The sequence below is a fragment of the Culex quinquefasciatus genome, chromosome 1 (genome assembly GCF_015732765.1).
Source record: "Culex quinquefasciatus strain JHB chromosome 1, VPISU_Cqui_1.0_pri_paternal, whole genome shotgun sequence".
Taxonomy (NCBI): Eukaryota; Metazoa; Arthropoda; class Insecta; order Diptera; family Culicidae; genus Culex; species Culex quinquefasciatus.
The window spans coordinates 8816209-8884935 of NC_051861.1; the positions used below are offsets into that span (position 1 = coordinate 8816209).

The 68727-nt window shown below is 34.0% G+C and overlaps 2 protein-coding genes across 2 annotated transcripts; both read right to left on the bottom strand.

The window, feature by feature from the left end:
- Window positions 1-32529: 32529 nt before the first annotated feature.
- On the bottom strand, window positions 32530-60690 carry LOC6051236. Its single transcript, XM_038248357.1, has 4 exons — window positions 59995-60690; window positions 40801-41109; window positions 40435-40730; window positions 32530-34025 (listed from the first exon to the last, which is right to left on the bottom strand). Exons 1-4 carry the CDS (start codon window positions 60086-60088, stop codon window positions 33393-33395), a joined length of 1332 nt encoding a protein of 443 aa, XP_038104285.1. The 5' UTR covers window positions 60089-60690; the 3' UTR covers window positions 32530-33392.
- Window positions 42078-44020, bottom strand: LOC119765137 (40S ribosomal protein S6-like). The gene has a single exon (XM_038248358.1). It carries the CDS (start codon window positions 42474-42476, stop codon window positions 42219-42221), a length of 258 nt encoding a protein of 85 aa, XP_038104286.1. The 5' UTR covers window positions 42477-44020; the 3' UTR covers window positions 42078-42218.
- Window positions 60691-68727: the final 8037 nt, after the last annotated feature.

Consider the following 68727-nt stretch of genomic DNA (forward strand, 5'->3'; position numbering starts at 1 on the left):
TTTTTACAATAAACTTCAAAATTTTAATGAAAATTCAAGTGCAACCAGCTGAAATCAAATTAAAATACATTCTCCTGCGTTTAAAATCATTTTTAGCATGTTTGGGTTTATTAAAAAATCTTAAGATTTTTTGAAAATTTTCGATGCAAAATCTTTTTTTTCGATACAATTTTTGTTTTCGTCAGATCTTAGATTTTTTGAAAACTAATGATTGCAAAACAACTGAACTAGTGTAAAATGCATTTCAAAACACTTTTTTCATTTAAATGTGAAGACTATGGCTTGTTATTTAAATTTTTTTTTTTTTTTGAACTTTGAAACTTCAATTTTCCTGTTTTGTTTTTCTTCAAGCCGCTGTTTCCCTGCAACCCGAGGTCCAATCTTCAATGTCTCTGAGACAATTTTATAGCAAATTTTCTGAACTTTAAAAAAAATGAAACGGTCACTCATGGAAACTATTTAAAAAAAAACGCAAAACTGCGCTAAATCAAACTTTCGGTCGCTATATCTTGAAAACAGAGCCCTTTATCAAAAAAATCTGTAAAGTGCTTTTCGATTGCAAATTCTATTTTGCATCTAAAAATAACGTCAAATTTGTTTTAGCATAAAACTTTGATTTATCAAAAAACCACTACTTTTTTTAAATTCATAACTCGGCGGCAGATTTTTTGACCATATTTCTCCATGGCTCAAAAGTTGCCGGTTTTGTCCCCTAAAACATATCAAAAAATCTCGAAAATCAAAATATACGTATTTTGGGAAATTGAGTTTTTGTGAAAAAAAAAGTTGATTAAAAAATCTGATTTTTTTTTTCCATGTACCTATTTTTTCTCAATAGTCCTCAACAATACCTACAACTTTGCCCAAGACCCCAAAATGATCAGAAAATTTACTCAAAAGTTACAGCTGTTTGAATATTTACGTACCATTTTTGTATGGACAGCAGCCTAAATTGTATGGAGACTTGTATGGGTGAACCAATGACACAAAATAGCTTCTTTGGTCATAGGGATGGTCCCCACAGAGTTTGAGCCAAATAAAAAAAAATACAAATAAAATCCATTTCTGGTGGTATAAATGCAAGGACACAACATTTACTCAAGATGGGACAGAAATGTTCAATGTTAGGAGATTTAAGCTTATCCTTATAAGAATTCAATCAAGCTTTATAATTCAAATGATATCTTTTCGTAGCGATAAACAATTCAAAGGGTAAGGATCGATTTTCTATTAAAACCAGGACAATGTAAATTACATCGAAACCCCATTTCTAAAGCCTCTGCCTGTGGGGCCTGTCAACAGTAGCTAATTCCGATATCCAATAGAGAGTATACCTTTCCGCAACTGTTGAAATCCCGCCAGCTCTAATAGGATTTGCTTTCAAAGCATAATTGCACTTTGAAAAGCCCGTTTGTTTCACCTCTCTTCCTCCTCAACCGCCATCTCCCACCCAAACATGGGGAAAATTAATAATGCATCAAAATCTCACGTGATAAACCTCAATTTTCTCGCCTCAATTCCATTATTCAAAACTTGTTCAATGGCGCAGTCCTCTATCGGTATAACCCCGAACATCATCATCATCACCGGCACCGTTGGCAACACTGCCAGCCAGTGTCACCTGAATGTCATGGCCATGGAAGGGGAGTAGGTCGACAGTTGAGTGGGTTATAACTCACACCTTTTTATGCTGCTCCCGTCACCCACCGAGGACATTAGTTTACACTCAGTTACATCAATTTGATTTGTTTTTAGATATGATTTACATAATTTTTAAACAAACTTTTTGTTTTTATCTACACTTGAAAATAAATGTTGAAAAATATTTATGTAAGGTTTTTTTTTTTTATATTGAAACAAAGTGTAACAAACCATCGAAAGTCACCACATCCTTCCCCCCGTTCAACTCACCCCCTCCGTACATACACTAGAAAAGCTCAACTTTCACATGATTTACTTATCGCAAAGGGGACATCAATGTAATAAAGTTCGATTAGGTATCGAACCCTGCCTAGAAAGCTTTTGCGAGAGGTGAGGCAAATTGAAAAACTTTTCACTTCGGGTGGCGCCACCCCTGGGACGAATCCCCCACCCCTTTTTTTTTTGGAGCTTACGAGAAGGAAACAGCAGCAAGGGAGGTGGGTGACTGACTATTGGTTCCATAACTCCTTTTGTTGGAGGCTTTCGGAGGATATGAAAAACAGCTCCGGTGGTATCAGGCGCCAGGTTGGCTGACGGTTGGTGTTAATAGTGGGTTTTTTTTAAAGAATGTTTTGAATTGAGAAGAAATATGTTTTACCTAAGTTCAATTCAAATTCTAGGTATTGCAATTAATCTAAAATTATGCATTTTCACATTTTGCCCAAATTTTGTCGCTTATGATTTCAATCGAAATACTTATTGAATGTTTGTAAGGCCGATGCAAATATTTTTCAAAGGTCGAGGGCGAGGGTAAAACATATTTGAAATTACAAACCAGAATTTCAAAATTACAATAATAAAACCATTGGAAAATGCATCAACCATAAGTCTAGTTTAGAGCATCCAATATACTGGGGTTACAAAATTTCCGGGAAACGGGAAATTTTCAACAAATTTCTCGGAAAATCTGGAATTTATCTAAAATCATTCTGATCCCGTTTCTGATTGAAATCATGCAACAAAAATGTATGAAACAGCAAACTTAATGATTGAAATCAGTTTTAAGAACTTAACAATAAATATTTAATAAATATACAACCATAAAATTGCTTTTAAATTTATCCAGCACAAGAGAATTTCTTCTGAATAAATAGATAATCATTGAATTTGCCTTAAAAATCTAGCTTCTCGTGCTTGTTGACTTGATTCACTGTTTCATGAAATTACAACTCAATTTTTTTTTCTCGAAAATATTTGCATTCTTTTGGCACCTGAGCAATTCTCTACCAAAACCGGAAATGGATTTTATTTATATTTTTTGATTTGGCTCAAACTTTGTGGGGTCGTTCCCTAAAACCAAATAAACTATTTTGTGTGATTGGTTCATCCATACAAGTCTCCATACAATTTTGGCTGCTGTTCATACAAAAATGGTATGTAAATATTCAAAAAGCTGTAACTTTTGAGTGAATTTACTGATCACTTTCGTGTCTTCGTGTCTTGTAGGTATTGTTGAGGACTTTTGAGAAAAAATAGGTACACGGAAAAAATTGCAGAAAATTTAAAAAAACTTAATTTTTTAAATAAAACAGAATTTCCTGAAAATCACATTTTTGGATATTCGAGATTTTTTGATATGTTTTAGGGGACAAAAATCCGCAACTTTTAAGCCATAGAAAAACAAGGTAAAAAAATTTGCTGCCGAGTTATGAATTTTTGAAAAAATAATGATTTTTGGAAAAAATCGAAGTTTTATGCAAAAACAAGTTTGACATTATTTTTTAATGCATAATTGAATTTGCAATCGAAAAATACCCAACAGATTTTTGATAAAGGGCTCCGTTTTCCAGACATAGCCATCGAAAGTTTGATTTCAGCGAAATATTTGCAGTTTTTCAATTTTTAAAAATAGTGACCATGAGTGACATTTCTAAAAATATTTTTTTTGAAAAGTTCAGAAAATTTGCTATAAAATTGTCTAAGAGACATTGAAGATTGGACCTCGGGTTGCTGAGATAGAGCCGCTTTAAGAAAAAGAAACACGAAAATTGAAGTTTTCTTAATCTCACCAAAACAACCCACCATTATCTTATGACCATATCACAGCAAATAATGATCCGATTTTCAATTTTAATGCATGAAAAATCCGTGAAATTTTCCGGTCTTATCAAAAAAAATATTTGGATTATTTTTAAATCAAGACTAGCATTTTAAATGGGCGTAATATTCAATGTTTGGTACTTTTTTTCCGTGTACCTATTTTTTTCTCAAACGTCCTCAACAATACCTACAACTTTGCCGAAGACACCAAATTGATCAGAAAATTCACTCAAAAGTTACAGCTGTTTGAATATTTACATACCGTTTTTGTATGGACAGCAGCCAAAATTGTATGGAAACTTGTATGGGTGAACCAATGAGGCAAAATAGCTTATTTGGTCATAGGGAAGGCCCCTACAAAGTTTAAGTCAAATAAAAAAATAAAAAAATAAAAATGATCGAAATCGGCCGATTTCGAAGAGAGTTGCTCACCGTTCATGTGAAACGAAGTTGTTTTATTGTTTGTTTATGGTTTAACCTAATAAATGGCTTAGGTTGAATGTTTTTTTATAGTGTACAAAGTGGTTTTAATTAAAAATTACTTGCTATTTTTCATATTTCATCATAAATCATAAATACATATTGACAATAATTTTAAATAAAATTTGAACCAGGCTCATTTGGATTGAAAAACAATAATTTTGTTTAAAATTGGATTGAAGATTGTTTGAATCAGATTATACCATATAATTTTGTTCTAATTCAAATTATTGAATAATTTAAAACAGCGGTGATTCCTCACTTATTATGAAAATGTATTCTTTTAGACCTTACATAGGCATCTGAATTTTCCGAGTTTTCAATTACCTGAATAGACGCACTACGACTATTAGTCTTAAATCTAAAATTTAATGAAAATAAAAAAAAATCGGAATTTTTTACAGATTTTTCATTTTTTAACAATGAAAATAAGACCATTAGATTCTGAAATATTGGTTCTAGAAAATAAAAGGCTGTTTGGATGAGACCTGGAAAAAAATAACGGGTGAAAAAACGGATGTTTTGTTGCCATCAGTTTCTTCCTATCAAAAGTATTATTTTTTATGTAAAAAATCACGAGGAATCGATTAGTGACATTTTCATTGAATGAATATCAATGCAAAGGCTTAATTTGCCCCATTTACCCCCTTTTCATGTTTTTTTCTATTATATCTTGAATTGCCATGATTTCGCCTTTTGCCGCAAATTTTAGTGTTCCCCATCGGTTCCTCGTGATTTATGCATAATTTTTTTTTTTAATTATTATTCTACGGCAATTCAAGATATTAAAGAAAACACATAAAAGGGGGGGGTAAACGGATCCTTGCCGTCATTTGCCGCCATTGAGAATGTCTCCAATCGATCGAGATTTTTTTTACATAAGAGCAATTCTCTACGGAATCCTTTTTTTTTCTTTCTTCAATTATAATTTTTGTATTTTTTTATCCGACTGAAACTTTTTTGGTGCCTTCGGTATGCCCAAAGAAGCCATTTTGCATCATTAGTTTGTCCATATAATTTTCCATACAAAGATGGCAGCTGTCCATACAAAAATTATGTATGAAAATTCAAAAATCGGTATCTTTTGAAGAAATTTTTGATCGATTCGGTGTCTTCGGCAAAGTTGTAGGTATGGATACGGACTACACTGGAAAAAAAATGATACACGGTAAAAAAATTTGGTGATTTTAAGTTTAACTTTTTGTCACTGAATCTTGATTTGCAAAAAAACACGATTTTTATTTTATTTTTTTTTTGGTATGTTTTAGAGGACATTAAATGCCAACTTTTCAGAAATTTCCAGAATGGGCAAAAATTCTTTGACCGGGTTATGATTTTTTTAACCAATTCTGATTTTTTTCAAAAGATCGAAATATTGGTCGCGAAAATTTTTCAACTTCATTTTTCGATGTAAAATTGAATTTGCAATCAAAAAGTACTTTAGTGAAATTTTGATAAAGTGCACCGTTTTCAAGTAATAGCCATTTTTATGTAACTTTTTTGAAAATAGTCGCAGTTTTTAATTTTTTTAAATTAGTGCACATGTTTGCCCACCTTTGAAAAAATAAATTTTTAAAAGCTAAAAAATTCTCTATATTTTGCTGCTTCGGACTTTGTTGATACAACCCATAGTTGCTGAGAGATTGCAATGCAAAGGTTTAAAAACAGGAAAATTGATGTTTTCAAAGTTTCACACAAACAGCCCACCATTTTTCAATGTCGATATCTCAAAAACTTATGGTCCGATTTACAATGTTGAAGTATGAAACATTTGTGAAATTTTCCGATCTTTTCGAAAAAAATATTTTCAAAATTTTCAAATAAAGACTAACATTTTAAAAGGACGTAATACTGAATGTTTGAGCGTAATACTAAATGTTTGATTCAAAAATTCATAACTCTCTCAAAGATGTTTTGCACAACCTGGAAATTTCTGAAAAGTTGGCATTTTATGTCCTCTAAAACATATCAAAAAATAAAAAAAATATAAAAATAGTGTTTTTTGCAAATCAAGTTTTAGTGATAAAAAGTTAAATAAAAAAATCACCAAATCGATCAAAAATTTCCTTCAAAAGATACAGATTTTTGAATTTTCATACACCATTTTTGTATAGACAGCTGCCAAATTTGTATGGAAAATTTTATGGACAAACTAATGATGCAAAATGGCTTCTGTGGGCATACCGAAGGCACCAAAAAAGTTTCAGTCGGATTAAAAAATACAAAAAAATCGAATGACTGAAATCCTAGAGAACTGCTCATAAAATAATCAACTTAAGAAGTGCGGCAAACTACGGCATTTGAAGATGTTCGAGAAAAACACCCCAAAAAATGATAAGCGAGGTAAAATAGACCACTTCCCTTCATTTGCCGCTAATAAGAGTATCACCAATCGATTTCTCGTTATTGTTTACATTAAAAATGAAACTTTTGATAGACAGAAACATCAAAAGATTCGTTTTTTCTTCCGTTTTCGCTCACTGTACAGTGTTTCGAAAAATGTATCAGGGTCCTTTTTTATCATTCTTAACATTTTAAATCAAAATAGTGCATACTGCAGCATTTTTTTGTTATTTGTTATTTGAAATTTATTTGAGTCAAAACTTTTGACACATTAAGTTGCCTCTTAATAGCTAGTTGGTTAAATTTTGTGTGAAAAACACTCAGAAAATCGTTTTTTCAATATAAAAAATGCAAATCGGCAAAATATAATAATAGGCCAAATTAAAAAAAAAGTACCCAGGCAGACGGTAATAACAAAATTCATGCCTTTCCAATAACAAATATTGTTAAAATAACAAAAAGTGTTATGGATTCTTCTTGAAAAATAAATTTTTGCATAAGGGTTTAATAACAGTTTATGTTGTCATAAAAAAATTGTTATGGGTCTGATATTGGTTGACAGCCAAAACAACTTTGGAATAACATTTTTTGTTATGGAAGAATACCTCCAACTGTTGGGATGATCGGATTAATTGTTAAAATAACAAAACATAATAATAATGTTTTTACAATAACAATCCAATAACAAAACCATCATAACGACGAATAACAATTTTTGTTATAAATAACATAAAATGTTATTGGCCTAGTATTTTCAAATATCAAAAAATGTTAGTCCTACGTTATTTCCGTCTGCTCGGGTGAACAAAAACTGAACAAGTTAAACGCAAATAAAAATATTTAAAAAGATAAAGGAACACATTATTCAAGAAGAATTTTAGTTTTTCGAATCATGTTTAAAAATTAAGTTTCAATTCCACCGCTATTCCACGAATCCCCAGCTCCTTCCCAAAAGAATCAATGTCATCAGAGTAAAAAAAAAAAAAAAAACAATTGATAGTGAGCACGCGGAGAGGGTTTTTCCCAGGCAGCCGAGTCAGCCCTGGTTGAAAGGAAAACTTTTCAGCTTCCGTCGCATTATTCGATGCAAATTTATGAGTGCCGGCTGGTGGTGGATGGAGTCGCGCGAATACCAACACATCGATAAAAAGAGGGGGAAGGGGGCCTTCTCGTCCTCGAGAGTGGCCCTGCAACTTCCGGTTCGCTCGTGTGTGTGTTTGTGAGAGGGGGCACGATATAGTTTTACTTCGGCACGAAAGTGAATATTACGGTGATTGTTGGTGTGGAACTACTCAAGTGGTTATGTGTATGTGTGTGTGTGTGTGGACTGCAGGAAGAGTGTCGCCTTCCGGTGCTGAACTTGCTTTGCAAAGGGCTTTTGTGTAATTATGCGACGAACGGAGGCAGTCCAAAGAACGAAGAAAATTTAAATTAAATAAATAATTTACTGCGCTTGTGACACTGACTTTTAATTATTTTTTGATCTTATTAAAAGAAAATAAAAGTTGCCCAGAAAAACAAAAAAAAATCTGCGGTGATTAATAACAGCTTTTGAAAAAAAAATGTAAATTAACAGTTTTTGCGAAAGAAATACATAAACATGCAAGGGTGATGATGGCTGTTTTTTTTTTCAATACATTATATCCTATAAGGTAAGCAAACGTTCTGTTCAGAATTCAACTTCTAAAGAGTATTATGGGTATTGTGAATGAAACGAAACGCGCACCCGTTAAAATGTTTGTTTAGCCAACCAACGTACAAATCAAAAAGTTTTCATTCAAATTATATTATGAAATTTACAGGTTGATTTTTTTTGTAGATTGATTGATTGCAATTAAGTGTTGCTTTTCACTGTGTAAGATTCCCACAATGCACCTTTCAGTGCAATAACAATTTAAAATGCAGAATTCAAACCATTTTGCCCCCCTTTGGCCAAAATTGTTCACACTTTCAGCGAGTGAAATACCAGGAACATTTTGTAGTGCTTGCTGAAAGCAAAAAAAAAAAGCTGAAACCTCCGTCAAACAAAACTCATTTTCCGCACGCACATTTCCCACATTGAGCAATTATGGTGGCTGGCTGGCCGATTGTTTGGAGCACATTCAAGCGAGCGACTGTAATCACTGGAAAGTGCATTGTTTTCAGGTCAGTGGAAGTCCTGCGCCCCGTAACTCCGGCAATAAACAAGCCATTATTTATGCTCTTGTGGGTGGTCCCCTTTTATCGGGAGTTTGATTTTTTTTTTTTGAATGTGCACTCGTTGGTAGGGGCTTTGTTTTTAGGTTGTTGGAAGCCGCGTCGACTAATTGCAATATTGAAAAAGGTGCAGTTTTAGGAAACGGTAATAATGGCTTTCAATTGAATTGGTGAGAGATGGTTTACATCAAGGTATTGGATGAATCCTGGAGCAATAAAAAATAAATCCATGTTGAAAAATTGATATGCCTTTATTATTGGTAAGTTCTTGATCACTTTTTTTAAGTAAAATAATTGCAAATTTTAGAAATAGTACTTAAATTAAAAACTAACTTAATCCACCTATGTGGTTGGAGCCTTCCTCACAACAATGGCTGGACTCAATGGAAAGGTCTTTTGATAATCTAACCAACGATGGATCGGATGATGGACCCGGACTTTGTTTACATACATTTAAGTGAGATCCGGCTTCAGAAAGTACATAAATGTCACTTAAGTGGCCATATCTCGAGACAGGGTTGCCAGATCTTCAATGTTTTGGACTCGTTGGAAAGGTCTTTTGATAACCTAACCAACGATGGGTCGGATGATGGACCCGGACATAGTTTACATACAGTTAAGTGAGATCCAAATATATGTGAAAACACATTTTTATACATAACTTTTGAACTACTTATCGAAACTTCAATCTGTATAAAACTCGATCTATGGGACCCTAAACCAAGTCGAATGCAACAAGTTCGGGTCAAATCGGTTCAGCCAGTGCCGAGAAACATGAGCTAGTTTGTTGGTCACATACATACATACACACACACATACACACACACATACACACACACATACACACAGACATTTGTTCAGTTTTCGATTCTGAGTGGATATGTATACATGAAGGTGGGTCTACGACGTTTTTATACGAAGTTCATTTTTAGAGCAGGATTATAGCCTTACCTCAGTGAGGAAGGCAAAAAAAACTGGTTATTTCTGTAAATTATTCAAATTGATGTTTTAAGATTTGAAAAAAGTAACACCAAAAAAGTCCTACATTTTTTTAGAGTCGTTTTGTAACATCTTAGGTTATTTTCACAAAAAATTTGACAAAAAAAAAATCATGGGCTAACCTTTAATTTTTTTTTTCAACTTAACAGTCAAAAAATCTCATGAAAGTGGCAAGTTTTATTCTCTCAGTGTATATTTTTTGATGCCCGTGAAATTTCCTACAAGTTTGTCTTTGACCAATTTTTGATACGATGCAGCGGCTTTGGGATACAGCAATATTAAAATTAAGAAATACAAAAATATTTAAAATACTTACGCCTATAGAGCGTCCAATTCACCGGGGTTATCGAATTCCCGAGACACAGGAAAATTTTAACAAATTTCCCGGGAAATTTGAAATTTATCGAAAATTGCTCTAGTTAGCTCATGTGCTATATAGATTTTCAACTTTTAACTAGAATTTTTCGAACACTTTTAAGCAAATTAAACAAATTTTTCTTGCACAACCCTCTCTGAGACATTTAAAAACAAAAACGTAAAAAAACTTAATTTTGATTTTGGAGGAAAGCGGTTGCATATTTTTAAATAATATAACAACAATTTTCGTTTAAAATACTAATCAGAATTATAAAAATATTATTGTTTATCCATAATATCGTTATTTCTGTTGCTTCGGAAACTAATATTATCTGAGAAAATTACTTGATACTAAATTTTACGACGAGCCGATTAGTTCAATAAGAACAGTAAATTGAATTAAATATCATAACATGTAGTTTTTTTATTAACTTAATGTTGTAAATTTACAAGAATGTGTCAAAAAGTTAGGAAAATGAGCATGAGCATGAGAGACCACCCATGATTGTCCTTCTCCGTTGCTGAACAGGACCATAATATTCTATCAGCACAACCGGTCACACGCTTCAACGATCAAATAATGTTTCCCTTATCAACAGCATGCATGAATGAGCTGAAAAGATAAAACATCACGATCATAACACTAGAGCCGTTGCCAATAGGAAACCGTCGTTGGCTACCAACGGCGCCCGCCATGTCAGTTTGTAGATCTCGAGGGGATGGGACGGGAATGTTAGTAAGTACAGGCTGCTACCAAGGATGGGTTCTATACGATATCCACACCCCTGCGTGTGTCGGAAAACTACTTCTACTTGGGATTTTGTTAGTGAGAAAGGGTAATGGCCAGGATTCTTTATAGAGGATGATGATGTGGCCCAATAATCAATTAATTTTGTTCAATAGGGTGATGTATTATGTATTCACAAGGCAAACAATCGGATGTTGCGGATGAGACTATTCCCGGTTATTTGATGTTGATTTTAGCATAAATGATTCAATCTTAGACAGCTGGCTGCGGAAAGACAGAATCAAAATTATGTGTAATTAAAAGGAGAAATATTATACTCAGCGTAACACATTTACGTAGAGTTGACCTTAGACTATTTATACTTTTAAATTTTTATAAGATGAGCGACCAATTAATGACTGATAAATAATAATGTTATCTGAAGGACTTGAACAATCGCGTTGAAACAAGATTTGTCACTGTGCTAAAATGGTAAAAGATAATTTCGCGGAAAACAAATGATCGAATATAATTTTTATTTTGCTAACGCAAATTAAAACGAATCGTACCATGAAACAATTGCAAATCATAGAGCAATGAAACCTGACTATGACGTGTATCAAATACATGACTAACGAGAAAGACGATCGCGATTTTTGAACTTTACATTCTAACTGTATAGAAAAAATGCCGCGTCAACAAAATAGAATGGACAAACATACAGGTCATCGCAAAAAAAGACTGGCTCAGCTGTCATCGTGACAACTAGAGCCAGCACCTTCACACACTCATCCGAATAACGCACCGACGACGAACGACGAAAACGAAACGCGAAAAACACATGCGACTCGACTCAAGAATGGAAACACAGCAGAGCCAGCGAAAAAGCTGGACTTGTTGCGACGCGTTTCCTCTGGCAGAACTGGCTGAAATTTCTCTTTTTTTCACTTCCCCACACTTCTCCTATGTGTCAAAATGTTAGGAAAATGCTCGGGAAAATGTATACTTTCGTTTGAATTTCGAGATTTCCCGGAAAACCAGAATAATTTTTTTCTGAGAAATACCGGAAATTAATTTGTTCATATAATTTTTCATACAAAGTAGGCAGCTGCCCATACAAAAATGATATATATTCAGCCATTCCATTTGAAAAGAGCCTAAACCAAAAAAAAAGTTCTCCGATCGGACTCAAAATTTCTCTTGGCCAAAATAATTAAACTCGTAATTTTTTTGTTTGGCCATTAGGGTAACCTACATCGTGCTAGGGTGGTTCAAAAAATGGCGATTTTAGTCATTTTTCGCAAAAACCACTTTTTTCAACAAAAAAAATATCTTCGCGTCATTTCATCAGATGCTAGCTGTCTTAGACGCAAAAGAAAGATGATTATTTTGAATATTTGAGAAAAATAGTAAGAAGTTTCAAAAATCAAGCTTAACATTTGAAAAAGCCGTATGAAAACGTAACATGGCGTTTTGACCGTCTCTGGACCATAGCCTATGTCTGAAAATATTTTTATCGGATTCCTCGGAAATTTTTTTTTAATAAAAACTGAGTTTTTCGACGCGCCACGCGCAAAAACCGGAAAATGACGAAATCGACAAAAAATCTACTTTTTGCCTTCCTCACTGAGGTAAGGCTATAATCCTGCTCTAAAAATGAACTTTGTATAAAAACGTCGTATACATACCTTCATGTATACATATCGACTCAGAATCGAAAACTGAACAAATGTCTGTGTGTATGTGTGTGTGTATGTATGTATGTGACCAACAAACTAGCTCATGTTTCTCGGCACTGGCTGAACCGATTTGACCCAAACCTGTTGCATTCGACTTGGTTTAGGGTCCCATAGATCGAGTTTTATACAGATTGAAGTTTCGATAAGTAGTTCAAAAGTTATGTATAAAAATGTGTTTTCACATATATCCGGATCTCACTTAAATGTATGTAAACTATGTTCGGTTCCATCATCCGACCCATCGTTGGTTAGGTCATCAAAAGACCTTTCCAACGAGCCTAAAACATTGAAGATCTGGCAACCCTGTCTCGAGATATGCCCACTTAAGTGATATTAATGTACTTTTTGGAAGCCGGATCTCACTTAAATGTATGTAAACAATGTCCGGATCCACCATCCGACCCATCGTTGCTTAGCTTATCTAAAAACCTTCCCAACGAGTTCAAAAAATTTAAGATCTGTCAACCCTGTCTCGAGATATGTACACTAGCCTGTCCCATTTTGAGGTCATGTCGAGGAATTTCAGGTGCTCACTTCTTAAAGGATAGATTATGATGTTAGGAACAATGTTTTCTTAGACAAGAAAAAATAATAAAATACTTTCTCGCACCCCCTAGTCGATTTACTGAAAAAAGTCACTTTTTTGAACAAATTTTCTAAAATCGCTTGGAATCAATACAAAAACTGTTTCGATCAGGTGTATTATCTTCAAACGATAGGTTTTTGTCCATAGATTAAGATGCACTATCAATATTGGACCAAAATTTAAGTTTTTGGACTCTCCCAGGCGGATTTGTGTCGAAAAAATCGCATTTTTTCGAAACTTTTTTCAGAAATGTTCATTTAATTTAGGGTAGCCTATTTTTCCCAGTGAAACTAATAGATGCAGCTTGTAGGAAATTTCATGGCGAACATTTTTCCCTCTGAGAAAATGCAATTTCGACACTCCAGAGCCAAGATATTTGAGTTTTAGTGAGGAAAAAAGTGCCAATTTTCAAAATTTCTCAGAATTCAGAAGCAAGGCCTACTAATTACACGATATAGGAAGCATATGTCTCAAAGGTCAGGGTATGCTTTTTTATAGTAATTTTGGCCGCTGAATCCGAATCTGAAATCAAATTTCGTGTAAACAGTGATGTTTTGGAGCTACACCCTTTTGGAATGTTATTTGCGTGTTTAAGAGGCAGTTTTTGTAAATATTGCTCGGTTTGTTCTAGAGTTCGTATCGAGGTGCTCCGATTTGGATGAAACTTTCAGCGTTTGTTTGTCTATACATGAGATGAACTCATGCCAAATATGAGCCCTCTACGACAAAGGGAAGTGGGGTAAAACGGGCATTGAAGTTTGAGGTCCAAAAAATATATAAAATCTTAAAATTGCTCGCATTTCCGTAAAACTTCATCAATTCCAACTCTCTTAAATGCATTCGAAAGGTCTTTTGAAGCACTTCAAAATGAGCCATAGATATCCAGGATTGGTTTAACTTTTTCTCATAGCTTTTGCAAATTACTGTTAAAAATGTTTTTTTTTTAAAAACCTCAATATCTTTTTGCAACAGCCTCCAACACCCATACTCCCAGAGGTCAAAAGATTGGTAGTTTCATAGACTATAAGCCTACGGAAATAACTTTTTGGCCAATGCAGTTTTTCTCATAGTTTTTCGATTTTTCTATAACAAACATTTTACAACGTTAGTTATTGTCCTGCATCCATACCGGCACTTTTTAGTCTCACTTTTGTCATATTCGAAATCCTCGGAAAATTCAAACTTCAATGCCAATCCTGGATGTCTATGGCTCATTTTGAAGTGCTTCAAAAGACCTTTGAATGCATCTATGAGAGTTGGAATTGATGAAGTTTTACTAAAATGCGAGCAATTTTAAGATTTTATATATTTTTTGGACCTCAAACTTCAATGCCCGTTTTACCCCACTTCCCTTTGTCGTATAGGGCTCATATTTGGCATGAGTTCATCTCATGTATAGACAAACAAACGCTGAAAGTTTCATCCAAATCGGAGCACCTCGATACGACCTCTAGAACAAACCGAGCAATATTTACAAAAACTGCCTCTTAAACACGCAAATAACATTCCAAAAGGGTGTAGCTCCAAAACATCACTGTTTACACGAAATTTGATTTCAGATTCGGATTCAGCGGCCAAACTTACTATAAAAAAGCATACCCTGACCTTTGAGACATATGCTTCCTATATCGTGTAATTAGTAGGCCTTGCTTCTGAATTCTGAGAAATTTTGAAAATTGGCACTTTTTTCCTCACTAAAACTCAAATATCTTGGCTCTGGAGTGTCGAAATTGCATTTTCTCAGAGGGAAAAATGTTCGCCATGAAATTTCCTACAAGCTGCATCTATTAGTTTCACTGGGAAAAATAGGCTACCCTTAAATGAACATTTCTGAAAAAAGTTTCGAAAAAATGCGATTTTTTCGACACAAATCCGCCTGGGAGAGTCCAAAAACTTAAATTTTGGTCCAATATTGATAGTGCATCTTAATCTATGGACAAAAACCTATCGTTTGAAGATAATACACACCTGATCGAAACAGTTTTTGTATTGATTCCAAGCGATTTTAGAAAATTTGTTCAAAAAAGTGACTTTTTTCAGTAAATCGACCAGGGGGTGCGAGAAAGTATTTTATTATTTTTTCTTGTCTAAGAAAACATTGTTCCTAACATCATAATCTATCATTTAAGAAGTGAGCACCTGAAATTCCTCGACATGACCTCAAAATGGGACAGGCTAATGTACACTTAAGTGATATTGATGTACTTTTTTGAAGCCGGATCTCACTTAAATGTATGTAAATTATGTCCGGATCCACCATCCAACCCATCGTTGCTTATATTATCAAAAAACTGTCCCAACGAGTTCAAAAAATTGAAGATCTGGCAACCCTGTCTCGAGATATGGTCACTTAAGTGACATTTATGTACTTTTTTGAAGCCGGATCTAATTTAAATGTATGTAAACTATGTCCGGATCCACTATCCGACCCATCGTTGGTTAGGTTATCAAAAGACCTTTTCAACAAGTCCAAAACATTGATGATCTGGCAACCCTGTCTCGAGGTATGGCCACTTAAGTGATATTCATGTACTTTTTTATTCTTGGTCTAAAAAATAGATGAAATGTTTGTACAATTCTATTACATCAGCCATTGTTGGAAATAAGTGAGGAAGGCTCCAACCACGTAGGTGGATTAAGTTAGTTTTTTCACTAAAACTGCGATAACATAAAAATTTCAGCAATGACCTATACATGTTAGGGTACCGTAAACCGGGGTGACTTTGATAGGATTTCAATTTGTTTTTAGAATATTTTCTAACAGGTAAGGTTTTTCTCAAGATTATTATTTTTAAAACATGTACTGGGGTAGACCACACAAGGTCCATGCACTATTTCGGAAAAAAAGTTTTTTAAATAATGTTTAGAAAAATAGTTACGCTAAAAATTCCTTGTTTTAATTCCGGGGTGACTTTGATAGTCATAGATTTTCTTGTTAAAATAATATTTAAGATGGTAAAACTTTATTTGTACGTTAAATGTATCATCACTAAAGTAGCTGATATAGTTTTTAAGAAAAAAAAACAATGTTTAGATTTAGTTAACTAAGTGTATAAGCTTTTAAGCAAAATACATATAAATTTTAGGTAAAATTGTTTAAAAGTCGGAAAAAGCCTGAAATTTGTTAAAACTAGTTTTGTTTATAAAATTATCGATTTATATTGCATTTTCTACTGAATTCGAAGCACGAATCTCAAGTTTTCACATTTTACATGAAATTCGTTCAACTTAAATTGCCTATAAATTGTGAGATTTTTTTTAATTGTGTTTCAAAAACACATATTATTTATTATTTACAAACCTTCTCTTAGAGGAAAATTGTCCAAAGAATCCGAAAATGCATTCCGTTTTCCGATTAAAAATCATGTTCATTGAGAAAATCATGACACTTTAAGAAGTTTAAAATAATGACTTTCATCAACATTTTTTTAACTATAGTTAACTAACTTTTTAAACTTGTCAAAATTTTATGAAAAGTTCTTCTTGAGGTACTTTGAACACTTCTCTACCACGGTCAGTATGTTTCTAATCCATTCCTTACGTATTTTAATTGTACTCTTCATTTTGCGGAAAAATCGCAAACCTATCAAAGTCACCCCGGCTATCAGAGTCACCCCGTTTTACGGTACCAAAAGTTGCGTATTTTAATTATTTTTTTTTGGGTAATGCACTTTTCACATGGAATTGCTGTATTAAAATTCAAAAATCTGTTTCTTTTGAAGGAATGTTTTGATCGATTTGGTGTCTTTGGAAAAGTTGTAGGTATGGAAAAAGACTACACAGAAAAAAATGATACACGATAAAAAATTGTTTTTATGTGTTTAAGGGGACATGCCAACATTTCAGAAATGTTGCAAAAAATGGGCAAAAAATCTTTGGCCGAGTCATTATTTTTTTAATCAATGCTGATTTTTCCAAAAAATCGAAATATTGGTCGCAAAAATTTTTCAACTTCATTTTTCGCTGTAAAGTCGAACTTGCGATTGAAAACTACTTTAGGGACATTTTGATAAAGTGCACCGTTTTCAAGTTTTAGCCATTTTAGCTAACTTTTATGGAAATAGTCGCAATTATTAATTTTTTAATAAGTGCACACGTTTGCCCACTTTTGAAAAAAAAAAATACTTTTGATAGGCTGATACATTTCCAGATCTTTTTGAAAACTATATTTTTATTATTTAAGCCTAACATTTCATAAGGGCCAAACTTTCAGTACTACGCCCATCAATTATCCTGTTTTTAAATCATTGCATGGCAATATCTCACCAAATTGGATTATACATCGAAAAATATAGTTGAAATGTTTTTTGGGGCCAATATTTCGATTTTTTGAAAACTATTGATTTAAAAAATTTATAACTCGGTCAAAGATGTTTGCACATCATGGAAATTTCTCAAAAGTTTCGCAAAAAATTAAAATACTGCAATTTTGCAAATCATGCTTTAGTAACATATTTTTTTCAGTGTAGTCCTTATTCATTCTAACTATTTAGCCAAAATGAATTTTCATGCATCATTTTCGTATGGACAGCTGCCAAATTTGTTTGGAAAATTATATGGACAAACGAATGATGCAAAATGGCTTCTTTGGGCATACCAAAGGCACTTTACAAAGTTTCTGTCGGATCAAAAAAAATAAAATAAAATAAAGTTTAAAAAACCTTTTGTTTTAGATAAGTGCTTCTCAGGTCTTTTTTTCATCAAAACTTAATTCTTTAGAAAATTGCACCGCTGATCACCACAACGAATCTCGGGTAGGTCCCGGAAACTGTCGGAACTGGTGGTCACTCCTCTCGGGAAGCAATTTGCGTGTTCGATGGCGGACTGATTGTTACATTGAGCGAAATTGGATTATTCCAGCCGGAGACACTAATGACAGCTCGTGGAGTTTCAATTGAGGGGGTGGTGCCAGACAGGGGAGGGGGAGGGGAAGCGTCTAACTAGTAGCAATGATTTGTTGCCAATTGATGGGTTCGAGCTTTCAGCCACCAGTGTGTTCTGTGCAGTGGCCTACATTTGCTAGGCAGAATTTAGTGAATTATAGGAATTCCGTGTGGCCAACAATGTTGCGCATTAATTAAATTCCTGTTTTATGCTTCCTGGAGTCTTGTTGCAGCGCTGGAATATCTAATAATCGATTTGCAATTAAAGCCCCTGTGGCCGAGGGACTTTTCATTTGGTTACGCAAACAATTATCGATGAAATTTGTTTCACAATAGCCAATGGCTTTCGCATGGCTGGGTTTCAAATAAAACGATTAATTATTGCGAGCATTTACATTAATGAGTATTACATTGCATTTGTGGGAACATTCGAAGTTGGTTTTGAATTACAGTGAGTTCCATTTTGCTGAACTGTATGAAATGAAGTTTATTCAATTTAAAAAAAAAATATAATGAAATATTTGCATCATAACTTTTGCATCATGATCTGAACAACCACATTCAGGGAAAACAAGCAAATGTTATTCAACCAACACGAACAGTCTCTCATCTGGTTCCAAAAGGATGAATGTTCAACTTTTCAAGGGGGCGTTTCCTCTCTTTTTTTCTCTGCACTGTCGAACTTTTCAACAATCCGACCAAAAAGCACTCGTCCCGATACTCGATACCCATGAAAAACGGCAACGCTATCTTACATTGACAAACAAAGTTGGGCGCAAAAAATCGGCTCAAAACAGGTTTCAATCCACCTAGCAGCCTTTCGAAAGGCAAAATCTACAGTTTGACGAAAAAGGTAAACATGTGAAACGTAAACTTCATCGAGTTTGATCAAATTTGAGCAGGCAACTCTATTAAACATTTTTGTTGTTGTTGAAACCGGAAACATGGTCGCTTTTAACGTTTCTTTATGCGCCCCCGTGTAGGCAACCCCGCAGCATGGTACACCACTTCTTACAAGCGGAACATACATTCAGGCGCATCGCGTTTAGAGTGCGGAAAAGCTGCCTCCACTTTCGGGTTTCCGGCACTCAATTATCGTGCAAAATATTTTTGGGGTGCTTTTTTTTTGAGTGAATTTGTGGAATTTTCAAATTTAGAGCACACTTTAAACAATAACGCGGTAAATTAAGCTCACGAAACTTTTCATCCCACTGCAGCTTCAAATTCTCGGTGGGAAATTAATCACATGTTTATTGTTCCCCGCTGCCGGTAGCAACAAACGTCATTCTAGAGACGGAGGGGGAAAAACTAACGCGCGCGCGCAGCACACAACTTTGTCGTCAGTTGAATTCATATTTCCGAAAGCTTCAAAATTTGGGCAACCCAAAAAGTCACTCCCGCGCAGCGGCGCCTTTTTTTCAACACGTACCCGAAAATGCTAGTCGCCATCATACGCGGTGACGGTCATAAAACATAATCTAACTCTGGCGAAAAGTTTTCGTATATTTTGATTAATTTAGTTTTTCGCTGTTGCTCTATTTTTGAAAGTCTCCAGTGGGACACTTTGGGGACACATTCAAAATAAAAATTCATTTAAATCATTTGTGAAAAAGTTGACTTTCCTCCATAATACAACCTTTGAATAAAAAAAGGGGTTTTTAAATGCATTTTTCACCAGTCCAGTTGTTCTGATTTTATTATTATTCAAAATATCTAAGTTTCGACGAAAAATGTTTTGCCTTCCACACCTTGCTGAGAAAGGTTCTAAAATTGCTCGAAAAATGATCATCTTAATTCGACCTCCTAGACCCATTCAGAAAAAAACAACCCCGTTTGGAAAGGTGTTTGAAGGACCGATTTTAGCAATTCTCCAACAAAACCGGAAATGGATTTTATTTTTATGGCCAAAGAAGCTATTTTGTGTCATTGGTTCACCCATACAAGTATCTATACATGGTACATACATGGTATGTAAATATTCAAAAATGTGTAACTTTTAAGTAAAATTTCTAATCTATTTAGCGTCTTCCGCAAAGTTATGTTTTGATGAGAACTATTGAAAAAAATAGGTAAACGGAAAAAAGCCGTTTTTTTATTAACTTTTTTTTCCACAAAAACTGAAATTTTCCGATCTCGTCGAAATATTTTTTTCCAAAATTTTGAAACAAGACTTTCATTTTAAAAGGGTCAAATATACAATATAACGCCCTTTTGAAATGTTAGTATTTATTATTTTTTAATTTAATTTTTGAATATTGTTTAACAATGAAAATCAAACCATTAATTGCTGAGATACCGTCATTGGAAATTTGTGTATGTTTGGGTGAGACTTAGAAAACTTCAATTTTTTCTGTTTCTTTTCCTTTGGTCCGCTGTATCTCAGCAGCCAGAGGTCAAATCTTCAATTTCTCCTCGACAATTTTTTATGCAAATTTTCTGAACTAAAAAAAAACATTTTAAGAAATGGTCACTCATAGTCACAATTTTAAAAAATCGAAAAACTGCAAATATTTCGCCAAAATCATTTGATTGATTTGGTGGCTATATTTTGAAAACGGAGACCTTTATCAAAAAAATTTTAAAATAATTTTTTAAATTTTAAAAAATTTTTCGCATGAAATTTTTTTTTTCCATGAATCAGTATTTTTTCAAAAATCATAACTCAACGGAAGATTTTTAGACCAAACCTTCATTTTTTTGCCATTAAAACGTATAAATTAAACTCAAAAGTAAAAAAAATATATGATTTTTTGCATTTTCTTTCCGTGTACCTATTATTTTCTCAATAGTCCTCAACAGCATCTACAACTATGCTGAAGACACCAAATCGATCCGAAAATTCACCCAAAAGTTAAAAATGTTTGAATATTTACGTACCATTTTTGAATGGACAGCTGCCAAAATTGTATAGAGACTGTTGTGGGTTAACCAATGGCTCAAAATAGCTTCTTTGGACAAAGTTTGAGCCAAATCAAAAAATACTAAAAAAATTGTCGGAATCGCCCGATTTCATAGAGAATCGCGCATTTATGGATTGCGGTTTTCAGCCTGAAAAGCAAAAACCCTAACAAAATGAAAACATTCGTGAATGGATTTTATTATGAAAAGATATTTTTTTTGAATTAAAGAAGATTTTACTTTCTGAATGTTATTTGTTACAATCCATAACATCATTACTAACAATTTCTCTAAGTTATTGTTAGCTGAGTTTTGCCTTCCTCACTGAGGTAAGGCTATAATCCTGCTCTAAAATGAAATTTGTATAAAAATGTCGGAGATCCACCTTCATGTATACATACATATATAAATATATGACTCAGAATCGAAAACTGAACAAATGTCTGTGGTATGTGTGTGTGTGTATGTATGTATGTGAACAACAAACTAGCTCATGTTTCTCGGCACTGGCTGAACCGATTTGACCCAAACCTGTTGCATTCAACTTGATTTAGGGTCCCATAGATCGAGTTTCATACAGATTGAAGTTTCGATAAGTAATTCAAAAGTTATGTTTAAAAATGTGTTTTCACATATATCCGAATTTCACTTAAATGTATGTAAACTATGTCCGGGTCCATAATCCGATCCATCGTTGGTTAGGTTATCAAAAGACCTTTCCAACGAGCTTAAAACATAGAAGATTTGGCAACCCTGTCTCGGGATATGTACACTTAAGTGATATTGATGTACTTTTTGAATGCCGGATCTCACTTAAATGTATGTAAACTATGTCCGAATCTACCATCCGACCCATCGTAGGTTAGGTTATCAAAAAGCCTTTTCAACGAGTTCAAAACATTGAAGATCTGGCAACCCTGTCTCGAGAAATGTACACTTAAGTGATATTGATGTACTTTTTATTCCGGATCTAAAAAATAAATGAAATTTTTGTACAATTCCATCATATCAGCCATTGTTGGTAGTAAGTGAGGAAGGCTCCAACCACATAGGTGGATTAAGTTAGTTTTTTAGTTGGATATTACTTTATTTTTGATTATTTCAAGATTTTATTTTCTCTTAGAAATTGGTCTTAAAAATCAGGGGGAAAAATATTTTTCCAAAAACCTTCAAAATTCACATGAAAATAGAAGTCTAATCAACTGAAAACAATCTTAAATGCATTTATCAGCATTGATAATCATATTTAGCTTGTTTGGGCTTGTTTCAAAATGTGTTGATCATTTATGAAATTTCAATGTACAGCAACTGTGATTTTTAGAAAACTTACGATGGAAAAACAACTGGACAGGTGTATACTGCCCATGTTCGCATAAATGTTCCATATGCAAAAACAGCAAGGTGAGAAAAACGCATTTGAAGTTTGTCCCATACATAAGGTTACGTGTTAAGCGAAAAAACTGGATTTCCTCCTGATTTCTAGAACAAAGTACTGGATGTTATAGGCTCTTTCGAAAGAGCACACGATTTTGAATCAAACTGCATCAAAAACTCGAAATCGATGAAAATGCATATGGGACATTTATGCGATCAGGGGCAGTATAATGAATTTTAAAACGCTGTTTTCATTAAAATGTTGAAACCATGGCTCATAATTTCAATTTTTGATATTTTTTATCAGAGTCAGAGGGACATAAATTTTAAAAAATATGTGCAATGGCCTTACTTTAAAACTTACCCAAGAATATTGAGAGGAAAAAATATAAATGTAAAAAGAGAAACTCTAATTGAACACATTCAATTCATTTTAATTTATTGAAACTACATTTTACCGAGTTTATAGAGCAATTCCATTTGAAACTCAACCTAACAATATTAAATGAACAAATTCTTTTTTTTTTTCATGTTCTGCGACCCAATGTTGATCAAATTTGAATAGTTGATTGCCTTTTAAATAAAAAAGTTTTTTTAAAACAACATTTAATCACCGTCATTTTAGTCCCCATCTTGGATTTAAAAATTCAAAAAAAAACTTTAGATTATCCGATGTTTCGATTAGCCAAAATGAAATGTTTCCAATGCCTGCGAATAATCGAGTCTGGACGGTAATTTCAATTACTTACTTACATATTTATCATACTAGGTCCTCCTTGATGGCCAATTAAATACAGTGACCTACAAAAATGACAAAAATGACTGCGCAGGCTCAACTCGAGGAAAAGCATGAAGTTTTGGGTCCCCAGAATCACGTGCATTTTGAATTTTTCAAAAATAGTTTGTCTAGACCGAGTGGTTTATCTCCAAAGTTTGAATGGAGAATTAGGGCGGTTCGTCGCACTTATTCTTCAAACAAACTTTGGAGAAAAACCATCCGAGCATTGAAATGGTAACTGAAAAGTTGAACTTTTCAGCACTTGTGCGAATAGTAATACTTTTATTTTTTTTATTATTTGAACGATTTATTGACTGAGCTTCTATCGGATGGTGAAGTAAAACGTCGGTCCCGGTTTCTCCTGTCTCGTCAGAGGCGCTGGAGCAGAAATCCCACGTTAGAGGAAGGCCATGCCCCGGGGGGCGTAGTGCCAATAGTTTCGATTTATTGACAAAATACATTAATATTTGACTAAAAATAACACTCAAAGGGTGTTAACCTCGTTGGATAAATGTGCGACTCGTGCTGAAAAAAATCTTCTATTTGCAACTTGTTGCAAAAAATACTATTTTGCAATTCCACTGTGAAACTGTCAACTTTTCCTGTCCTTCTGGAGAAACGAAACGGCCTACTTTTCCCTACCAAAAATAACAGAATGGAAAATTAATACCTTTCAATAACAGTGCTGAAAAGTTCTACTTTTCAGCACTGAAATGGGTGCTGAAAAGTTGAACTTTTCAGCACTTGTTTCGAAAAGTAACATTTTTCAACATTGTTTTGTTTTGAACGATGAATTTATTAAACACATGAATGTTTGACATAAAATTCCATTAAATAAGCGTTTTCGGAATTGCAAAAAATGTTGTAAGCAACTCGTTGCAAAACTTGATTTTTTCAGCACTCGTCGTATTTATCCAACTCGGTAAACCTCGTTGGATAAATGTACAACTCGTGCTGAAAAAATCTTCTTTTTGAAACTTGTGGCATTAACTACTATTTCATACAAAATAGTAGTTTATGCAACAAGTTGCAAAAAGAGGATTTTTTCAGCACGAGTTGTACATTTATCCAGGTTCACCGAGTTGGATAAATACGAAGAGTGCTGAAAAAATCAAGTTTTGCAACGAGTTCCATACAACATTTTTTGCAATTCCAAAAAACACACAGTGAGTGAAATTTTATGTCAAATTTTCATGTAAGTGTTACTTTTCGAAACAAGTGCTGAAAAGTTCTGGAGTTTTTTTTTGAAAAGGTCCTATAAACAAATTTTTCATTTTTTGTTTTTTGAGTGTTTTTGAATTCCCCTGACTCAAGGCGGTTCTAAAAACAACCAAAAAGTAAAAATTTAAAATTTGGTTTATAGGTCCTTTTCAAAAAAAAACTCCAGAGTTCAACTTTTCAGCACCCATTTTAGTGCTGAAAAGTAGAACTTTTCAGCATTTATTTTGAAAAGTGTTGCTATTCGATTCTGTTATTTTTGGTACAGAAAAGAAGGCTATTTCGTCGTTCAAGAATGACAGGAAAAGTGAGTAGTTTCACGACGGAATTGCAAAAATGACTTTTTTGCTATTCCGCTGTGAAACTGTCAACTTTTTCTGTCCTTCTGGAGACACGAAACGGCCTACTTTTCCCTACCAAAAATAACTGAATGGAAAATTAATGCTTCTACTGTTCAGCACTGTAATGGGTGCTGAAAAATTGAGCTTTTCAACACTAGTATCAAAAAGTAACATTTTCAGCTATATAGAACAACGTTTCTGTGATGCGGTTTGCTCGGGTGCTGTAAAATATCTGCAATGATACTAAATTATATTGCACGCATTCCCGGAAACTACACGTGCCAAACCAGTCTCTAGGCGCGTCTTTCGGCGAATGCGTGCTGTCAAATCTCGCATTGCGCGTTTTGTTTTTGTTGATATTCTTCTTCGAAGCACTTGGCATTGTTGCCGGGTACGTTTTTTATTGCACTAAAATTCAGAAAATCTGTTGCCAGCGATGTCAATGGCACATTCTGAAATGCCGCGCGGCGTGTATCGTTGAAAGAAACGGACAATAACATCTGCCCAGACAAAAGACAAATAAATCAAACAATTATGAAGAATAACAATGAACTTTCGGATACTAATTAAGTAAGTTTTTTTTCATTTTATATAAATTGCCTATCTTTATTTACATTTTGATCTTTAGTTTCACTTTGTGTAAGTTTTAAGTAATCGTCATTATTTTGAATTTATCGTTAATAATTTTTCTCTTCTCTTTTTTTTAGTAATTTAGATATTCTGCAATGTTCCTTTTTGGATGCCATATCTTTGTACACTATTTACAAAACGTTCTATAATATTTTTTTGTATAACAAAAAGTATTTGATTTATGTGTTTCTTCCTCATCATCCGATTAACCTAATAGATTCTGTGTGTTCTTTAATTATTCCTATGATTTACTTTCTCTCATATTTACACTATAATTGGTACAAAATTGCACGTTCTGAGTGCGCCCCCTTCGTTTCTCGTCGACTTTAAGTTCCTTTTTTTCTTCTTCGACTCAAAAGGGTTCTACCTATCTCATAAGTTTACCGTTTTCGTTCGATTCCTTCTAGTTTGTTCGTATTTATTTGCTCTCCCTTACAGATATTTGTATAATTTCTTTTTGACACAGAGATTCAGTCACTTTGATTTTTTTTCTTTCTTGTTATTTCCGAGTTTACTGCGTGTTTGAAGTGTGCGAGTTTTTCCGAACCAAAAAAAAAAAAAAAAATGATGCACCACTCGAAGTTGACATTCAATCAATAATTGTTTAAAATTCGTGCGCGAGTCCCAATTGTCATCAGCTTTTCGTCGGAAAAATAAAATCTGTTCCCGTGCCAAAATGAAAAATGACCGCACTCGGTTTTTGGGGATGTTCCGGAGGGGAGGGGGGGAGGGGCCGTCAAAGTTTTCGCAATAAAAGTCCCCGGGAATATAACCGGCCGAAAATCTGCGTTTCTGTTTCATAATGTATCATAAAAATGTCAATGGAGAGGTGATTAATATCGAAACCGGGTGAAAAAGTAGAAAGGGGGATGGGGGTCTTTTTTATTTTCGTATCATGTGCTTGCGAACCTGTCGGAATGGCCACCGTATCTGGCCGCTGTGATGATTTTTGATGACCCTCCGGAGCTGGTCGGGAGTGGTCATTTTCGTGGAAGGTCAACGATTTTTCCACTCCCTGGAGGAAAAGGCTGGATGATGAAACGTATTTATTAAAGATAGACTGGTTCAACTTAATATTTTTTTGATTTATTTTTTAATTGACGGTATGTACACGTATCCTTCCTCCCCTGTTGCAATGATTCTGCGAAATGTGATCGATTCACAGAATCTACTTTGCGTTAAAAGCAAAGCAGTAGGGCTGGCCGCTGTCATTTTTGTTCTGTATGGTACTGTTGAAAAAGGTCGTATCAGCGTTCTCAATGACTACAATAATTATGGACGAAAATTTTACCGTTATGGTTATTTTTTCTTAGTTAAATTGTCGGTTAAAACAGAAATTTTCAAAACTTGTTGATTTAAATTTATTTGAGTCATTTTACAAATATTTTTTTTAATAAACTCCAAACAAAATTGGACCAGACCTCCAAATGCACTTTAATTTTTATCGCCCAACTGCAAACTCGTGGGTGCCATTATATTTTTTATATAAATATATTTTCACTCTGGTTAAAATGAAGCAGACCAGGTGCAAACCCATCGCCATGGGAGACAATTAAATGGAATCAGCCGCGGGGCTTATTTTTTTCTCTCCAGCGCAGATTCCCGGCCACACCCAGGACAATTGGTGATGATTTTTCAGTATAATTTTGCGTTAATTATTCTTTTTTCCCCAAAGGATGGGTAATTTTTATTTTCACGTTTTTTTTGTGTTTGAGGATGATGGCATGCTGTGAACACTTGATTACTGCTCCTCGTAAAATATGCATTTTATTGAAGGGTTAAAATTCTGCTGAATTTGTGCTGAACTTTCCGAGGAACTTCCAAGGCATGCAGATTTCTTGAAAATATGCTTTAAAAATTAATTTAATAAGCTTTCAAAAATTATAAAATCAACATGACGTTTTTAACTGTCTGAATCAAGTTTAACGTTCATAAGCCAGTAAATTTGGAAAACTGCTTTTCTCCCCACAAAGAATAAAAGCTCCCCCGACGAAGACGAAAGACGTGAAATCCTCTCGTCAACCATGACGACGAGTAATATTATTTATTTGATTTACTCCGAAATCGCCTCATTCATTGGACGACGTTGTAGATCCTACTCACTTTGGAATTCCCACCACCACCACCACATCGGTGGAAAGTGTCCTCTCCCAGGCAGGCTCTGGACCTCCCTGAATTGGATATGACAGGTTGATTGATGATGACGGAGATTGGCCACACTGCTAAGTTGGGTTAAGCCTTGGTTGACCATTCTCTCCTCCCCAACCCCCGCTTGTTGCGCGATTTGGGGAAAATTTCTCGGGAAATTTGGTTTGAATCTTAAATTTGAGGTTTTGGCACAGACAAACAGACGCGAATTTCTTTACAAATTTTAAAAATCGTGATTTAACGGTCAGCTTGAATTAATCAGAAACTCACCACTGCACATTTGAATTCACCACCGTTCGACTACACTCGTTTGACAGTTGCTTGAATCTGCTTTTCAACACTATTATTTTTATCCTAAAAAATCGCAAAATAAACAAATTAAACACCAATTACGTTCAACTTGTTGTGTCTCAAGCACGCCCCGGAGTATTGAACCGCCTCCCGTCGAAAATGTGTTTCCAATCGCTTTCGATTCCTTTCCGCCCACGACACTTGCCAAAGTGGACCACTTTTACGAAAGAACCCAGCCAGAACATCAACCGAATCGGTTTTGGAAAACTTTACTGTCTCGTTTTCTACACTCAGTTGTGTGAATTAACGTAAATTAAATATCAAAATTTCAAGTTATCAATTATTTTTCAAAGCTTTTTTTTATTTACTTCAAACAAATAGAAGTAATTATTGATTAATTTAAAATATTCATGGTGGGTTTTTGACCATTTAATCTTGTTAATCTTGTTCAATGCGTAACAAGAGATTTGTATCTGTTTGTCTGTGATTGTGATTCAACTGTCAACTCACCACGACTTTTGTCAATTCACCACAAATCATTTGTATTAGTTTGACAGTTGCAGTTGAAACTGTTCACACAAACATTGCACGCATTTTCAAAATCGCTCTAGTTCGTCACAACGAGAAAGAGTTTTGAGGCCAAAAATTGAATTTAGGAAAATTTTATTCATTTTACGGATGCTGAATTTTTGAGTAGGTTTGATTTCAATTGGTTTAATTTTGTTTTTTCATCCTTGATTTCAATGATTCCTCGAGAATTAAATTCTTAAAATTCACCTTTTTTAGTTTTGGCTGTTTTTAATAGATTCTATTTTACTTTTCTTTTTTTTTACCATCCTTTCTTGATTTTTTTCTTGATTAATTTAAGATTCTTTCTTGATTCTTTGTTAAATCTAAGTCATTTTTTTGTTGGATCTTTAGGCAGATGCAAATATTTTTCAAAATTTTTGTCCCTCGGCTCTGGCCGGGATCGAGATGAGCAAAAAAAATTATAAAATTTAAATCAATTCAGTTGTTTTGCAATCATTAATTTTCAAAAAAATAAAAATTTGGCGAAAACCAAAATGTTAACAAAGAAAAACTTAAACATCGACAATTTTCAAAAAAAATAAAAAGAATTTTAAATCAACTAAAACATGCTTAAAAAGATTTTAAATGCAGGGAAACGCCTTTGAAATTGATTTCAGCTGATTGTGGTTAAATTTCCATTGAAATTTTGATGTTTCTTGAAAAAAATATTTTTTTTTGCTCTCTGATTTTTCGGTTCAACTTTGAAGGGAGAGGGGACAAAAATTTTAAATAAAGTTTGTACCAGCCTTACTATTTTTCAACAAACATTTAAGAATTGATTTAAAAACAATCAAAAATAATTAATAAAGAAACAATCAAGCCCAAGTAACATTTTAGACTTAATCAAAGCTGTCACAACCGCTATAAAACCTATCAGCCAAACCAGCTTAAAACCCAATTAGTCGTAACAGCTTCCCCAGAACCTCGATAATCCTCTGTTAAAACCCAAAAGAACCTCCGCAAAAGGTTGTCACGGTCTATTTATTAAACCTACATAGGAGTTCAAGACTTTACAGCTGAATCCTTACAACCTCCTCAAAGCCTTAATACAAAATTTGTTAAAACCTAGTTAGGAGTTATGGAAAATTGACATTTCATACGTCTTCATACGTCTAATGCCAGACAGATTTTATTCTGACCAAAAATTAGTTTTTGTCTTGCCAAATGATAAAATGGAGATGGTTTGCAGAAATTGCTTGATTTCAGCTGCGGTTAAATAGAGCCAAAAAAAAATCAACTCGCTGAATCAAAAATCTGTTTTTTAACTAAAATTTTTAATTAAATTGTTTTTTGAAAAAAAAACACATTTTTGAACTTTGATGGTTTTATTAGTTATATCCATAATTCAGCATAAATGTTTGTTTTCATCAAATGCTAATCAAATTTATTCCTTTTTCAACTTTTTCTACCAAAATGGCGATCAATCAAACCACGCGTTTAGCGCCATTTTGTGCTATACAATTTGGCCGCGTTGAATGCTTTTAAGGAGCTTACGGTTTTAAGTTAGCTTTGTGCATCCCTTAAGGCAATTCACAGCTACAACACTCTAGGTTTTGAAGAAGCATGAGATAAAACCATTAGGCATGACATTGCCATCGAAGTTTCAGGACTGTCTTAAAACTTTCATAAAACCTTTTTGAAAGCCATTTGGTTTTTATTGCCATCAGGTTTTACGTCCGAGGTATAAAACCTTGTTAGAACCTTTAAATCAGCTCATGCTTATTGGTTGCTGTGAAAGCATAAAACTTATTAGCGATCAAGATGCTTCCATAAAATCTCAATAAAACTAGGTGGTGACTAGTTGGTTTAAAAAAAACTTGGGAGAAAGAATCAAGATAGAATCAAGAAAGAATCAAGAAAATATATGGAAAAAATCAAGAATGAATCAAGAAAAAACTAAGAAAAAAAATCAAGAAATAATCAATCAAGAAAAAATTTAGGAAGAATCAAGAAAGAATCAAGAAAGAATCAAGAAAGAATTAAGAAAGAATCAAGAAAGAATCGAGAAAGAATCAAAAAAGAATCAAGAAAGAATCAAGAAATAATCAAGAAAGAATCAAGAAAGAATCAAGAAAGAATCAAGAAAGAATCAAAAAGAATCAAGAAAGAATCAAGAAATAATCAAGAAAAAATCAAGAAAAAAACCAAGAACTAATAAAAAAAGAATCAAGAAAGAATCACAAAATAATCAAGAAAGAATCAAGAAAAAATCAAAAAAGAATCAAGAAAGAAACAAAAATGAATCAAGAAAGAATCAAGAAAGCATCAAGAAAGAATCAAAAAAGAATCAAGAATGAATCAAGAAAAAATCAAGAAAGAATCAAAAAAGAATCTAAAAAGAATAAAGAAAAAATCAAGAAAGAATCAAGGAATAATCAAAAAAGAATCAAGAAAGAATCTCGAAATAATCAAGAAAGAATCAAGAAAGAATCAAGAAAGAATCAAGAAAGAATCAAGAAAGAATCAAGAAAGAATCAAGAAAGAATCAATAATGAATCTAGAACGAATCAAGAAAGAATCAAGAAAAAAATAAGAAAAAATCAAGAAAGAATCAAGAAAGAATCAAGAAAGAATCAAGAAAGAATCAAGAAAGAATAAAAAAATCAAGAAAGAATAAAAAAATCAAGAAAGAATAAAAAAATCAAGAAAGAATCAAGAAAGAAACAAGAATGAATAAAAAAAATCATGAAAAAATCAAGAAAGAATAAAAAAAAGAGTCAAGAAAGAATGAAAAAAGAATTCAAAAATAATCAAGATAGAATCAACAAAATTCAAAAAAGAAACAAGAAAGCATACAAAAATTATTAAGAAATCAAGGCACACACAACTAAGAATTAAGCATGGACAACAATTTTGTATTTTTTTCGTTCATATTTTCATGATTATTTTTTAATCGTTCTTGTCTTCAACCTTTTTTTTCTGTTTTGGTTCATTTTTATTCTTTTTAATTTTTTTCTTGATATCTTCTTGATTTTTTCTTGATTCTTTTTATCGTTTATTCTTTATTTTTTCCTGATTCTTCCTTGATTTTTTTATTCTTTCTTGATTTTTTCTGGAATCATTCTCCAATATTTTTTTAAATTTTGATTTTTTTCAATATTGTTTTCATTCTAGCACATTTGTAATTTCATCTGTTTCTACAATATCGAGTGTAAGATCTTGAAAATCGATTGAACCAACAAAAAGAACCTCTCCTTTTCCCTTCAAACTCGACGTTCTACCATCAATCAACGTGTGGGCGTGCAAAACGGGACAGATTTTTGATCGAGGTGCTGGTGGTGGTGGTCAAACAACGCTTCCGAAAATGAACATGTGGGACACAAACCTGGCTCACACACAATGGGAAGAAATTGGACGACAGAATGAAAAATTATCTCCCAGTTATGGAAGATGGCGATTTTCTTGAGGGATTGCTGGGGGTTGTTGTGGGAACGGTCTACGGGGACGGGGGAGAAGGAAGGGAGTTTGGGCAAAAAGGTCAATAATGTACAGATAAATGCGAAATGTGGGGCATTTTATACAGGCAAAGAAAGAACGGGGATTTTTCAGCTATTTTTGGAAGGAAGAAGGGACCAATTGAGGTTGAACAATGACTCATAATGCGGTTATGATTTCTAGAAGGAAAGATAATGTTGAATGAACTGTAAAAATATGTTTCAACTTTCAAACAAGTAATGTTTAAGATGCAAGAACAAATTTGTTGATTTCGCTTTCTACTACACCTTAATAAATTGCTTGACTTTTTTCCCCCACCTGCGTGTGTCAACTTCCGGGGTGGTACATCATTAAAGTTTATTCTCCAACAGAAACTGAATTATAACTCTTCGCGTGAAAATCACTTCCAAGCTTCATTACGGTTGTAACACAGACAAACAGACGAAAATCTATTTGAAAATTATTTCTTTTCCATTTAAATGATCCACTTGAATTATTGAATATCCAACCACGGCAATTTTTAATTCACCACAAACCTTTTACTTGTGTTTGGCTGTTCATTGAATCTAATATTTGCTAAAATAAAAAGTTTCACGTCTATTTGTCTGTGGTTGAAAGCTAACCTTCAAACCACTTTCCGTAATCAACTGATTTTCCTTTCAGCTTGTTCGAAGAAATAAGCGCTTCTTGTCGTGAAGTTTGAACCATCGGAACTCATTGCGTCATTTTTTTTTTCGTTTAAATCAAAAATTAAACTTTATTTGCTCTTTCTCGGAAAAATATTTGAACCACAAATATTTTTCCGAGAAAGAGCAAATAAAGTTTAATTTTTGATTTAAACGAAAAAAAAAAATGACGCAATGAGTTCACCCTTTTCAGAAATCAGCTAGTTTGGTTGATTCGTGGATTTTGAAATTGCGAGAGTGTGCTGAACAGACTCGTCCACGTTGGGTTGTGTTTTACAAAAACAAAAAAAAAAAGATTTGGGACATAAAGTACATCTGCGTTGGCTTTTCTTTCCTCTTAGCCGTTGTAGTCTTGATTTGTTGATTTTTTATATATACACCAAAAAAAAGTGAACTTGATTAATATTTACAGCAACCTTAAGTTTGCTTCGGTAATTCATAGACTGGTTCAAGTTTAAGCCTGTTTTCCATTTGAAAAATTTTTCGGGAAAATTTTAATCAGTCTTGAACCACCTTCACCGAAAAAAAAACATAACTAAGTTACATTTTGTACAAAGATTTCAACGACATCCTTCGAAAGGAAATCAAACGTGCACTCAAAATTGAGCATCGATTTTCGACTTGGTTTTTTCTTCAATACTTCACAGCGTTCATATCACAAAATGATATAATTTGGTAAAAACACGTGTTTTTCCTCTTACTTTTCTTCTTCTTCTCATTGACGCTTAGACATCGAACATGGGAGAGAGACTTGCTTTGGAACGAAAAAAATATCTTGTCAAGTTCTTCCACCGTAATTTGTGAACAAGTAACAACGCGCGTCTAATTATTGTGTGAGAGTGAATGTGTGTGAGTGTGTGTGTATTAAAGTCTTGCCTCGTCCTCCGCCTGCTCCTCCCCGTCCTCCTCCTCCCGGTGGTGGCTGGCGGAACCTCACAGGGCCGTATCACCGACCCTGTGAGACTCCTATAGTCATACGGTCGACTCGCGCTTGACCATGAGGGGCGTATCGGCGGACACGTCCTCCTCGGCCAGACAGACCCGTGACCGCGGCTGCTGCTGTTGGTGCTGGTGCTGCTGCTGGTGGTGGTCAAGGAAGCTGGCCCCGGCACCGCCTCCCCGTGGCAGCGTCCCCGCCCCGCCGAGATGTTGCATGGCGATCGTGGAGGGTGGCGGTGGTGGAATCGTGTGTTGACTGCTCGTCACCGAGATGGCCGTCAAGTTGCGCACCCCCGCGATCGTCCCCCCGTACGAGGGCCAATGGTGCGGGGCCATCGAAACGCCCGGCCCTCCGAGGCTCAGCCCGGCCGCCGCTGGATGTCGCGGCAGGGTGCACGTGGACGAGGTGAACGCACTGGGACCGACGCCGTGAGCCATCGACACGTTGGTGACCACCTGGTTCTGGGGGCCGAGGCCCATTCCGCCGCCGTTTCGCAGCGTGCAATAGCCGAGGCTCGCGTGGTTGCCCCCGAGGGTCATGGTCGAGCCCATGAAGTTTTGCTGCTGGGCCTGGGACGCGACCGCCGAGGTCGTGGTCAGCAGCAGCCGGCTCGGGCTGCTCGTGTCGATGGTGGATATGTGCTGGCGGCGACGGATGTACTCCATCTAGGGTTGGGAGAGAAATGAACATTGGTTGTTATATAATATTTTTCGAATGTTTTTAAACGGTGAAGAAGATGATGGTGGTTATGATACACATGATCAATGTGACCAAGGAAACGGTCGAAAAAAAATCAATTATATTTTCACAGTTGCATTTTTGATTATGCAACAACACATTTTCTTTTGGGCCATTTGGACAGTTCAATTTATATAATTTTTCCACGAATTGACTAATCTTCGTATTTGTTGATTTAAAAAAAAAGTAAAAAAAAAAGTAGCAATAAAAATAATTTTGCATCATTAGTTTTTTTTCGATACTAAATGAGCATGTGAGTGTTCAAAATTTGTATCAAAAGAATCGATTTTCGGATCAATTTAGTGTCTTCGGCAAAGTTGTTCAAAAAAATAGGTACACGAAAAAAATTTTTGAGGTTTTTATTTCACTTTTTATCACTTAATTTTAAATTCGCAAAATACTTATCACTCAAATCTTCGAAATATTTAATTTGATTAAAGGACTAAAAAAAATCACCCCTTTGAGTTTTGGATGGTGCAAAATGCAACACCGGAGTAAAAAATAAATAAAAATATTTGATTCATAGAAAAACAAAACAAAAATTCTGACAAAATTTGCATTCGGAATTGACTTTAAACATTTAATGATTTATGCTACACTTTAAGTTTTATGGATATCAAGGGAAATTAGTGATTTCAGTCCATTCAAAAAATTAATCCAATGCTACAAATAATAGAATTAATGTAATTTAATTTTTCAAGTCAAATGCCATTTTTTTAACAAACAAATTGCTTTCTACATATTTCAAATTTTTTTTTTTTTAAAATAGATAAAATCCCTGAAGTCTGATCGATCTTCAATTTGCGGTTAAAAAAAATATAATTTGTTGAACGCCAAAAAGTGTCTTATTTGATTAAAAATACAAACAATAAATTAAACAGTGTTTTCTTAACATTTTTGAATAGATTGTGCTTCTTTTTTCTATGAAAATATAAATTTATACAGCATAAGTTCTCCGATCTTATCATTTTTTTTTGCTCCTCGGTTTTTTGAAAAAAAAAAAAAAATTTAAGGTTGGCCAATATCCAAGCCATTAGCCTTATTAAATTCTGCTCTGTGTTTTCAAAAACCCGCTCGTAGTTTGGCCAAATCAAAAATCCAAGTATGCAGAAGTTATCTACCAAAATGGTACATATGTGTACCTTGAAGGATTTTTAGTTTACCTCAAAAGTTCAATAAGTAGGATTGCCCTGCTAGAAATATCCCTTTTCCAAGAAAATGACGTCAAATCAACTTCTAAAGTAATACAAAGTAGTCTACTTCCGTTCTACCTAACGAATCTGCAATATGATTTTAGTAATTCTCTTTATACTTAATTTTCAAAGTACTTTATAAATCGATTTTGACTACGACATCGTGTTTATTGGAAAATTCTAGCCCAATTTGACCTATATAAGTCCATACTTAAGTTGAAAAATGGCAGTTCTGGAGCAATTCAAAGATTGCTCAAAAATGACCTACCATGCGTCTCCATCAAACAGAAGAATTAACACTAAAAATCAGTATATCTGCAGTTCTCAATATTTCTAGCATGTAGCAAGTGTTTTTGCTGCAAAACGATGCCACTAAATTATTTTATAGCATTCTACCCCATAAAGAATAAAAGATGGCTAATAAATGTTTAAAGAACAAACATGTGTTGTGTCTCAAAACATTAACATTGATAATATTTTGTTTTGAAATCAAACAATTTATTCAAAATAATGACACGTTTTTTCTTCCTCAATCAAAATTTCCACAAACATCAAATAAATATTGCTTACAACAGCATTTTTTCTGCTTTTTCGCAAATAAACTTTTCATTGCATTTCAACAATGCATCTGGAGCGCCGACTTTTGGGGGCATGGGATCTATATCGACTCGACCTCGACTCAGAATCAAATTCTGATCAAACTCGATTATCTCCGGACTGGCTAAACCGATTTGAACCATTTTGGCTTCAATCGATTCGTCTTGGGGTCCCATAAGATCCTTATTTAATATTATGAAGTTTAGAAAAGCACTTCAAAAGTTATGCTGAAAACGATTTTGGCTTAAGTTCAGAAATTGTAAGGATACATATTTTCGAAAATTTGCATAGAACATTCTTTGGAGCACTGAGGTTATGGAGACTTGTTTGGAGAAACCAATGATGCAGCATGGTTTTTTTCAACCTAAGGAAACAATTGACAAACTTTCATTTAAATAAAAACTAAAACGATAATCTAAAACAGATTTTTTTTTAAATTCTTTTACACTTTTAACAAATTTAAAATTTCAGAACGATCGATCGAAAAAAAAAACGTGAAGCTGTAATTTTTTGTTATTAACTTATTCACATTATGAATGGGGTTAGTGAATTTTCACGATTTCGCGGACAGCGTGTAATCCCGTGAAATTTATCAATTTTCATAAATCAATTCATTGAAACAACAGAATTATACATATGGATCGATAAAGACCTTTTTTGCAATTCCGTCGTGAAACTACTTACTTTTCCTGTCATTCTTGAACGATGAAATAGCCTACTTTTCTGTACCAAAAATAACAGAATCGAATAGCAACACTTTTCAAAATAAATGCTGAAAAGTTCTACATTTCAACACTCAAATGGGTGCTGAAAAGTTTAACTTTTCAGCACTTGTTTCGAAACGTAACACTTTTCCAATTTTTTTTGATTAAAACGATTTATTGACAAAATACATGAAAATTTGACATAAATTTTCACTCAGTGCGTGCTTTTTGGAATTGCAAAAAATGTTGTATGAAACTCGTTGCAAAACTTGATTTTTTCAGCACTCTTCGTATTTATCCAACTCGGTGAACCTCGTTGGATAAATGTACGACTCGTGCTGAAAAAATCCTCTTTTTGCAACTTGTTGCATAAACTACTACTCAGTAAATTTTTATTAATTTTCATAAGAAGAATTTTAAGCAAAACAAACATTAACATAAAATTGTGATAGTATTTACTGAGAAGTAAATACTGCGAATAGTTTTTCAATCAAAAAAGACTTTTTAAATCATGTTCACAAAAATCATAAAAGTAAACAAAAATATCAAATCATCAATCATTTGATTCCAGTTATTCTCATACCATTTTTTTTACAAATTTTGACTTTTTGAACCAAATTTGTTACAATTGACTAAACAAGTATACTTTGATAAATTTTTAATGATTACACAGGTATTGTTAAGTTGAATGGATTTATTTTTAGAAATCAATTAAAAGCAGAGATTTAGGCAAAAAAAACATTCAGTATAAACAGTATCTTCCTAAAGACCGTAGGAGCAAGCAATCAGAAAATAAAAAGATGAGATTCAATTCAATTAAAGGAGAGAAAAATATTGAGAAATAGATTGCTATCAGTTTTTCTTTAACAAAATTATATGAGCAATTCTCTACGAAATCGGTCTTTTTTCTTCAATTTTAATTTTTGTATTTTTTAATCCGACTGAAACTTTTTTGGTGCCTTCGGTATGCCCAAAGAAGCCATTTTGCATCATTAGTTTGTCCATATAATTTTCCATACAAATTTGGCAGCTGTCCATACAAAAATGATGTATGAAAATTCAAAAATCTGTATCTTTTGAAGGAATTTTTTGATCGATTTGGTGTCTTCGGCAAAATTGTAGGTATGGATACGGACTACACTGGAAAAAAATGATACACGGTAAAAAAAATTTGGTGATTTTTTTATTTAACTTTTTATCACTAAAATTTGATTTGCAAAAAAAAACTATTTTTATTTTTTTAATTTTTTGATATGTTTTAGAGGACATAAAATGCCAACTTTTCAGAAATTTCCAGGTTGTGCAAAAAATCATTGACCTAGTTATGAATTTTTTAATCAATACTGATTTTTTCAAAAAATCGAAAAATTGGTCGCAAATTTTTTTCAACTTCATATTTCGATGTAAAATCAAATTTGCATTCAAAAAGTACTTTAGTAAAGTTTTGATAAAGTGCACCGTTTTCAAGTTTAATCCATATTTAGGTGAATTTTTTGAAAATAGTTGCAGTTTTTAATTTTTTTTAAATTAGTGCACATTTTGGAAAAAATATTTTTGAAAAGCTGAGAAAATTCTCTATATTTTGCTTCATCGGACTTTGTTGATACGACCTTTAGTTGCTGAGATATTGCAATGCAAAGGTTTAAAAACAGGAAAATTGATGTTTTCTAAGTCTCACCCAACAGCCCACCATTTTTTAATGTCGATATCTCAGTAACTTATGGTCTGATTTTCAATGTTAATATATGAAACATTTGTGAAATTTTCCGATCTTTTCGAAAACATTATTTTCAAAATTTTCAAATCAAGACTAACATTTCAAAAAGGCCAAACGTTCAATATTACGACCTTTTAAAATGTTAGTCTTGATTTGAAAATTTTGAAAATAATGTTTTCGAAAAGATCGGAAAATTTCACAAATGTTTCATATATTGACATTGAAAATCAGACCATAAGTTACTGAGATATCGACATTAAAAAATGGTGGGCTGTTGGGTGAGACTTAGAAAACATCAATTTTCCTGTTTTTAAACCTTTGCATTGCAATATCTCAGCAACTAAAGGTCGTATCAACAAAGTCCGATGAAGCAAAATATAGAGAATTTTCTCAGCTTTTCAAAAATATTTTTTCCAAAATGTGCACTAATTTAAAAAAAATGAAAAACTGCGACTATTTTCAAAAAAGTCACCTAAATATGGATTTAACTTGAAAACGGTGCACTTTATCAAAACTTTACTAAAGTACTTTTTGATTGAATATTTGATTTTACATCGAAATATGAAGTTGAAAAAAATTTGCGACCAATATTTCGATTTTTTGAAAAAAAAAGTATTGATTCAAAAATTCATAACTCGGTCAATGATTTTTTGCACAACCTGGAAATTTCTGAAAAGTTGGCATTTTATGTCCTTTAAAACATATAAAAAAATAAAAAAAATTAAAAATAGTGTTTTTTTGCAAATCAAGTTTTAGTGATAAAAAGTTAAATAAAAAAATCACCAATTTTTTTTACCGTGTATCATTTTTTTCCAGTGTAGTCCGTATCCATACCTACAACTTTGCCGAAGACACAAGTCGATCAAAAATTCCTTCAAAATATAGATTTTGAATTTTCATACATCATTTTTGTATGGACAGCTGCCAAATTTGTATGGAAAATTATATGGACAAACTAATGATGCAAAATGGCTTCTTTGGGCATACCGAAGGCACCAAAAAAGTTTCAGTCGGATTAAAAAATATAAAAAAAAATCGAATGACCTAAATCCTAGAGAACTGCTCATATTATTTCATTCTAAACGTATAATTCAAAAATAAATTAAAAGATATTCAAGATTTGTTTTATTCAAAATAAAATATATAGCATTTTAATCTTAAAAATCATCATCAATTATAAAAAAAAAAATTTTTGTTGGGTTTTGAAATAAGTTTTCAAGATTTCGCTACAGATTAAATAATTTTTTCCTATTGATTTTAAATTAAGTTTTTGAAAAATGAGATGAAAATTACAGAAATATTTTCAACTGGGCAAAATGTCGCAGGAAATTAAAATTCTTCTTTGATAAGAAATTCAATAAATCAGCGAAAACTTAAAAATTGCATGCCATATATTTTACTTTTTTGAAATCTAGCTAAAGTTTGTTACACGTTCAAATTAAATGAAGATTTTTTTTAATTTATTGAAAAAATAATATGTAATGAAGCAAAGAAAGTAGTTTCGGTGATTTCACGCGCCGCAAAATTTCCGTGAAATTTGGTGTTTTGAAGATAAGGTTCCCTTGAAATTTGCAATTTGTCAGCGTGAAAAATAACTAAGCCTTATTATGAAGTTTATTGATAGTAGCAATATTTCAACAATTTATATTTAGTTTAGTTGTAGTACACAAAGAAAATAATTAAAAAAAAGCTCAAATGTGCTTACTTTAATCTCAGAATAAACTGCGTGTTTAGTTTTTGAACTATCTAGAAACAATTCTCTAGCAAAAACTAATTAAAATACCCAAACCAAACTGAATTTTGGCTAGCAGTTGAGATGTGGCTTTAGATTGGAAACACTAGGATTGTGAAAGCTGGTTTGGAATATGATTAATTTACAAGCTCTTATTCAAGTTTGAATTGAAATTTATCATGTGGGGAAATTCTCATCGTTTAAGCAGATTGAAGATTCGGTCCTGTTTCAATCTGAATCGCATAAATTTTACTGCTTCATAAAATAAATTAACATATTTAACTTTCGAGAAAAACTTCCTAGGTGCTCGGTGGTATCACATGATATTCCCCTAATTCAATAGAAAAAAAGAGTCTGAAATGTGTTCTACGGGAAAATAACAGCTCGACTCACCTGATCGTCCGAGTCGATCGTGTCCGGAATCACGTCCGGGTTCTTCTCGTCGCTCTCGTTGCCGTCGTACTCCTTGCTGGCGACGCTCTTGTCGCTCGGACCCGGCGACGACGTCCGCACGGTGGTGCTCTGGTGGTTGTGGTGGCCCGTTTCCTTGTTGCGCCGCCGGGTGGCCCCACCGCAGGGGAACTTGAACGCCAGCACGATGGCACACGACCCGATCAGGATGGCCGCCCCCAGACCGATCGCGATCGAGAGGGTCGGGGTGAGCGGCAGCGGCGATCGGGGACGTTCCGCTGGAGGAGGGAGGAAGAGAAAGGTCAGTTGAGTTGAAAAATTTGAAGCAACGAAAAATATGGTACGAACTTTTCTCCGAGTTCATCTGCTTCTCGGGCAGCCGGAGCGTGGCCGCCGACATCACGTACGGTTCGGATTTGCCCTTGGAGTTGAACGCGTACACCGACAGCTGGTAGACGGCGCTGGGGTGCAAATTGGGCACGGCAAACCGCGGGATGGGGGCCGTGTTGTTGAACCGCACCTCCTGCGTGTGGGTGTCCCGCAGCTCGAGGAAGAAGCTCTGCGCCAGCCCGCCGTTGAAGCCCTCGTAGCAGCGCACGTTCAGCGACGTCATCGACACGTTCGCCAGCGAGCAGTTGTGGACCTGGTCGGGGCGGCCTGGAAAACGAAAGTGCAAACAAAGAATTGAGGTTTGGTGGAAAAATCGACAATGGAAACAAACGGTCTTGGCCCAAACAACCGACTGTTTTACTCGGGGGTCAGGTGGCTTGTTTGCTTTGTCCCACGTGAAGCCAAAAGAAAAAAAGGTTTTCTAAAAGTTGCTGGGAGGGGTTTTTTTGCAGTTCAACAGGCTTATGGACGACAAACTCTCAATCAAACTGAGCTGGGTATACACGCAAAACCGCCAATGCGAATTTTATGAGCATTGGTACCAGAATCTTGAACATCGAATGATCATAAACGATCATGAGAATTCGATGCTCAAAGCGCGTTGACCATCCGATGTTCAACTTGTTTTTCTCTAAACTTGACAGTTGGTTTGATTGTGTGCGTGTCGCCGCCCGCAGCTTTTGGCTGTTTGCACTATTCACCACTGGCGGCGCCACTGTACATTGCTGCGGCTAGGCTAGTACTGCTTTTCACCACTAGGTGGCTTTTTTTTCCCCCCAGGACGCAAACCAAATATGTACGTAAAATATTAATTAAAACATTTTATTTTTATTGCTTCAACACGATAAATAAAACAAATCTAAGCATTGAATATTGAAATCACGCTCATTTAAGTTTTATTTGGTGTTCAAGCAATAAAAAAAATGTTTTGATTCATATTCCTCCTAAGAATATGAGATTAAAAAGCAAGCAGTATTTTGTTTTATTAATATCAAATTGTTATGTTAACTATTGATTTAAGTCTATTCTGCAGAGTGTGGTAGGATTTCTTAACTCTAAATTTTTGTGTCACCATTACGATCAAATTAGATAAACCGCCAGGCCAGGTCACCTCTTTACTTCCTCTGTTTCTCCTCCTTCTTGGCCGCGCTGCCATAACCGATCTGCTCCGTCCTTTTTCACGATATTCTTTTCCTCGGCGACAGCTTTCTTGCCGGCCTCGGACATCCTGACGGTCTTGGCCTCGTCGCGCTTCTTGGCAGCTTCGATCAGTCTTGTCCGTCTCCTTCTCGGATCCCAGTGAGTTGAGCGATTCACGCATCGAAGACAGTCGGGTCCGGCGGCAGATACGCTCCGACGGCGCAGGGCCAGCACTTTCATGTACTCGGTCGTGACGCAACGCTTCTTCTTGACCAGACGATGTCTCTTGCCTTGAAGCACCACCAGCGTGATAAGACGCTGGATTTTGGGCGTTTTGACTTAGCCTTCTTGCCGTCCTCCTCCGGCAGCGGGTACTTCACCACAAACTTGGCCAAGTTGTACAGCTTGCGGATGTTGGTCGCAGGCTTCGGTCCGAGACGGCGCGGCATGGTCGTATCCGTCAGTCCGCGAATCTTCTGACCCTCCCTCAGCATGTTCAACGCCAGCACCGGCAGGTTTGGTCAACGATGCAACAGCGGACCGACTTGCGCTTGTGATCACCGGTTTACCAGCCCACGAAGCCGAGTGGTTGTCACCCGGGCCAGCATTCGTTAGCCGAATTAGTCGTAGAGATTTTCGTCCTGCTTCGAGAGGAGTCGTCAACGTTGCAGCTGTGATCGGGTTGATCTGAAAGTAAATTATAATTTTAGTTCAGCGAGTAGTGAGTAAATGTTCAAGAATGGTCTGATCTTCAATTGGTTTTCCGAGGGTAAGTATTTGTGGGTTGAGTGCTTGGTGTGAATTGCTCGGGAATACTGCGTCAAGGGTAAGGTGCGAGGCAAAGTTCCCGGAAGTTGCCCAAGGGCGTTGTTTCCAAAGAATCACACGCTGCAGGGTTCACTTCACAAGTACATTCTCTACCACATGAACGCATCTGACGAACCTGCCGTGATGGCCAACGGGCGCTGGGAGATCAGTAAAGTCAAGTGTACCTTTTATGCTTGGATCGTTTGCCGCACGTGGACTACTCCCTAAAGCACAGCACCGAGTACTCGGAGGCTACTGTTTGTCCCCCTGCGGCCGATGGAGTTAGGTGGCACCTGGCTGCACCAGAAAAAAGCTCACCTGAAGCATTTCCACCGTAAAAACCGCAGCACGTCATCCTTCTTGGCTTTTTGCACCATTCGAACAACCCAACCCAACAACGGATCTGGCGTGACACCGTATAGTACACGAATTCGCCACAATTCAACGCCTCGTAGTGCAGCCAAATTCCCTCCAGCCGTTTCCACTGGTACGGTGCAGTTTGACTTCCAGCGCAACTCCCAGTGGACGTCGGAACAACGCCGGACAAGACGGAAGATTCGAGCGTACTTGCGTTGATGAGTTGTTTTGTAGCAAACTTCACTGGAACGAAAAATATCGCGTTATCCTGAAACCTGTAAACAAAGCAGACACTTATTTAAACAGTCGGGAATCGGTCAAACTTACCCCGGCCGGCTTTTGTGGGCCAGTTTTTGCTTCAAACTTGGTGTTATTTGCCGATAAAAACTATTTTGAACGCAAATTCACCGTGACTAAAAAAACCGCGCGTGAAAATATCAAAACAAACTGCAATTGTCAAGCGTTAACAAAAACAAGTCTTCGCTATTCGAAGGTTGCAAAAGAAGAAGTTCGCTGTTCAATGAAGCTTCGCATTGAAACACACGCACACTTTGATAATTGTTGTGATGGTGTTAGTGTAAATTTCTAAATCTGACCATTCGATGTACACAGTTGTGAACATCGGATGGGACAAGCCGTTTGAGCATTCAACGTTCACCGGATTTTCTTTGCGTGTACTACAAAATTGACTCCAAATTTCTCTATCAACAAAACCGATCCATCGCGATTTAAAATTCAATGTCCAGATTCTTTTAGATACAGATTCATTTCAGGGTCATTACCCAACATTTGTATGAAACTTAAAAAAAAAATTACGAAAATCGAACAAAATATGACGGAGCAAAGTTTTTTTGCGACCGCACGCACCGATTACTACGATTTTAGATACTCAAATTCATTTTTTTTTTTTAATAAAAAAAAAATTGATCTTTTCGTCAAAATATTTTTTCGCGTACATTACAATTTTGACTCAATACGGCGTATTTTTTATCAGCGAGAAAATATCCGAAAAACAAGATGTGTCAAAAATTGTTGTTTTCAGCACATTTTTTTTAGTCTGTCACAGACACCAAATCAGAAGATCAGAAAACCAGTTTTCAAGTTACATATTTTTGAATATTTTTAACGATGACATTATCGAGGCTCGATAACGAGAATTCAATCGTTATCGTTATTTTGATAATTCTACAGGCGATAATCTTAACGCCGGTAATGGACCATATCATGTTAAATATTCAATGCATTCACCAAGAAAAATTCTGGTGAATTTCAAAGTAAAATATGTACTCAAAATAAATTGTTCACAAAGTCCGTATTTTTTGAAAATATTTTATTTGGTTATGCAATATTGGTATCGAAGCGATTTTTTTATGCTTTATCACATTGATAACTTTGTTTAAGGAAAATACTAAAAGGTTCACAAATTACTTTATTTTCCGAAAGAACTAAAATTTTTATTATTTGCCATATGGGTATTAAACCAAGCGAAATTGTGTATGCTTTTCAGTTTTTTCTGCTATTTTTGTTAAATATAAACTTTTTCACAGAATACCGTATTTTTTAAAAATACTCGAATTGAACATTTTTTAATATGAAGCGAAATTCTGTTTGATTTTTTTTATTAGAGTTTTTTGTAAAATACTAAATTGTTTACAAAATACTGTATTTCATTGTTGGAATTCGAGCGAGAAGAAGGAAAGCATTTCTCGCTCGCGAACGAGGGAGAGAACTTGTAGTACTTTTCTCTTCTCGCTCGCGCTCGCATTTTCGTTCGCGTTCTCGCTCTCGCCGCGAGCGCTCGCGAGCGCCTCGTGCTAGCCGTTCGCCCCAAGCTAGCAATTTGTTTACCAGGCTTATGAATACGAACCAGGCGATGGTATAGAGGTGTAACTTCAATCGCTGTGTTGTTTTTTGTTCGTTTCTAACACGTTCAACTTCTCGCGAACGGGCAATTCTGGCTCGCGAGAAAGCCCGTTCGCGAGCGGAGGAGAGCACGGGCAATCGGTGAGTTTCTCTCGGCAGCTCGAGACTCGGGGCGAGAACTCGAGAGAGAGAAAATTTTCTCGCGAGAGCGCGATAATACCAACACTGCTGTATTTTATCTAAAGTCCTCAATTTTTACAAGTTTGCAATGTGGGTGTCGAACTACGCAAAATTTTGTATGATTGAATGTATGTTTGAAGCAAGTAAAATTTCACTTTGCTTTGAGTACTTTCGAAAAAATACGGTAATTTGTGAAAAATTTCGCATTTCAAAAAAAACTTTGCTAATTTTTTTTTAATTAAGGTATTTTCCAAAAATAACTCTAAAAATGTTAAGGCATACGAAATTTTGCTTCTTTTAAATATTTTGAAAATCAGAGTATTTATGAATAAAACGGTGATTTGTGAAATATTGTGTATTTAAAAAAAAGTTCAATAAATTAAAAAAAAATCATATTAAATTTCAATTCGTTTGTTATCCATATTGCAAATTTAAAAAAAAAATAAAAAAAAAATCCAAAAATACGGTATTATGTGATTTTTTTATACATTTAAAAAAACTCTGATAAATTCAAAAAGCTTACCGAATTGCAATTTGTTTGAAAAAAATAAAATTAAAAGCGTACATAATTTCGCTTCGTTTGATAGCCATGTTGAATATTTTGAAAACTAGAGTATTTTTGAAAACATTCGATGATTTGTAATTTTTTTTATATTTTTCAAAAAAAAAATTAATAAATTTAAAAAGTGTACTGTAATTCAATTCGTTTGTTATTCATGTTGCAAATTTAGAAAATTTTGATATTTTCCAAAAAAAATATATTTTGTGAATTTTTCTAGTATTTCTAAAAAAAAAAATCTAATAAGGGTAATTCTCCGCCAACTCACACAGCAGTTGCCCCAACCCCTCTTCGATTTGCGTTAAACTTTGTCCTAAGGAGTAACTTTTGTCCCTGATAACGAATCCGAGGTCCGTATTTTGATATCTCGTGACGGAGGGGCGGTACGACCCCTTCCATTTTTTAACATGCGAAAAAAGAGGTGTTTTTCGATAATTTGCAGCCTGAAACGGTGATGAGATAGAAATTTGGTGTCAAAGGGACTTTTATGTAAAATTAGACGCCCGATTTGATGGCGTACTCAGAATTCCGAATAAACGTATTTTTCATCGAAAAAAACACTAAAAAAGTTTTAAAAATTCTCCCATTTTCCGTTACTCGACTGTAAAAATTTTTGGAACATGTCATTTTATGGGAAATTTAATGTACTTTTCGAATCTCCATTGTCCCAGAAGGGTCATTTTTTCATTTAGAACAAAATTTTTCATTTTCAAATTTCGTGTTTTTTTCTAACTTTGCAGGGTTATTTTTAGAGTGTAACAATGTTCTACAAAATTGTAGAGCACACAATTACAAAAATTTTGATATATAGACATAAATGGTTTGCTAATTAACATCACGAGTTATCGCGATTTTACGAAAAAAAGTTTTGAAAAAGTTGGTCGTCATCGATCATGGCCGTACATGGTCACTCGCGACAGACACGGACGACGAAACAAAGAGAAACGCAAAAAGTAACTTTTTCAAAACGTTTTTTTCGTAAAATCGCGATAACTCATGATGTTTATAAGCAAACCCCTTATGTCTATGTATCAAAATTTTTGTAATTGTCTGCTCTACAACTTTGTAGAACATTGCTATACTCTAAAAAATAACCCTGCAAAGTTAGAAAAAACACGAAATTTGAAAATGAAAAATTTTGTTCTAAATGAAAAAATGACCCTTCTGGGAAAATGTAGATTCGAAAAGTACATTAAATTTACCATAAAATGCCATGTTTCAAAAATTTTTACAGTCAAGTAACGGAAATGGGAAAATTTTTAAAACTTTTTTAGTGTTTTTTTCGATGAAAAATACGTTTTTTTTTAAATTCTGACTACGCCATCAAATTGGGCGTCTAATTTTACAAAAAAGTCCCTTCGAAACCAAATTTCTATTTCATCACCGTTTCAGACTGCAAATCATTGAAAAACACCTCTTTTTTCGCATGTTCAAAAATGGAAGAGGTCATACCGCCCCTCCGTCACTAGATATCAAAAAACAGACCTTGGATTCGTGATCAGGGACAAAAGTTACCCCTTAGGACAAAATTTTACGCAAATCGAAGAGGGGTCGGGGCAACTTTTCCCGATTTCGTGTCAGTTGGTAGAGAATTACCCATAAATAAAAAAAAGCATACAAAATTTCAATTCATTTGATACCCACAATGCAATTTATACAAATTCAGGTATTTTCAAAAAAACAGTATTTTGTGAAAATTTTAGTATTTTACGAAAATACAGTCGACTTTCTGGCTGTCAATCTTCTCGATATCAATGTTGCTCTTGCTGTCAATAAATTTGGTTTGATTTTTTTGTTCCTTAATTTGATACCTCCCCCTCTCGACGGTCCCCTCAATATCGACAACGAGAGAGTCCACTGTACTTTAGTAACATGAAAAAATAAAAAAAAAAATTTGAAATTTGGCTATGTTTGATACCCATATTGCAAATTATGAAAATTTGAGTAATTTATATTTTGAACAATTTTGAGTTCATATTTATATGTACTTTGAAACTTACTAGATTTTCAAAAAATGTATACTCAGTGAAAACAATGAAAATTTCATATGATATGGTTGGATTAATCGATTTTAGAAATTAACGTTATCATCAGACGATAATAAAAACGACGATAATTTTATTGAATATTTGGTCATAGAAAGGGTACACAAAGAGTTTCTTTCAAATCAAAATAAACAAAATTTATATTTTCAAAGAAATCTGCTCATCTTTGGGAGAATTTCTTACCGCCATTCTGATCAAAATCTTGGATTACAAATTCGAAGATCACTTAAGAGATTTTTTGAGGTCAACTTTGGTCTCAACATCCTAAAACTAGAAAGTTTTTTTTTCGTCATTCGGTATAAATCGATTTTTCGAGGTTTTTTTTTTTCATTCATGAATAATCTCGAGTCTGGACTGTAACAAGAATTGCATAATTACTTTTGCTTTGAAATTTGGACAATGAGGTTTTATGTTTTGAAAACAAGTTTCAAATTATTTTTTTTATTTTGGGAAGAAGCATAATTTAAAATTATTAATTCTGCATTAAAAATATTTCAAGCAAATATGTTTACTTCCATTTCAAAAAGAAAACTATTAAACTCAGCACTGAACAGCTACCACCTGGAACCCAAGAGAAGCAAGTATCGAGATAACAGCGCTCAGCTGCTCTTTTGCCATGGAACCAACTTCTGACTCCTCTAGCAAACGACCTTCTCACCGGACAGCAAGTGCACTCATTTTGTGTCACAAACAACACGAAAGGGGGTATGAGACGAGGGACAAGAAATATGTGTCCCGAGCTCTGTCTTCATTTGTTCTAAGGATAAGCATTTGTTCATACATGGCCCACCCCACTACTTAGTTCCTTCTTTTCTGCTGGGTTTGCTCTCAGATGCATTCTCAACGCTTGTGTTTAACGACTACAAATGCAGTAGCACGGCATGCTTTGAGTGCACTGTTGACCTTGCAGTGAAATTCCCTGTACGTGACGGTTATTGTGGTTGAGGAAATTTTCCTTTAAATTTTACCCAAAATGAAATCTTTAAACTTTCCGTTTGAACTACTTCAAGAAGCATTACTAATTTGTTGTTGGCGTGTTTCCGGGCAGCTCGACGCAGGATGCCCACCCATAAGTGAGACGATTCCGCTTTGCCAAACCCAGTCCATTATTCTGGACCGCCTTGCTCAAGAAGTCGAAAGCAGGAGGGGAAGGTTTTCACCACCGTTGGAAAATGAAAAACTACTCCGAAATACAGCTGCCAATAGCACTTACCCTTTCCTTTTCAAGGGATATTTTTAGACGATTCAACCGTGGGTTGAGGAAAGTTTAATAGTAGTTTATGCAACAAGTTGCAAAAAGAGGATTTTTTCAGCACGAGTCGTACATACGAAGAGTGCTGAAAAAATCAAGTTTTGCAACGAGTTCCATACAACATTTTTTGCAATTTCAAAAAACACCCATTTTAAGTCGATTTTTTATGTTTTTTGTCAATAAATCGTTTAAATCATAAAAATGTTGAAAAGTGTTGCTTTTCGAAACAAGTGCTGAAAAGTTCAACTTTTCAGCACCCATTTCAGTGCTGAAAAGTAGAACTTTTCAGCATTTATTTTGAAAAGTGTTGCTATTCGATTCTGTTATTTTTGGTACTGAAAAGTAGGCTACTTCGTCGTTCAAGAATGACAGGAAAAGTAAGTAGTTTCACGACGGAATTGCAAAAAACTTTTTGTGATTGAAGTAAGTCAGTAGTCAGAATGAAAAAAAGTCAGAAGTGAAAATTTAGCGGTCAAAAGTCAGATGTCAGAAGTCAGAAATTAAAAAAAAAACAGAAATCAGAAGTCAGAAATTAGAAATCAGTAGTCAGAAGACATAAGACGGAAGTCAGAAGACAGATCTGACTTCTGACTCCACTCTCATCTAGACTACCAACGCAACAAGTAGAGTTTAATTTCCACCCCGAAACGTCGTCTCATCAGCTTCAAATTATTATTTTTGGTAAACATAAACGAGTCAGAAGTCAGAAATCAGAAGTCAGAAGTCAAAAGACTAAAAGCAGAAGACAGAAGACAGAAGACAGAAGACAGAAGACAGAAGACAGAATGCAAAAAAGGTGTCAGAAGTCAGAAGTCAGTAGACAGAAGTCAGATTCAAGATTCAAGCCAAAAGAATGAAGTCGCTCCACCCGACGGTCACCCTTCAAGTCCTAAGTAAAGTTCAACCTACTCCGTATGTGCAAACTGTGGCTTGTTTTCGTCCAGACCGGTTTAATTTTCACTCCGTACACAAACGTTCACAAATACGAACATATTGCGCCGGTGCTGCTGTTTGTGTGCACCAACTTTGCACGGCGAAAAAACAAACATCAAAACTTGGGTGAAAGCCCCCTCGTTCTCTCACCAACACACGTTCTGCCCTCCGAAATGAGATTTTTAGGAGTTTTTGGACCGTACTTTTCGCTCCGCCTCGGTGAATGGTTCAGGGGGGTTCTTAAAAACCTTTTAACCTGGAATCCACCCCGAGTTGCGGCCCCCAACTTTTTGCGGACCCCGGGGTACAAATCTTAAGAAATGAGCTGAACCGTTCTGGGTGGGGTTTTCCCTGGGCCCCAAAATGCGAGCAAACACAATGTTTTCGCAAACCGGTGCCAAACTTTGATGTTCATTGCCTGCCATGGGACGGCGTATTGTTTTAAGGTTCTGACTTTCTGGAGAAAGGAGGTGGTGGGGGGAGATTGGATGGACAGATTTGTGCCATTTTTGGGAGTAGTCGGCCCCGAAGCTTTCGGAACTGATTGTTTATCGGAGCGATAATCGCTTTGGGAGTTGTCGGTTGAAAAGTTTTGATTGTGAACTTCTTCTTTTCAAGTGAATGAAAACACCCAACAATCTTCTCGTTGATTTCTTGACCTTTCTTCAAACGACCACTGCATATGCAGTATCGAGGATGCCCCAAATTTATACCTACACCGTAACAAGGATAGAATTACCCACCGGTGACCGGCGACGATGACCATAAAACTGTTTATGCGTATTTCACCGGTCTTTTTTTATGCCCACCCCGAATGACGGATTTGGGTGCGTGAAGGTTAACCTTGTTTTCCAACTTGTCCCGTCGTATTCCTTCACTTTTACGGCACCGGTTGATGACCTTGGGAAAACATATGGTTTCTTGCGTCGTAAAGTTGGGTGGATTTTTGTTGCAGACTGTGTTTTTTAGGGTTACTTCTTAGGACGAACGTAGATTTAGTCATCATTTAGTTTTCCTGTTTTGGGTTTATGTCTTGGTCTGTCTCCAATCTTGAATCTTTAAACTTGCAACTTGAAACATGAAAATTGAAAATTGAAAATAGAAAATTAAAAATTGAAAATTGAAAATTGAAAATTGAAAATTGAAAATTGAAAATTGAAAATTGAAAATTGAAAATTGAAAATTGAAAATTGAAAATTGAAAATTGAAAATTGAAAATTGAAAATTGAAAATTGAAAATTGAAAATTGAAAATTGAAAATTGAAAATTGAAAATTGAAAATTGAAAATTGAAAATTGAAAATTGAAAATTGAATTCAAATTGAAAATTGAAAATTGAAAATTAAAAATTGAAAATTGAAAATTGAAAATTGAAAATTGAAAATTGAAAATTGAAAATTGAAAATTGAAAATTGAAAATTGAAAATTGAAAATTGAAAATTGAAAATTGAAAATTGAAAATTGAAAATTGAAAATTGAAAATTGAAAATTGAAAATTGAAAATTGAAAATTGAAAATTGAAAATTGAAAATTGAAAATTGAAAATTGAAAATTGAAAATTGAAAATTGAAAATTGAAAATTGAAAATTGAAAATTGAAAATTGAAAATTGAAAATTGAAAATTGAAAATTGAAAATTGAAAATTGAAAATTGAAAATTGAAAATTGAAAATTGAAAATTGAAAATTGAAAATTGAAAATTGAAAATTGAAAATTGAAAATTGAAAATTGAAAATTGAAAATTGAAAATTGAAAATTGAAAATTGAAAATTGAAAATTGAAAATTGAAAATTGAAAATTGAAAATTGAAAATTGAAAATTGAAAATTGAAAATTGAAAATTGAAAATTGAAAATTGAAAATTGAAAATTGAAAATTGAAAATTGAAAATTGAAAATTGAAAATTGAAAATTGAAAATTGAAAATTGAAAATTGAAAATTGAAAATTGAAAATTGAAAATTGAAAATTGAAAATTGAAAATTGAAAATTGAAAATTGAAAATTGAAAATTGAAAATTGAAAATTGAAAATTGAAAATTGAAAATTGAAAATTGAAAATTGAAAATTGAAAATTGAAAATTGAAAATTGAAAATTGAAAATTGAAAATTGAGAATTGAGAATTGAGAATTGAGAATTGAGAATTGAGAATTGAGAATTGAGAATTGAGAATTGAGAATGAAGAATTGAGAATTTAAAATTGTGGATTGAGAATCCAGAATTGAGAATTGAGAATCGTGACTTTAAATTTCAGACTTTTAGTTTAGTCCTCAGACTTCTCTAATCTGTCGTATTTTTTTAGTAACCATAAATATGATTTTTTCAACTGCTCACTTTTGCGCATCTTAAAAAAATTCTTGCTTAAAATACCAACAAAAACAGCAAAAGCTCTTTTTTCTTTGACTGTTTCAACTTGTACAAGGACCCCCACTCGAGCTCATTCCACTCACCAAAACTATACGGAAATAAAATACCAAACACAAAACCAATCTTGCTGTGCCTTTATGGGGCGCGGAAATGACGATTTTTGGGCCGGCCAGGCCGGAAGGCATAACTTTTACGGTGCAGTATACTATACTAATACTAAATACAGACACAAACAGAAGCATGTTATGGTGCAGTTTCGTTTTGTTTATGGTTTAACTGTCTCAGAAAAAAGAGGGTAATTAACGCGTTAAAAGGGTTGTTTCGGAACGGTTTATGACGAATTACTGCGAGATCTGGTGGCAGTAAATTGAGCAGTGAAAGAGTCTATGTTTTGAGAAAAAAAATCTTTAAAGCATCCTAAACCACAATTTGAACATTGACGTCACCTCGGTAACAGTTGTAAGTCATCGTCAACCCCGAGGGGAAAGCTTGTTGATTTTTTTGTCCATCGTAATAAACCTTCCACAAAGATTACAACAAAAAAAAACACAACCAGAATGCATCTATTCGATACCACAGCCATGCCAGGGTGCACCTGTTTCAATGTTCCTGGTTGCCATTTGTTAGTGCACCACCTGGAAATTCTCAGAACAACCAGGACTCTCTAAGGTGACGGTCCCTATCTTGGTCACATTCAAATATCCACTGTCATACAAAAAAAAAAACAAGTCAACAATAGTGACCTCCACCCTACAGCCATAGAGACGATGGCAATTTCCAGTTCACCATCGGTCTCTGATTCCCAGGTCCCTGGCTCATGGTCCAACGTTGGTTGGCATCACAAATATTCGCCCCAGCATAACTCTCACCATGTGAACATTTGCGGTCGTATCACGATGCTGCTCCGTTGTGCCGTAAATTTTGAACCCACTTTTTTTTTGTTGCTGTTGCAAGCTTTGAGAGATTATTTTTTGTCCTGAACAACTCACCACCGGCTACACCGGCTGGTGAAACAATCGAAAGGCCACTGCCACTGCCTGCACACGTCAGAGTGCCCGGAAAGGTTTTACTAATTCAAAGTGACTGCGCACACAATGTGACGACCAGTAGGGGTGCATTCAGGCGCAATTGCGAATGTCCCTCTTGTTTTGTAAGCGCGTTCTTGTTCCTGTCACATCGCTGCAGGAGTAATTTGTGTAGCGTTTGCATACTTGCAGGCGGCCGAAACTTTTCCCTACACAACATTCCAAGAAAAGCCAATTTCTCTGCGCTGTAAGCTCAGCAAAGTTTAATCCTTGCCGAGGTAGTGTGCTGGTAGCAAGTATTCCACCCAAACAACATAACCTTAAAAGTGCGTCGTAGGTAATAATGTCGTTTTGGAGGGAGGGGGAGTGCACTTTGGGTAACAACATTCTTTGAACTTGGGAAAGGAAAGTTGATTCAAGCCAGCAGGCGCAGCAACAGCTGTACCGTGAAATACAATTATGTGTGCAATTTGGGCACACACATAAAGCTTCGGGGGAAAAGCTGAGGCCACGAGGGGGTTTCAGCATGGTGTGTTTTCTTTGAAATCTTGTAAAAATTAAATTAATTTTTAAAATTCTAATTTCCTAGAGCCATCTGGTTGCAAACGCTTCGACAAAATGAATATAATCTCTTCAAAAATCAATAATTCAACAATTAAACGATAAATTTAAACGACAATCCGAAATTTACCTCGTCAACTTTGAATTCACCTTGGATTAACCATTGACAAATTTTCTCAAGAACGAGCAATTTTATGCAATTTGTTGGTATTTTTTGTTTGGATGAAATTTTGCGTGAATTGCGCCAAGATTGCGCAAAATTACCATTAAAAAAATACATTTTAGCTTTATTTTAGATTACAAAAATGCAATTCAACGATGGCAGTATTGCCATTTTTTTCTAAAAAATTATGATTTTTGAATATCCTGGATGAAAGTCGAAAAAAATATATCGACATAAATTTAAGGTGTTAAAATGGAATTGGAAATGGAAAAGTACTGTAAAAATTGTTTTCTCAACTTTAATAAAATCTTTTTCGACAAATTTTGGAAATCTTTTTCGACAAATTTCCAGCACTTCCGCATGAATTTTTACCAACAAATTTTAAGTTTTTTCGAGCCATAGCTTACATGATGCCATTTTTATCATGTGAAAAAATATTAAAAAAATAAAATTTATATAGACGGCCAGTTTGCGCAATTGAATTTTCAATTTAAAAATGGGTGATTGTTAAAAGTGTAATTATCTTTATTCTGAAAAGTTCAAATCCTGCAAATTCTTCGGTGACATCAAAGTGATGAGAAAATGAGTTTTCTAGTTACATATTTTTGAATATTATAAGAATCTTTTTGTATGGATGGTAACCAATATTGTATGGACGGTTCAATGACAAAAATGTCATACAAACTAAATTTCATCCAAGGTTTGAGAGAATCGATTAACTTATTCAAAAAAAATCCTGTGGTTTTTACACTTTTAAAGCTCTAATGAGTTGTGATTGACAGATTTGTGATCAAAAAAGTTAATTAATGTATGTTTGTTTGCCTTAGTTTTTTTTAATTTTAATACATTTTTATTTTTTTAGCTTTTTGACTATTTTTTAACTTTTTTTTTACTTTTTTTACTTTTTGACTTTTTTGACTTTTTGACATTTTTTGCCTTTATTTTCTTTTTTACTTTTCTGACTTTTTTGACTTTTTATTTACTTTTTAACTTTTTTGACTTTTTTTTAGCTTTTTTAGCTTTTTTGAATTTTTTTATTTTTTTTTTTTCCTTTTTTGGACTTTTTTTTACTTTTTGACTTTTATGACTTTTTTGGCTTTTTGGTCTTTTTTGCCCTTTTTTGCCTTTTTTGCCTTTTTTGAATTTTCTGACTTTTTGACTTTTTTTAATTTTTTGGACGTTTTTTGACTGTTTTGACCTTTTTTGATTTTTTTACCTTTTTTACTTTTTTGACTTTTTGACTTTTTTGCCTATTTTGACTTTTTTGCCTTTTTTGGCTATTATGACTTTTTTATTTTTTTTTTTGATTTTTTGGCTTTTTGACTTTTTTGACTTTTTTTTTTTACTTTTTTTACTTTTTTTACATTTTTGACTTTACTTTTTGGATTTTTTTTACTTTTTTGGAATTTTATGACTTTTTTAACTTATTTTACTTTTATGACTTTTTTTTTTACTTTTTTGACTTTTTTACTTTTTGACTTTTTTACTTTTTTGACTTTTTCACTTTTTTGACTTTTTTACTTTTTTGACTTTTTTACTTTTTTGACTTTTTACTTTTTTGACTTTTTTGACTTTTTTTTTTACTTTTTTGAATTTTTGACTTTTTTTTAACTTTTTTGTCTTTTACTTTTTTGCCTTTTTTGAATTTTCTGACTTTTTGACTTTTTTTTTAAATTTTTTGGACGTTTTTTGACTGTTTTAACCTTTTTGGCTTTTTTAACTTTTTTACTTTTTTGACTTTTTGACTTTTTTGCCTATTTTGACTTTTTTGCCTTTTTTGACTATTATGACTTTTTTATTATTTTTTTTCGGATTTTTTGGCTTTTTGACTTTTTTAACTTTTTTTTTACTTTTTTGACTTTTTTTACATTTTTGACTTTTTTACCTTTTTTTTACTTTATTTGACTTTTTGACTTTTCTGACTTTTTTTACTTTTTCGAATTTTATGACTTATTTTACTTTTGACTTTTTCACTTTTTGACTTTTTACTTTTTGACTTTTTACTTTTTGACTTTTTACTTTTTGACTTTTTGACTTTTTTACTTTTTGAATTTTGACTTTTTTAACTTTTTGTCTTTTACTTTTTTGCCTTTTTGAATTTTCTGACTTTTGACTTTTTTAAATTTTTGGACGTTTTTGACTGTTTTGACCTTTTGGCTTTTTAACTATTTTACTTTTTGACTTTTTGACTTTTTTGCCTATTTTGACTTTTTTGCCTTTTTTGACTATTATGACTTTTTTATTATTTTTTTTCGGATTTTTTGGCTTTTTGACTTTTTTAACTTTTTTTTTACTTTTTTGACTTTTTTTACATTTTTGACTTTTTTTACCTTTTTTTTTACTTTATTTGACTTTTTTGACTTTTCTGACTTTTTTTTTTACTTTTTTCGAATTTTATGACTTATTTTACTTTTTTGACTTTTTTTTTACTTTTTTTACTTTTTTACTTTTTGACTTTTTTGACTTTTTGACTTTTTTGACTTTTTTGACTTTTTTGATTTTTTTTTTACTTTTTTGAATTTTTGACTTTTTTTTAACTTTTTTGTCTTTTACTTTTTTGACTATTTTTTACTTTGTTGACTTTTTGGACTTTTTTTTGACTTTTTTGACTTTTTTGACTTTTTTGACATTTTTGCCTTTTATGACTTGTTTGACTTATTTTACTTTTTTTTTAAATTTATTGACTTTTTTTAATTTTTGACTTTTTTTCTTTTTGACTTGATTTACTTTTTCTACTCTTTTTCCTTTTTTTACCTTTTTTAACTTTTTAACTTTTTCAACTTTTTTTACTTTTTTTATTTTTTTACTTTTTTGATTTTTTTTACTTTTTTTATTTTTTTTACTTTTTTTACTATTTTTTACTTTTTTACCTTTTTTTACTTTTTTACTTTTTTACTTTTTTACTTTTTTACTTTTTTACTTTTTTACTTTTTTACTTTTTTACTTTTTTTTTACTTTTTTACTTTTTTACTTTTTTACTTTTTTACTTTTTTACTTTTTTACTTTTTTACTTTTTTACTTTTTTACTTTTTTACTTTTTTACTTTTTTACTTTTTTACTTTTTTACTTTTTTACTTTTTACTTTTTTACTTTTTTACTTTTTTACTTTTTTTTTTACTTTTTTACTTTTTTGACTTTTTTACTTTTATGACATTTTTACCTTTTTTGACTTTTTTGATATTTTTTTACTTTTTTGACTCTTCTGACTTTTTTTACTTTTTTGACTTTTTTTTTAACTTTTTAGACTTTTTTTCTTTTATGACTTTTTTTACTTTTTCGATTTTTTTTTACTTTTTTGACTTTTTCGATTTTTTCGATTTTTTTTTAATTTTTTGACTTTTTGACTTTTTCTACTTTTTTGACTGTTTTGGTAGTTTTTACTTGTTTTTTCTTTTTTAAATTTTTTGACTTTTTTTCGCTTCTGTTGACTACTTTTGCGTATTCCAAAAAAATACATATTGTATAATCATATTGTTGACATTGACAGACCGGTGCGCTTTTTGAAAAAAAGTCTATTGAATTTTTTATTGAAAAAAAATCGTAGTTTTTTTACCTTAGGCCGTTGCAAATATTTTTCAAATTTTTTGTACTTTAAAACTTACTTATTTACTCATCTGATAAAAATAAACCCATTATTCGAGATTTCAACGGTCAATTGATGGGAAACTCACCATTTTGAATTCACCACAGCTTGTTTATACGCGTTTGACAGTTGTGTAAATTTATCATACATTTTGTAGGGTTCGTACGTTCGTTCGTACAACGAGACGGCTACAGTGAAGATTGTTCGATGTTTGTCTGTGACTGTAGTGTGAGTGCATTCTGTTCAAGCAACTGTCATAAAATTGGTTAAATTCAAAACTAGCCGTTAAATTGTTATAATAAGCACACCGTGAGCGGTTCTTCAACATGACAACAAACTCAAAAAAAAAAAAGCTGCAGCTGCAAAAAATAAACTCTCTTTCTCTGCTGAATTAACCAAAAAACGTGTACGTGCTCATGTATGCAAGGGGCGCGCGCGCGTTTTTGTGTGTGAATGTATTTGTATGCCTTTACATAAAACCCAGACAACTGTGAGAAATTCAATTTTGAACTTTTATCCAAAGCGTGCACTGGAAAAAATGTCGCCTCAATTTTTGAAGCGTTGATTTCGGGCTGATTTATTTAAATTTGAACATCTCAAAATGTTTTTTTTTTCAAACATTTTTTTTCAGTGTTGTCACACATTCAGATCTCTGCCACAGTAACTTCCAACTATGCCATTACAGGGAGGCAGCTTTTGTGTGTTTGTGTGCGTTCCCGTAATTGGACCTGGCTGGCAGTGCTTTTACGGCCCAAATTAGGTTAGCCATTTTGTAAACGAGCAGCACCAGAAGCTTGGCTGGTGGCGCTAATTTCGGAAATGGTAACAGACTCAGAGTACAATTTAACGGTCAATTTGAATGGTTTGGAAACTCATCACAGATGCTTCGAATTCACCACAGTGTTGACAACTAGATGGCTCTAATGAAAATTGATTTACAAAATTGACGTCCTTTTGTCTGTGATGTAAGTATTGAATTAGAAATTGAAGCAATTCAAGATGGTTTCCTGCAATACAATCTGTTTGCTCAGTCAGAGCTTGATTCAATTCGTTCAACCTTAAGGCCACCGTTACGTTCAACAGTGTTCCCAATCAACAAACACCAAACAACCGTAGTATCGCGTCCTCCAGGAATCGAGTTACCTTCCCAGTACTTCCCACATTGTGTATACGGAACTACTCCACTCGCATCGTAACGCAATTACCCGCAGCGTGTCTTGCCTCGGACCTTCACGTTCAATGCCGGCTAAGTGAATTTCACCTTTGCAAATGGCCGCCGACACCGTGGTTGCCAGCGCCACGACCGGATCACAAATTACACCGGACAGGCTTGGTTTACGCTTGCTCTCCACTCCCCGGCTGTTGATCCGTGGGAAGGGCAGTGATGTGAAATGCATGTCATCTGAAATTGTGTGAAGATAACCTTATTTCCGCAGTTTGGCAACACTGGCACAGATATTACTCCGCTGAAGCCCAACAATGGTCACTGTTGATAAGCCATCATCCGGCAAGGCACCTTTTCCCGGAGACCACATGCCATGGGCAATCAGACCCAATCCCCTTATCTGCGGTCAGCAGTGAATCCTTTGGCCGGGTAAAATCCGCAGAATGTCACCTCAACTTGCACGCAAGTGACAGTTGTGTGACAAAAGAGCAAAATTGATAAGGAAAAGTTGCACAACTGCGTTTTCGAACTGATTGGGAAACAAGTAAAAAGATGTTGCACAGGAGCTACAAAAATTGTTTTTTTTTCAAATTCCAACGCTACTTGCTCTTTATTAATCTTGTTCTTGAAATTTGATGTGAAGTCAACCAAAACTTGTTTCATCAAACAACACTCCGACTTTGAGTGTAGACATTACCGGCAGAGTCGCTCTAGAGTCCTACAAGCAAATGTCAGACACAGAGGAGTTGGTCTACGACTGATCAAGCCGAGAAGCGAGGTGTAGTAATTCAAAGGTGCAACCGAGTCAAAGGCTGACATTATTGCGAAACACATTGATGCCAGTGCAATCATGTTACGAGAGGGCGAACTTTGATGCAACAATTTAGTTTGCAATTTACCGAACAATATAGAGCACTTGAACTTTTACTGCAGGATGGTTTCACTCAGAGGGAAAGTTTCTTTTAGAAAAGCTTAGTTTCTCAAAAACTTCCAAATTTCACTGAAATTTCAAACATTATTTTCCTCGGAGCATCCTCCCGGCGATAGCTGTGAATAGTCACCATGTGTTCCAGTGATATTGTGAAAATTTCATCAGAACCATCCACACCGTAAAAAACTAAACCAAAAAACCAAAAAAAAAGCTTTGTGAAACCTACCTGCGGCGATGATGTGGAACACGCAGGCCTGCCGCTGCTTGCCGATCCGGTTCGTGGCCACGCAGAGCAGCGTGCCGTAGTCCAGTTCCGTCATCGGCGTGTACGAAACCACCGACGAGGTTCCTACTTTTTTTTTGAGTGAAAGGGAAAAATAAAAAAAAAAACAGAAGAGAAATGTTACCGTTTTTTTTTTGGATTGCAAGACTTGACGTGCATGTCAAAGCTGAGCTGGGGGGTTTTATTTTCGGTGGAAATTTTGAATATCATGCGTTTCCATGGATTCTATGCAATTTTCAGTTCACAGTTTTTCTTTGTTTAAAACCGTTTTCGAGTTATGGATATTAAAGAATGATTTAAAAAAATGATTAATTTAAGAAAGAAAATTACAAAAAATCAACATGAAAAAAAATAATACCTATTATTTTTCTAAGCGACAAAAAGACGGTGCAATGTACAAACAAATGTTAAACCTTTATCGCTCAGAGCTATAAACCTGTTTTAAAAATATTAAATTTGTTTGTCCAATATCGCTGGAAAAGCCAACAAACATTGAATCCAAGTAAAAATCTAAAATATAGAGTGGTGCACCAATGCTCCACCAGAAAGACTAGGATCTTTCAATCTTCGAGATTTCATAGCAAATATTTTTTTTATTTTTGGTATTTTTTTTTCAATCCAGCTGAAATTTTTGTAGTGCCTTCGGTATGCCCAAATAAGTCATTTTGCATCATTAGTTCGTTCATATAATTTTCCATTCAAATTTGGCAGCTGGCCATATCAAAATGATATATGAAAATGTAAAAAATCAGTATCTTTTGAAGGAAATTTTTGATCGATTTGGTGTCTTCGGCAAAGTTGTAGGTATGGATAAGGGCTAGACTGAATAAAAATTATACACGGTAATATTTTTTGTTGTTTTTAATTTAACTTTTTGTTATTGAACTTGATTTGAAAAAAAAAACACTCTTTTTAATTTTTTTAATTACTGATACGTTTTAGAAGACATCAATTGCCAACTTTTCAGAAATTTCGAATTGACAATCAAAAAATATTTTAGTGAAACTTTGATAATGTGCACCGTTTTCAAATTATAGCCATTTCCAGGAAACTTTGTTGAAAATATTCACAGTTATTATTTTTTTAAATTAGTGCCCATGTTTGCCCTCTTGAAAAAAAAAAAAAATTAGAAATTGAGAAAATTCTCTATATTTTGCTTTCTTGAACTTTGTCGATGCGACCCTTAGTTGCTGAGATATAGATATTGGCATGCATAGGTTTAAAACAGGAATATTAATGTTCTAATTCTCACCCAAACATCCCACCATTTTCTAATGTCGATATCTCAGCAACTAATGGTCCGTTTTTCAATGTTAAAATATGAATCATTCATAAATTTTTGTGATCTCTTCGAAAACAATATTTTTATTTTTTTTTAAATAAAGACTAACATTTCAAAAGGGTCAAACAAACAATATTACGCCCTTTTGAAATGTTAGTCTTGATTTAAAAAAATGAAAATATTTTTTTCATTCTTAATCGGATCATTAGTTGCTGAGATATCGACCTTTTTAGTTTTTCAACAATATTTTTTTCAAGACTAGGCAAACATGAGCACTAACATTAAAAAAAATTACCTTAAAAATTGCTATTAATTGAAAAGTGGGCACTTTATCATAATTATACCAAAGTATTTGTTGATTGAAAATTCAATTAGACATCAAAAAATAAAGCTGAAAATATTTATAGATCGATATTTCGTTTTTTTGAAAAAATCAGTACTTATTCAAAAATTCATACTCGGTCAAAAATTTTTTGCACGTTCAAGAAAATTTCTGAATACACTTAACCCCCGGTGGTTGGTCACTTTTTCGTTTGACACTTTTTAAGTTTGTACCCCGTTGGTTGATCAAAGCCAAACTAAAAAGTGACGAACTGTCACTTTTTACACGGCGCTCACGGACACTATCAAAACAAACGTTTGATAGTGTGTGTGAACTCCGTGTAAAAGGGGTGTCAAACTAAAAAGTGACCCCGTTCCACAGTGGGCGAAATGGAACCCAAAATCGGACTTAATTGAACGCGGCTGATTCCCTGGTAAGAAAAATAGTGTTTCTTGTGTGAAAAATCCGGGCAATCGATTGGTGATGATTTCATCCACAGCACGAAACGGCAAAGGGTCCATTTTGCCCAAATACCCCATTTTTTAACATTTTTTTTTTTTTGAAAATCGGTCTGTATTTAGAGCGGAGGCTTAATGCGGCCATCCAAAATGCTCTTAACTTATATGAAAATAACCCAGGAATCCAGTAAAAATAGCCACTTGCTCCGCAAAAATCATCTATGGTCCATTTAACCCCAATTTCGCTATAAAAGCATTTTTGGCCGTTTTCAAATGTTAGGTCAGATTATAAAAATCTGAAAATATTTTTATCGTAAAGATCAGACAATTTTACATAAGAATGACGATTTGCACTTGATTGTTTGACACATTTATGTTGATATAGAAATTAAACTAAATAAAAAGATTGAAGAATCAGTTTTGGGCCAATTTTCTCAAACGCAGAATAAACTGCCATTTACATAATTTTTATATTGATCAACATAAATGTGTTAAACTATCAAGTTCAAATCGTCATTCTTATGTAAAATTGTCTGATCTTTACGATAAAAATATTTTCAGATTTTTAAAATCTGACCTAACATTTGAAAACGGCCAAAAATGCTTTTATAGCGAAATTGGGGTTAAATCGATCATAGATGATTTTTGCGGAGCAAGTGGTTATTTTTACTGGATTCCTAGGACATTTTCACATAAGTTAAGTGCATTTTGGATGGCCGCATAAAGCTTCCGCTCTAAATACCAGGGGTGCCAGGTTGCCAGATAAATCTGGCATTGCCAGATTTTTGAGTGCCAATTTGAAAAAAATAATTTTCTATTTCTTCCGCACATTGTTTTGTTGATGTATTTTGTATATTTTGTGAATCTAAAATGTATAAAGAGTGAAAATACACTGTTTTTGAACACAAAATTGCTTATTACTTTGAGAAAAGTGTCTTGCCAGATTTTTTCCAGATTTTTTGCCAGATTTTTTTCTGTTCAGACCTGGTAATCCTGCTAAATACAGACCGATTTTCAAGAAAAAATGTAAAAAATAAGGAATTGGGGCAAAATGGACTATTTGCCGTTTCGTGCGGTGGATGAAACCATCACCAATCGATTCCCCGGATTTTTTTACATAAGAAACACTATTTTTCATACCAGGGAATCAGTCCGATTTTGGGTTCCATTTCGCCCACTGTGCGTTCGTTTGACAACAATTAGTATCAAAACATCGGGGTTTGAGTGTAGTTGGCATTCGAAAACCACTTAAACATATCAGAAAATAAAAAAAAATAGTTTTTTTGCAAAGCAAGTTTTAGTGACAAAGAGTGAAATTCAAAATTATCAAAAAAATTGTACCGTGTAATCATTTTTTTCAGTGTAGTCCTTTTCCATACTTACAATTTTGCCGAAGACACCAAATGGATCAAAACATTCCTCCAAAAGATAAAGATTTTTGAATTGACATATATTTTTTTTTGTATTTACAGCTGCCAAATTTGTATGGAAAATTATATGAACAAACTAATGATGCAAAATGGCTTCTTCGGGCATAACAAAAGCACCAAAAAAATTTTAGTCCGATTAAAAAAAACGATTTACGGAGATCTCAGATAATTGCTCTTATGATTAAAAAAAAATCACCAAATTAAGTTAATTTTGTAGCAATCTACAACAAACACCACAAAAAATTATAAATTTAGTTTTGGTTATTCTTCTATTTCAAAGAAAATAACCATGTAGGGCACAGAAAACCTCATTTATTTTTTTCAATTGCCTAATGAACCTAAAATTAAATCTGGCAAAGATTTGATTTTAGTTTCATTAGGGAAATAATAAGTATTGTTTTATTTCATTATTGTTTATTTGTTGAAGACGTATAATGCTTAAAAAAAAGATTCTCAAAAAAATATTGCTACTTTAACCATTGGCGTATTTTCAAAAAAAAAAAAAACATCGAAATAACATACCGTAAAACGGGGTGACTTTGATAGCCGGGGCGACTTTGATAGGTTTGGGATTTTTCCACAAAATGAAGAGTACAATTAAAAATGGTTTAGAACCATATTGACCGTGGTCGAGAAGTGTTCAAAGTACCACAAAAAAAACTTTTAATAAAATTTTGAAAAGTTTAAAAATTTAGTTAACTAAATCTTGATGAAAGTCATTTTTTTTTTTTTTTTTTTTAATTTATATTTATTCAAATTTCTTTTCCATGTACATTCATTCAGTTAAAATATTATTGAGTGTCCAATCACAAACGATGACTTTTCACCTCAATTTTAAATACTAGCAACTTTCATTTATTCATGAAATATTGTAGCTTTCGCTATTCAGTGATTTCAAATGTAGGAGGTCCTACATGTACAAAAGGGAAAAGGGATACCTTAAAACTAACTTATAAACTATATAAAGAGCGGATCAATGCAGCTGAAGACTGCAATGATTTTTGTCGAAATGCATCAATTATCTTATTGGACATAACATCCAAAGTGTCAACTTCGGCTAATTGATGAAGTTCACTGGTGCTGAACCAGGAGGAAGTTTCAGAATCATTTTCAGAATTTTGTTCTGAATCCTCTGAAGTTTTTCTTCCTGGTTAAGCAACAGCTTGTCCAGATCGGCACAGCATAAAGCATGGCAGGTCTGAAAATTTGTTTATAAATTAACAGTTTATTCTTGAGACAAAGTCTAGAATTCCTGTTTATAAGTGGATACAAACATTTAATATATTTGTTACATTTAACCTGGATACTTTCAATGTGATCCTTGTAAGTAAGGTTTTGTCAAAACCAAGTCCAAGATATTTCACTTGATCCTCCCACTTTAAATTTACCTCATTCATCTTTATAATGTGATGACTTTTGGTTTAAGAAAATCAGCCCTTGGTTTGTGAGGGAAAATAATAAGTTGAGTTTTGCAGCATTTGGAGTAATTTTCCATTCTTTCAAATAAGAATTGAAAATATCCAAGCTTTTTGTAATCTTCTTGTGATGACACGAAGGCTTCTGCCTTTGGCGGAGATGCTTGTGTCATCAGCAAAAGTGATTTCTGACATCCTGGGGCAAATCAGGCAAGTCAGAAGTAAAAATATTGTATAAAATTGGACCCAAAATGCTTCCTTGAGGGACGCCAGCACGTACAGGTAGTTGATCAGATTTGCTATTCTGATAACATACCTGCAGAGTACGATCCGTCAAATAATTTTGAATAATTTTCACGATATAAATCGGAAAATTAAACCTTTTCAATTTCGCAATCAAACCTTTATGCCAAACACTGTCAAATGCTTTTTCTATGTCTAGAAGAGCAGCGCCAGTAGAATAGCCCTCAGATTTGTTGCTTCGAATTAAATTTGAAACTCTCAACAACTGATGAGTAGTTGAATGCCCAAGGCGAAATCCAAACTGCTCATCAGCGAAAATTGAATTTTCATTAATGTGCGTCATCATTCTATTAAGAATTATTCTTTCGAATAATTTACTAATAGATGAAAGCAAACTAATGGGCCGATAGCTTGAGGCTTCAGCAGGATTTTATCCGGTTTCAAAATCGGAATTACTTTGGCATTTTTCCAACTACTGGGAAAATATGCCAAATCAAAACATTTGTTGAAAATTTTGACCAAGCAACTTAAAGTTGCTTCTGGTAATTTTTAATTAAAATGTAAAAATGCCATCCTCACCAGGGGCTTTCATATTTTTAAATTTTTGATAATAGATTTTATTTCATTCAGATCCGTATTAAAAACTTCATCTGATGAAAATTCTTGTTCAACAATATTCTGAAATTCTATTGAAATTTGATTTTCAATAGGACTCAAAACATTCAAGTTGAAATTATGAGCACTCTCAAACTGCTGAGCAAGTTTTTGAGCTTTTTCCCCATTAGTTAATAGAATATTATCACCATCTTTTAAAGAAGGGATGGGTTTTTGAGGTTTCTTAAGAACCTTTGAAAGTTTCCAAAAAGGTTTGGAATAAGGTTTAATTTGTTCGACATCTCTTGCGAACTTTTCATTTCGCAGGAGAGTGAATCTGTGGTCAATAACCTTTTGCAAATCTTTTTGAATTCGCTTCAGTGCAGGATCACGAGAACGTTGATACTGTCTTCGGCGAACATTTTTCAGACGAATCAGAAGCTGAAGATCGTCATCAATAATGGGAGAATCAAATTTGACTTGGACTTTAGGAATAGCAATATTCCTAGCATCCAAAATTGCATTAGTTAAAGATTCCAAGGCTGAATCAATATCAGCTTTGGTTTCTAAAACAAAATCATGATTTAAATTATTCTCAATATGATGCTGATACCTGTCCCAATTAGCTTTGTGGTAATTAAACACAGAACTATTGGGTCTGGTAACTGCTTCATGAGAAAGTGAAAAAGTTACTGGAAGATGATCAGAATCAAAATCAGCATGAGTCACTAAAGGACCACAATACTGACTTTGATTTGTCAAAACCAAATCAATTGTTGATGGATTTCTAACAGAAGAAAAGCAAGTTGGCCCATTCGGGTATAAAACCGAATAAAGACCAGAAGTGCAATCTCTGAACAGAATTTTACCATTGGAATTTACTTTTGAATTATTCCAAGATTGGTGTTTGGCATTAAAATCACCGATGATCAAAAATCGAGATCTATGCCGAGTAAGTTTATTCAAATCCCCTTTGAAATAATTTTTATTTTCCCCAGTGCATTGGAATGGCAAATATGCAGCTGCAATCATAATTTTCCCAAAAGAAGTTTCAAGTTCAATGCCCAAACTTTCAATAACTTTTAACTTAAAGTCACGTAACGTGCTATAAGTCATACTACGGTGGATAACTATTGCAACTCCACCGCCATTTCGATTCATTCGGTTATTAGTTATAACTTTATAATCTGGATCACTTTTCAAATAAGTGCCAGTTTTTAAAATGTTTCGGTTATAACAGCAACATGCACGTTATGAACTCGTAAAAGTTGAAAAATTCATTTTCTTTCGCTTTTAAAGAGCGAGCATTAAAATTCATAATATTGATGGAATTACTTAGATCCATGATTAAACTTCAGGGTAAGAACAACATCATTCGCAAATTTTAATCCAATCTGGATTGCTTCCATCATGGATGTAGCATTACTCATTGTTTGAATCAAACCAAACAGTGAGTTTTGCAAAAAGTCATTTTTCAAACGTAACATCGCCGAGATCAGAAGATCCCAAAGCGTTGCCAGCAGAAAATTTTCAAATGAGATTTGAGGTACCTGCCCAATTTCAGAAAGATTGGTAGAGGATTTAAAATTCGTGGATGAACCCGAAACGACGTTAGCATAAGAAATGCCATTGTTGTTACCTAACTTTTCCACGGTAGGGGTATTTCTAGAATTGTTCGAGTGAGACAGCACGAACGTTTGATTTAAAGATGCAGGTACAACCTGACTTTGAGAAAATTTCGGTTTGGATTTCGGCTGATGCTTAGCACGAGAATCCAAAACCTTTTTCTGATGGGGCAATCCCAGAAATTTGATTTGTGATTTCCACCACAATTTGCACATTTAAATTGGGTGACTTCTTTCACGGGACAATTGTCCTTGTCGAGAAGAATCCCCGCAAACCATGCATTTTGGAACCATGGCGCAATGATCAGTACCGTGACCGAATGCCTGGCAACGCCGGCACTGGGTCAGATTCTGGCCATTACCGCCATGTTTCTTAAAATGCTCCCACTTTACCCGTACATGGAACAAAAACTGAACTTTGTCCAAAAGTTTCAATTGTTGATTTCATTTCTGTTGAAATGAATCAGATAAAATTGTGAAGTCAAACCAAAGCGAGAAATATTCCCGTTTGATTTTTTCTTCATTGGTATTACTTGGGATGGGCAAAGCCAAGCAACACCTTAAGTCTTTTTGATCTCATCCACCGACAAGTCGTTGGAGAGACCTTTCAAGACCGCCTTGAATGGCCGAGCATTCTTGGTCTCATACGTGTAGAAATTGTGTTTGTGGTTTTCAAATAACCAACAAAAGTTTGGTGATCTTGTAAAGATTCCGTCAACAAGCGACATTCTCCTCTTCGACCAAGCTGGAACGAAACCTTCAAATTGCAAGTTTCCTTGCAATTCTTCAGTTGCGTTCGAAAGCTGGCCAAATCGGAGACGGAAGTCACTACAATTGGCGGAGCCTTTACTCGTTTCTCGACGGCAGAAGGCTCAGTACGAGGAGAAGGTTCCTTGTCATCAGTTTCGGATAAAACACCGAAACTGTTTGTCAATGGAATTGGAGGATTGACCTCACATTCAGAATCAGAATCAGACCTCAGAAGAGGCTGTTTTCTTTTTCTGTTTCCGTTAGCCGGTTTAGCGTTCAAACGCTTCACCGACGTAACGACCAAATCTTCAGAAGATTTGCGTTTACCTTTGTTTTGACGCATTTTGCAAGCAAAGTTCTCTTAAAAGATGGCTTCGTTTGTAAAATACAACAAAATTTCAGGTGGGGTTAGTCTTGAAAAGACTGTTTAGAATTTTGGAAAATAACTCAGGTAGTCTTTAAAAGACTGTGAATTTTGTTTTGAAATAACTCTGAGCTTAGGTAGTAAAAATACCGCAGCTCTAGTGTCCGTTCACCACGAAGGTTCGCAAGACACC

Coding starts and splice junctions, on each gene's coding strand:
- LOC6051236 (XM_038248357.1), bottom strand. CDS start 60,088: ATGACGGAACTGGACTACGGCACGCTGCTCTGCGTGGCCACGAACCGG. Junction 41,110..59,994: donor GTTCCACATCATCGCCGCAG/GTAGGTTTCACA, acceptor TTCGTTTTCCAG/GCCGCCCCGACCAGGTCCAC. Junction 40,731..40,800: donor GCAGATGAACTCGGAGAAAA/GTTCGTACCATA, acceptor TCCCTCCTCCAG/CGGAACGTCCCCGATCGCCG.
- LOC119765137 (XM_038248358.1), bottom strand. CDS start 42,476: ATGCTGAGGGAGGGTCAGAAGATTCGCGGACTGACGGATACGACCATG.